General features: G+C 36.5%; 1 protein-coding gene across 4 annotated transcripts; it reads right to left on the minus strand.

Annotated features, from left to right (window-relative positions):
* Positions 1–34,823: 34,823 nt before the first annotated feature.
* LOC131146510 (uncharacterized) lies at positions 34,824–59,365 on the minus strand. Of its 4 annotated transcripts, none has more exons than XM_058096146.1 (4): positions 58,931–59,354; positions 58,534–58,656; positions 57,442–57,523; positions 34,824–35,197 (listed from the first exon to the last, which is right to left on the minus strand). In XM_058096146.1, the coding sequence occupies exons 1-4, from the start codon at positions 59,169–59,171 to the stop codon at positions 35,194–35,196; spliced, it is 450 nt and encodes a 149-aa protein (XP_057952129.1). In that variant the 5' UTR covers positions 59,172–59,354; the 3' UTR covers positions 34,824–35,193. The 4 variants fall into 4 exon arrangements, 2 of the variants coding, with proteins under 2 accessions (XP_057952129.1, XP_057952127.1); XR_009134385.1 differs by having other exon boundaries at positions 35,135–35,197; positions 57,442–57,841; positions 58,931–59,302; XR_009134386.1 differs by lacking the exon at positions 34,824–35,197 and adding an exon at positions 57,703–57,841 and having other exon boundaries at positions 57,356–57,523; positions 58,931–59,302.
* Positions 59,366–72,089: the final 12,724 nt, after the last annotated feature.

The raw sequence follows: 72,089 nt of genomic DNA on the forward strand, positions 1-72,089 counted from the left end.
CTAGGCTAATGGCTGATGAAATTATACCAACCTTGATATTTAAATATTTCTAAGACATTATCAAAGTGAGTTTTCATAAATTCACTGTCAAGGATCTTACCCAAAATTGGCTCCTTGAGCCTGAAGTTCCTTTCATACTTGATTCTTCTCTCCGCAGAAATAAACCATTCGTCGAGAGCAGTGCCAGCTTCAAGGCGTCTTAGGGCTCCAGACATGGTTGTATAATGGTATTTGAGAGAAACAAAAGTGGGAGAAAAGGTAAGGAGCACGGAGGAGAGAGGAGCACACAGGTTGCTTTGAAAATGGACAGAAAATGGGTTCGGTCGCCCAATGAAGTTTTTGGTTGATCGATCCACATTAAAAATGGTGGCGGCTGAGTTTGTTTGGTTAACCAAGTCTAGGGTCGATTGGCTGAACCCTATTGGCCTTTCATATTCTTATCTTTAGTCACCCAAAGATAGTAGTTCTATTTGAGGCTGGCTGACCGAACTGATGTGTCATTTCACACCCCATGCTTTGGTCGCCCGAGGTTTAGCTCCGGTCTGCCGAAACACAAGTTCGGTAGCCCGAACATCTTTTTAAGTAGAATAGTCGGGTGCCTGAAGCAGTCAACATAGGTCAACAAACCTATTTGGTCGACTAATGACTTTAGACTAAAATATGTTTAGCCAACCAAACCGAGTCAAACCTTACTTTTTAACATTATTTTGACCTTTAATCAAGAAAGATCAGCCAAGGTGATTTAGATGCTTGACTTATGAAGTACATCAATTTTGACATTATGTTCTTCCAAGGCTTGATGATTTCTATGAAAAGAATAAAGGAATCAACCAGGTTAAGGAAAGGAAGATGGGATAAGCTTTTGGCATTCAGTTCTTTTAGAGTCAGGGTGAGATGAATCTAGGTTTATCTTTGACTTTCCATACTTGTTTCATTTTCACACCTTTTCTTTTGAATGGGCATTCAAACTTTATGTGGCCCCTCTTTTTACACAAGACGCATGTGATGTGAGTATATAGACTGGAGGAGGTACTAGCATAATGCTTAGATTCTCTTACAAAGTATCCCATGTATAGGTTCTTTCTCTTTCTATTTTCAATTCCATTAAATCATATACCTTCTTTGTCTTAGGTCATCTTTTGTGAACCTACGAGCTTGTCAAAGTTTTCTATACCCCTAGTGAATATATGAATGATCTTAGCTTAATCTTCAATTTTTCTTTCCAGACCTTGAATTTTTAGATCTTTTAAACCCTTGCAAACATCTTGTAGTTTTTTGAATTCTTTAGACATTGTGTTTGCCGTACATTCAAGTTTTGAAATAAAACAATCCTTTTTATTATCACTAGAGATTTGGGATCTTAAGGCATTCAACTTTTTTCCAAATTTTCATTCTTGTTTACTAAATTTTTTATTTTCAAATCATTTTCCTTTTCAACAAGAATTTTTTATTCAAGTTCTTTCAATGATGCCTCGTTCTTGTTTTTCATAACAGTGTAGCATTTAAGAGCTTTAATAAGATACTTATGAGTTTTAATATATTCCTTTTTAAGTTCCTCATAAGTTGGCATACTATCATCATCAGATTCACTACAATATTTACTACTAGAAGTATCATCAAATTTAATACAATCGTTGCATGAATCATTCAATGAGGCGGAAGGAGACGAATTTACCTCTTCATCGATTAAATATATAAAGCACTGATTTTCTCCACCATGATCCTTTGAGCTTGAATCACTGGGAGTGATAGCCTTTTATGGCTTAATTTCTGCATATCTCTTTTTGAGTTCCTCCCATATTTCTTTTGCGCTTTGGCATGCCATAACTTCATGAAGAATGTTAGAATCAAAAGCATGCAATAAAGTGTTCATGGCATCAAAATTTATTTTCATTAAATTCATGTCATTCTCATTCAACTCATTTTCTAGTTTGGGAATTTCAACATAATCAACAGATTTCATAGGCATAACATTATTTTACAAATCCTCCAATTTAATGCTTTAATAAATATAGTCATTCCAAATTTCCATTCGGTGAAATTTTCACCATAAAACATTGGAGGGTTTATAGATAACCTTCCCTCACAAGATGGGGATACACCAACTCGAGCCATCATGATCTTTGAAAAATAACATTTAGGTCTATGTGACAAGGCTCTAATACCAATTGTTAACTTTGGTGTAATCCCAAGAGGGGGGTGAATTGGATATTTAAAAAATTAATCTTCCTAGGTTTAGCTAAGCCAATAGCAGTAATACACAACCTAGGGTCTATCTAAACTTTTCCCAATATCACAGAAAACCTACTGAGCAAATATTTAAATTAATAGACCAAATTCAGGGTTTCTCAAACATTCAAACCATGTATGTAAAATAAGACAATGAATAATAGCATACATATAAGGAAATTGAAGTGCAGGAATTAAAGGAACACACGATATGATATCGGGGTTTGTCCAATACTACCTACATACTTGTCTTGAGCTCACAAACAAGAGGATTCCACTAATGCTCACTTAACGGCTGGAGTGGCACCGTATACAACACCAGGTCAAATTACTAGGGCTGACCTCAACATTTACAATCAATCCTTCACGGGTTAGATTAATGCCCCCTCAGGTCACGCTTGGAATACAACAGATAATCAAGATAATTTTGTGTACAAATCAAATGCTTCTCTACTAAGCAAATATGTACCAGTAATAAGCACAGTATAATCAAAACACTCAAGTATGATAAGGAATTAATGCTCAATTGAGATTTGGTCAATCAATTAATATAAGAGATGATATTAAGATACATCTTTGAATCAAATAGGTGTACGACAGTAATTGTATTTCAAAGATTTATACTTCTAATAAATTTATCTCCACAAAATATTTTCAATAATAAAATCAGGAGATAGTCAAGATTAGCTTCTCAAAAATATTTTGCAATAAGCACAAAATCTACTCTTTGAATCTTACAACGAAGATGCAAAGATCCTCAAGCTGAAGAGAATTATCCCAAGATAATATTTATCAATGAAATAATTTGGGATCAACTCAAGCTAACTCTCTAAAAAATAATTTTGCCAATAATGAATGAGAGAGTATAGTAGCTCTAAGATAATGCATGAATCACACAAATATATTCACTCTTCAAATTGCAACAATAATGCAAATGAAGAAAATGCAATAAACACTCTCTTATCAAAGATTATTTTTGCAAATAAGAGTTTGAGGGAGTATGAACAATATTTTCTTGAAAAATTATGGAGTATGAGCAAATAGGAGTGTAAAAATTTGAGAGAACTTTTTGCTAATCTTGTTGCTAATCAAAGCAAATATAGTTGTTGAGGACTTATTTGGTATTTCAAAAATGTTTAATCAAGTTTTAACCTCAATTACCCCAGTAAAAATGTGGCAACTCGAGAGTTTCGGTCGCCTGGTCTTTAGGGTCGGTCGCCCAAATAGACACCAATAGAAAAGTTACTTTTTCAAGTTCAGGTGCCTGAGGGAAAGTTTGGTTGGCTGAAACCAAGGTTATTTTCCAAACGATTGAGGTTTGGTCACCCGGTGAGGAGTTTGGTTTATCAAACCTCACAATTCGGTCGACCGAGCCTATTTTGAACTAAGTGTTTGGTCACCTAGGAACAGTGAAAAAGTACCTTTTAAGCATTCGGTTGACTTGGGACAGTTAGTTCAATTTAAGTTTGGTCGCCTGGGCTTTAGTCAGCTATGTTGACTATTACCTATTCGATCGACCGAGGCATTTTTAACGCCCTAAGTTCGGTCAGCCAAAGCCCTTTCAAAATTAAGGATAGGTCTTGATTTTGATTAAAATTCACCCCTGTTTGCATAGGTATGACTTGTGAGTTTAAAGGGATTTTGCAAGTGATGTTTTAGGGACCTAATAGTCGATCTATGGCCTCTTGAGCATTTAGTCCTATCATGCATGCAGATGCATTATTATAATCTTATTATATTATAGACCCAATAGAATTGAATGCAAATATAATTATAAAGAGGTCTTCATCCTTTTGCTCCTTCAGAGCCATATATGAAACATGATCTTTGTGGTCCGTATGGCTTCCTTGAGTTCCTACCATCAGAATATGCTAAGGATGAACCTATTCAAGATGCTCAATGCACAGGTGGGAAACATTAGTTTTGTTATAATCAAAACGGGATCAGACTCCTAGAGTCAACACTAAGGACACTGGTTTTGAAATGATTAGTTATTCGGATGCGGATTTTGCGGGTTGTAAGATTGATAGAAAAAGTACAGGTAGGACTTGCTGTTGACTTTGGTGTATTCCTAAGAGGGGGGTGAATTGGAAATTTAAAAATTTATCTCCTAGGTTAAACTAGATAAAAGTATAACACAACCTAGGATCTTTTTAATCATACATCAATTGCGCAGATAATGATATGCAGAAATTAAATCATGCGCAGCATTCACCATATATTAAATATAACGTTCATGTGCAGTAAATAAATTACAGAAATATAAACAGTGCACACACAATATGATATCAGGGTTCGGCTAATGCTGCCGACGTCCCCGCCTCATCTCGCAAGTCAGAGGATTACCACTATTGCTCACTTAATGGGTGGAGCGGCACCGTTTACAATCAAGTCAAATTCCTAGGGTTGAACTCAACCTTTACACACTCTCCTTGAGAAGCAGAGACGGCCCTAATAAAACACCTTAACAAGATGGTGCACCTAACTTTCCTAACTAGGTTTAAGCCAATCCGGGACTATTCACCAGGGCTAGTCTTCCTCTTCAGGATCACGCCTAGAATACAAACGATATAAAAATTTACATACAAACAAATGCTTCTTACACAAGTAGATATGTACCACTACATACAACCACTAATCAATGCGCCTCAAGTAGATAGAAATTATAAGCTCTGTGCAATATGTGTGCTGAACACTCAATCTTATGTTAATATTCAATCAAGCACAAGAGTGTATTTTCAAACAATATTTGAAACAATAAACCAAAGTATATCAATCACAAGTATGATTTCAAAGATCTCCAACAAGTGTTATAAAAAATATCTCATAAAATAATTTTCTCAACAATCTAACACAAGAGATATTTGTAGTCAAAGCTTGTAAAAATATTTTGCTTCACAAATCAAAATAAAAGTTTAGGAGTCTTGCAATACAAATGCTAAGACTCACAAGCTACTAAGTTTTCCCCACACAAAGATTATTAATTAAACCAAGGGAAAAAATTTTGCTAAACTCTCAATCAAAAAATCAATCACACAACTAAACACAATGAGAGTTAAAGCTTTGTAGGATCTCTCAAGATATACTCACTCAAAAGATTTTGCAAGGGAATAGCAAAAGGATGAGTATTAGGGTTCAAATTTGAAGAAATAACTCTCAAAAATTCAAAGGAAATTTTTCTAATTAAAATCCCTAATCTCTCTCTAATTTTTGCAAATGAAGGTATATATATAGAGAGGGTCAAAATTATAACCGTTAGGAAACAAAGGGTATTATTAAATTTGTTTAATGAATTTTAAAATCAATTTTCCCTTAATTAACCCAAGTTACCGCAGTTAAAAATTAAGCAACCCGAGAGTTTCGGGCACCTGACCCTTGGTTCGGTCACCCGAACAAACACAATGAAAAAAGTTGATTTTTTGAAGTTTAGATGCCTGAATCATGGCTTGATTTGCTGACCAAAGGCGATTTCCATTCTATCCATGGTTCAGTCACCTGGTCCTAAGCTCGGTTTACCGAACTCACATGTTTGGTTGCCCAAGGGTATTTTGAACATAAAGTTCGGGCACCCGAGTTGTTGGAAAGGTACATGGTACAATTTCGATCGACCATGGATGGTGAAGTCCTTTTAGTTCGGCCGCCCAAAGTTAGGTCAACTATTTGACCTTTCAACCATTCGGCCGACCAAGGTGTTTTGAACACCAAGGTTCGGTTTCCCAAAACCTCACTATATTAGCCCTTTAAGTCCTATTTCAATTCAATAAATTCCCCTGATAGCATATGTGATTTTGGGGACTATCCTAAATGTAAGTGCAAGGACCTAGGGTCTTTTCTAAGGTTTTAGGTATTTTAACTTAGCCTAAAAAACCTTGTGTTGGTCGACCAAAGTCTTGTCTAAGGTCTCTCGATTTCCAAGTGATGTGTAGGGACCTAGGGTCATTCTAAGGCCTTTGAGCTTATTAGTTCCAACATGCATAATATACATTCATTATTATAGATCTTTCCTATATTACTATTACAAACCCGAAATGAACATAATATAAATTACAATGAATGAATCTTCAGGGTCTTTATTCTTCAAGTCTTTATATGCCATCAAATGATCTTGCTAATATGAACCTACACACATACTTGATAGACATTAAATACTTTGATTATTTATTATAATCAAAACAGGGTATGACCTATAAGGTCAACACTTGTCACTTTCTAGGACAGTCTCTTGTCTCTTGGTTTTCTAAGAAACAAAATTCCGTAACTTTATCAACCGCTGAAGTTGAGTATGTGGCAGCCGATAGTTGTTGTGCACAAACACTGTATATGAAACAAATTTTAAAGGACTATAATCTAGAATATTCAACCATACCAATTAAGTGTGATAACACAAGTGCAATAAACATCTCTAAAAAACCAATATCACACTCAAGAACTAAACACATTGACATAAGACACCATTTTCTAAGAGATCATGTACAAAAAGAAGACATATTACTTGAATTTATAAATACAAATGACCAATGGGTAGACATTTTCACAAAACCCCTTCCTGAAGAGAGATTTATATCCATAAGAAGAGAACTAGGTTTGTTACATAATAGGGAAGTTGTTTAAGAAGAGTTAATGTTAAGTAAAAAAAGAAATTTTAAAAAATTAAGGGAGTCAGGCGACTGAACTTGGAAGCTTAGGTGACTAAGTAGTGTAAATTGGAGGATCAGGTGCCTGAGCCATCAGACCTTAGGTGACTGATATGCTACTGCTTGCTGAAAAATTAATTTCATAAATTTTTAGGCGACTGAGCCCAAAACTTCAGGCGCCTAACCTGATGGGTCCTATATATTTTTAAACGTGAAAACCCTAACTCTTCAAACTCCAGGCTACTGACCTCTGTTCCATCATTCACCCGAAGCTCCAACTCTTGGTCTCCTTTGATTCCAAGCTCCAAATCCCTCAAATCAAAGCCTCCGAATCACTCTCCTACACCTTTTTCCAACGGTTTCTAAAGTTTCACATTGGTTGCTTGGTTGATTCCTCCACAATCAAAGATACCTCGCCCCAAAACTATGGCAAATCGAGGTCCTTCTTTCAGGAGAGATGATAATAACCTCGAACAATGGTTCGTCACTCCTCAATTGAAGCATCGATATCGAACTCATCTCCGTTCTATAGAACCAATTTTTGGTAAGGTCATAGATACCACCTTCTTTATTTCAGAATTTTCAAAAATCCTGCCAATGTTTCGAAATATTGGTTGGAAGAATTTTGTAGCTTATCAATCCAAAGGCATGTATCCAAACCTAGTGAAGATCTTTTATACTAATATGATACATGGAGAAAATGTGCTAACCACTGAGGTTAGGGGAAATAAGATAGTTTTATCTCCACAAACTTTAGCTCCTATTTTGTATATTAGCCCAGGAGAATTTGAGCGTCTAGCATTTGCTCAACCATGGATTCTAGAGCAAGGATTCACTCCCAAGGAATTCTTACCACTAATTATGGCAGAGGAACCTACTTACTTTGGCCATCCTCCAAGGTACAAACAGCTGAATCTTCAAGCTCAAATGCTTCAGAAAATTATCACAATTAATATCCTACCCCAAGTTGATTCGTATGATCACATATCCTATGTAGATTGTTTTTTGTTATGGTGCCTGCTAAAAGGGAAGAAACTTGATCTCTCTTGCCTAATTTTGAACTAGATGTGGGCTAAATTAGAAGCTAATCGAATCACTCTTCCTTGTAGTGGTGCTCTAAACCTTCTCTTTGCTCATCTTAGTGTCACTGCTCCTACCGAATTGTTCATCAAGCGTACTAGGGTATGATCTTTTCACTTCCATAAACCTGAAAAAAATGGGATATGAAAAGCATGATCAAGGTTGGTTTTTTAAAGGAGGATGACCACAAAGGCCGACAATTGTACCTTCTCCACCTCAAGATCAGCAACAAGGACTTTCAGCTAACACTCCTTCTTGGTTTATCCCCTTCCATCATGAATTCACTACATTCAGCAGAGATATGCGTTCAGGCCTCCAAGCACTTCAGGAGAACATATCCTCACTCCATGCTACCTGCTCTTCACTTGACCAACGTTGTACTCGCATGGAGTATTATAGGGCTAGCTGCTCATCTCGTAGTGTTGATCCCATGGATTCCAGTTCTGCCCCTCGGAGTGATGCTTCATCTGATGAAGAATCTGAGGAAGGAAGTGAGAAAGGTGATGAAGAGGAAGCTGAAGTTGATGATGATAATGATGATGATGCTATTGATGCTTGATCTATTTTGTGTTTCATTAAAGTCTTATCTATGTATTGGCTTAGTCTTTGTGTTGCTTTGTTTTCTTGTTCTTTTCTTTAAGTTTGGCTTGTAACTCCCTTGCTTATGACATTTTGTAATTTTTAATGACTATATGACTATGCTCTTTATGTGCTATCCTAAGACTCTTTGTGATTATGCTCCTCATTTCTTTTTGATTGATGTCAAAGGGGGAGAGATATTTTAGAGAGCAAACATGAGAAGAGAGTATCTTAGAAAGCAACCATGAGAACATAAGAGCGTGGCAAATATGCAAAACACATAATCTTGACATGAGATATAGCATAGGGGAATAACAAAAAAAATGAGCATAATGAGAAAAATGAGAAAATATGAAGAATGAGACCATAAGCATATATGTTGACATGAGCTATAATGCATTAAAACATAATATACTTGATTGTGACTTATTGAGTTTTGAACTTATATTTGAAATCATCATTTTTCATAAATGTTAAAAGGCATGCTTATTATAAGGGGAAGCCTTATCAAGGTTCTCTCATTTTTGCTCCTTATTGGTCATCATCAAAAAGGGAGAAATTGTTGGCCTAACATGGCTTTTGAATCTTATTTTGATGATAAAAAATAAAGGTTAATTTAACAAGTTGTTGTTTTAGTGATGGTATTTCAAGAAACCTTGTATGACAAAGTTCAAAAGGATCAAAGAAATGAAAGTTCAAGATCACAAGTACCATAAAGCCATACTTCATCAACAAAGTGATCAAAAGAAAGGTCAAAAAGACCAAAATATTCAAAACACATGGAAGCTTAAAGAATATTGAAGCTTAAGTTTAAGAGGATTCAAAGCAAAAGATATATGTGAAGACTTCAAGTTTAGAGAGTTTTTAAATCTTTAGGATAACTTATGTAAGTACTTCATTATAAATATCATTTTGAAATGCTTTGAAGCTCATTATGGGTTGATATGGACTTAGAGACCTTATTTTGAAAATCCTAGAAAATATTTTTTAAAAGTAACAGAGCAAGATGGCTAAGAGTTTTGAAACTATCCTAAAAAAATAGATTTTATAAAAGTTCAGGTGACTAACCTAAGATTGGTCAGGCGACTGAAGATTTTTCTGAACTGTTTCGGAATAGGCAATGAAGGATCAAGTGATTGACACCTGAATCCTCAGACACTTGACCCTGTTTCAAGTTGAAAAATTACACTGTGTTTGAAAGGATCAAGCGACTAACCCCGAAGGGCTCAGGCGACTGACCCTCGAACAGCTAGTTTTTAAAACAGCTCTTTAAATCAAAAATTTGAATTGCTTGTGCCCCAAACTTCATATAAACTTGGGAAACACTCCAAGTAACTTGGGCAACACAAATTTAATCCTTTTTGAGCCTACAAATACATGGTTTCTAAAATCAAACATACACCAAGAAATTGAAAATCATTTTTCAAAGCTCCATTGCTCATTCTCTCTCAAACTCTCTTGCACTCATACTTTTTGTAGAGGATTTTCTGAGATAAAATGAGTCTCCAATCACCGATCTAAGAGCTAATCTTCTGAGGTTTGATACAAATCAAAAGAAGAAACCCGGTGAAATACTTCTTTGAGCTTTAATTTAGTTTCTCTTTGATATTTAATTTGAAGTATTAGCTAAGCGATATTTGTACTAACCAGCTCTATCTGAAAGCATCTCTTGTACACAAAAATTTTCTCTTGTTTCCTTATTTTCTTTGACTATTCAAGGTCATTGGATCGTTGTACCAAGTGTGGGGTAATGCTTGGAGAGGGGGCTCCACCCTAAAGGAGGGACTGTAATGGTTTGTTCTGCCCACGAAGGAACGTTATAGTGGATTACTTAGGTGGTCTTGCCTAAGGTGAAGACGTAGGCTGGGTATAAGCCAAATCTCGTAAAAAAATTGGTCTCATTCTCAACCTTTACTCTATAATTTTTCTGCATATATAATTTGTGTGATTGTGTATCTAAGTGCAGGTAGCTGAGACAATTGAGATTGAGAAAAACTTTTAATTTAAAGAAGTACGTTGATTAATCGTTTGCGAAAACCTTAAAAGGAGTACGTTGATCAATCATTTGCGAAAACCTTGGTTAAAAGAAAGTGTATAAGATCCATAAATACAGGGCTATAATCAAACTCTATGGTGAGTTTTGCAAACACTGATTCAAGGAAGCACTGCTGCAACTTTTGTGTTCATTAAGTATTTTGTATTTGATTGATTGGTTGATTGCATTGTCATTGTTGAAAGTAGTTGGCTTGTGTGGATTGTGGTTGATTTAATTAGAGCATTAAAAATCAAAATCATTCTTGTTTGTTTGCTAAGTTTACAAAAGGTTATTAATGTAAGGACCCGAACCCGAGTGGGTTCCTACATATAAATTTTTCAGCGGACTCAAATAAATCTAAATTATTTTTATTACCAGAGTACTAATTAACTTTATTACAAATATATGTCTCAACTATTAAAATGCAAATTTATAAAATTTTAAAATACGCAAACATATTCTAAATTGTATTATGCTAATTTTTTTATTTTACTCTACTCTTTCTATTCCCGCCCATGCACTTGCTACCCTATATTTTTGGTACACTCTTCAAAATGATCTGACATGTAAAATAATGATTGAGGTGAGACGACGTTTAGTAAGTAAATAAGATTATTATTAGTGTGTGGCCAAATGAGCTTTCATAATATTTTAATTTCATAAAATAATATTTAATACTATAACTTCAAAACTGCTTTAAAAATAAAAATAAATTTAAAAATTTTTGTATAAAACTTTTACTATCATCTATAGCAGTAAAATTTTATAATCATATATTATAACTTTTAAACTAAACTTTTTAACTTTTAAAACTATAACTATAATACTCAATCATGTATATATACTTTTCCTTATTAAATTATTATCTAGGCACAAAAATGCCCCCGTTCACATAAACATATATTTTTCCTTTAATTCATCAATAGTTCTATATACGTAATTAAATATGTATATACACGTACTATAAAAAAACCACCCTTAGGCCTGTTAATCGTAAGTCATGTTTACCTCCATGATTGGGTTGTGCGGTCCAAAAACTAGGCTTAGCTAGCTGGCTGGTCAAATTAAATCAACGTATATCATCATTAAGTGAGATTTTTCCTATTCAACCCTGGTCTAACCTAGGTGTGCATTGAGAAGAAATCCACTACCATATAAAATCACTCTACAAAACAGCGTGGGTGTACTCTAATCCGTTTAAACTTTAAGTTGTGGTACCGAGCATTCATAAATTTCTGTATTGTTTGTGTCGTAAGGAGTTTTGAAAACATCTTATTATAGAATTTATAAAATTACAATAATATCATGAAAATCTCATTTTTACTCATATTTTCGTGAAATACGCAACGTAAAAATCAACTCATGTTATTTTTACTTATATTTTCGTGAAATATGTAATGTAAAATTAAACACATGCCACACAATTTTCGTGTAAAAAATATTTTCTTGAATAAAAACTAATGTTGTAAAATACCTGAGGGGTTTAAAATATTTCTTGATTGAAAAATAAATGCAAGTATATTAAAAATAAAACTGGTATAATTAAACATGCGTAAAAATAAATTTGAGAGAATTTTATGAAAACGACTAATATAATCAAAATTTACTTACAAATAAACTCAGGTAAAAATTTTAAATAAAAATCTAACATAATCGACTTTACTTACAAATAAATTCGAGTATGAATTTTAATAAAAGTCTAACATAATCAAATTTACTTACCTCTTACTTAACTTTGTGCTACGATCACAACAAATATCTTTAAAAAATGAGATCGGAAAGAGTGGGTGAGTGAGAATTTAATTATAACAAAAGTTCTCCCTTCACCACTAATTCTTTCACTCACTAATCCTTTTCTTCCTTTGGAAATTTTTTTTTGTGAAAAATGAATGTTGAGAACTTCCTATTTATAGGAAAATTTTGGGGAAGAAAATAGAATTTGTAAAAGTGTGGGGAGAGGGGTGAAATTATAATTTTTTAAAATTAAGGAATGGGCATGGATGGATTAGGTATGGATTATGTATGGGATGGGGATGGAGGTCATGTGGGAGAAATGGGAGTGTTTGCCAACACTCCCATTTAATTAAGTTTATTACTTAATTAATCAATTAAATTTTTATTTTTTTATTTTTTTATTTTTTTATTTTTTTAAAATCATTATTATTATTATCATTGTTATTATTTTAGGTTATGTTTTAATTTTTTTTTTTTTTGGAAAAAGAATTAAGTTCGAATTTTAAAAACTCATGTGGGTCCCACACAACTTCGAGACCCAAGTGGATCCTACGTAACTCCAGTAGTCCTTACACGATTTTGTGAGCCCTACATAACTTCGAGACTTATGCGGACCCCACACGACTTCGGGACTCATGTGGGCCATACACAATCTTGTGGGTTCCACATAGGATACATATATTGTTATTATTATTTTACCATGTATTTCTACAAATTGTGTCTGTCAAAACACTATTTTATATATATGTACTTATTTACGTGTACAAACAGTGTCAATCATGTTTATCTTATGAAACTCCATTTTGACCAGGCTGACCTCCAGGAAGCGACTGAACCGCAATGGTCTCTAAGCACTCGCTAAGACAAGGTCTTCTTAGGCATCAAACATAGAATCAAGGATCCTACAGAAAAGCACTTCTGTATTGATATTAACTTAATGACTATTATTATTATTATTATTATTATTATTATTATTATTATTATTATTATTATTATTATTATGCTTTAATTGTATATATATTTTTGGGTCATCACATCCTCCCATCCTTATAAAAATTTCATCCTCGAAATGTGCTAATTTAAAATGAGTACTGTATAATTTGTTGCACTATTTGAAAGAGTAAATTGATGAACGATTTGGTTAAGTCTTATATTATATTGTGGGTCAATTTGGCGAAATATTTTATGGAAAAGAAATTCAGAAGATGTGTGATTACGCGTCAAAACTGCGTAATTGGGCATCTTAACCCGGGTTTTACGGTTTATATTTTTAATTAAATGTCCAAAATTGTCATATTTTAATAAAGTGCCAAAATCATCATTCTTGAACTTTATTGTACTATTTATGAAGTTTTGGTTATTTTTTGTTGCAGGAAAAATCTCGAAAATCAAAACCGACACCTATTCGTATTTTATGCATAACTTTTCTGTCCGAGCTCTGATCGATACGATTCAAATTTCTGGAGAAAGAGGAAAGGATTATCTACAACTTTTATATTTTGTATTTTATGAGAAATCAGCTCTAGAAGAGTAAGATTTGCAATGAACAGAGAATGAAAAAAATAAAAAAAATATAATAATTCGGGTCCTCTAAATGGGTCAAATCTCTCATCCGGGTCAGCTCTTTCCAAACGAGTCAGATCCATTCTGGGTCAAGTTAGCTCCAGCGGGTCATAGGGTTTCTTCCCCCCTATCCTATTTATTCTTTCTTCTTTCCCCTGTTCTGGGTGTGCCCTGCGCACCAACACCTTTCCCTGCATCCTCTCTTCTTTTCTTGTTTTCTCTTCTCTTATTTTCTCCTTCTCTTCTTCTTCTCTTTTCCTTGGTTCATTCCTGTCCTCTCTTTCTCTGTTTCAGTTTGTATTTCTTCTTCCCTGTTCTCCCTCTCTGTATTCTCTTCCCCCTCTTTTCTTTCATTCTCTCCCTCTCTTAATCTTCCATCCTCTTTAGCCTCAACCGAACCTGCTTCCCCAGCCTCCCAAGTTACAACTACTCCAGCAGACTCTCGGCCACAAGCTCTACCATCTCAGCAGAGCTCCAACACAGCAGAGAAACTCCCACACCAGCAGCGTACTAGCAGACCCGTGGGCTTCTTCCTGCTCCAAAACAGCCACGCTCCAGCCTCCACTCGATGTTCATCAAGCCTCCATCCCCACACCAGACTGCCAAGCTGCTGTCTGCAGCAACCCGAGCCAAGAAGACCTCTGCAACTCCATCAGCAAGACACTAGCGCGAAGCCTCCCTATGCTGCAACCTCTGTCCTTCTCCTCTTCCAGCTACAACACACACAGCAGCCTACAACTCTCTCTCTCTCTCTATCTCTCTCTCTCTCTCTCTCTCTCTCTCTCTCTCTCTCTCTCTCTTCTTATCTCTTTCTTTTATGTATGTTAATTGTTATTTTTTTTTACCTACAGAATTTTATTGAAAAACTTAGTTAATTAATTTTGTTCTCTCCATCTTTCTTTCTCTTACTCTATTTTTTTATTTGTTATCTAATTAGATGCTCATATTGATATAAGTTTAGTTTTTAGTATTTAATTTTTTTATTGAAGTTATTTCTTTACTCAATTGAAGTTTGGGTTGATTCCAAAATTTAAAAAAAAAAAAAAAGAATAAAAAAATGTTATTGTTTCGAAGTTTTCCCAAAAATCACGTCTCTTTGTTGAAGCTTAATTAGTTTAGGTTTTTATTAAAGTTTGTGTTTTGTTTTGTTTTGTTTTTCTCGTGTTTTGTCTTCGTTTAAATCGTTAATAGTTTAATTTTACTTCAAGGTCTTGGTTCGCGTTAAAGTCCCGATTTTTAGTGCATGTTTGTGTTTGATTAAGTTTCCGTTCCCGCGTGCTTTAATTCCATGATCAATGTTACCATTTTTAATTAGCGCGTGTTTTGATGTCTCCTTAGGTAGATTAGAGTTTCCATTCGTACTCTTTAAATTGAAGCATGCTAGTTTTAGGACTTTAATTTAAGTTTTTGTTTAAGTCTCCAAAATTCTGAAAAACCCCAAATCTGAACTGAGTTCAGTACATTTTTATTTGCTATTGGGAGAACGTTAAATCTGATATTAAAACACATTCCCTGAGGAGACGATCTAACCCTTGAGCCTAATATTACACGACAGAACTCCTATACTTGGGATAGCTTCCGAGCTGCTCATTTTTCGAGTGAGTCAATGTGGAAAAGGATAATTTTATATATATATATATATATATATATTATACATGTCCTATAAATTATATATATATATATATATATATATAACAAAATGAAATGAAATCTAGCTTTTAGAACCTTAGCTCAACGTCAACATCTATCGAAGTGTTAGCAGTGTCACTGCTAACTGCCTAGGTTCTTTCTTAGCGGAGTTAACCTCTTGTAATGTTGCCAGCTTGGGTCAGAAAAAGGGAGAGAATGCTCATTTGTTTGGCAAGGGAGGAAGAGCTGCCCTCTTCCCCTTGTGGCCTTTGGTGGGGATGTTCATAACGAGCCATCGGTGGCCCGTACATGAGTCTCAACGCGTTTTGGATATCTTGGCAATGGTGGAGTAGGACAGTATTATCATAAACCCTTAGTGTGATGACTGCGATGCTGCCATTGTAAGGGTTATGGTTCATTGGTGTGTTGTTAGTTGTAAATTTCATAGACGAAATATTATTGATAAGGATGAGGGTACAAGTGGTTGGAAAAATAGCACGGGCACTACTCGGAGCAGTAGTGACGGAGGAGGTAAGATGGATTATTGGTGGGACAGTAGTTGAAATAGTGGCTTCTTCAACTGATCGCTGCTTACGCCTACGGTTCTCAAACTAAAAGCGTACATTTCTCAACTCAATTGGACCATACCGTCAGACTCGTACTGCAAGCAAGATAGCCCGCTCCACATAAGGGAGTTCCCCTTTACTGCTGTAGAAGGCCTCCTCTAAAATCTCCAGCTGTGCCTTACTAGGTTTCCAACTTTGGATTGGCGATCTAATGCTGCTCTCAGCAACTTGAGGAGTTGGGTGATTTGGCAACATTTTCGAGTAATGAGACAACCAAGAGAAAAGTTGGGAAAATCTAATCTCTACAAACCGAAATGTGGTTGTTCAAGATAATAGAAAGCTGTGATGCTTAAAGTTCGAGGAGGGCAGACCCTTTTTATAGGGGAATGACCGCGTGTTATGGAAATAGAGAGAGAGAGAGAGAGAGAGAGAGAGAGAGAGAGAGAGAGCGATGTGTGCCGTGAGAATCGAGAGAGAGCCACGCATGTCACGAATATCGAGTAACGCATTTTGCATAAATCAAGGGAGAGCGACGTGTGCCACAAGAATCAAGAAAGAGCGACATGTGTCACCGATATCGAGCGACGCATTTTACAAAAATTGAGCGAAAAAGATGTGCATCGCGAAAATTGAGAGAGAGCGACGCGTGCCTCGAGTGAAGCATTTTTCAAAAATCAAGGGAGAGCGATATGTATCGCAAAAATCGAGAGAGAGTGACACGAGCTGCGAAAATCAAGCAAGCAACGCATATTGCAAAATTTTTAGACTCAAGGTTCTGTTCATGTTTATACATCTTTATTAATGATTTAACTATAATTAATTTCATACTCAAGTCACCACTTGGGTGGGTGGCCTAGTGGTAAGGAACCGACCGTGCATCCATGTGATCGCAGGTTCAAATCCCTACTATGCCCAAGTGGTCTCATGCCCTGACCTTACTTCGGGGGTAAGTGAGCTATAGCCGATGATTTCCACCCATGAGGCTATTTTTTTTTTACTACGAGAGTACCCGTTATATATATATATATATATATATATGTGTGTGTGTGTGTGTGTGTGTGTGTGTGTGTGTATTTATATTCCAATATTATTAGTAATTTTATTTTTATTATTATTATTATTATTATTATTATTATTATTATTATTATTATTATTATTATTATTATTATTATTATTATATCAAATATATGTTGGGTATGTTTGACCAATCGATGATTTGACATTGGTTAGTTATTTGAAGAAGATTAGTTAATTTTTATATTGCTTTCATTAATAGAATTTTTTTTACTATATAAAGTTTTTTTTATTTTTTATAATATAGTAAAATATAAGTTGTATTAACTTTTATAAATTTATACAAAATAAAAATTAAAGATTCCGTCAAAATTTGTATTCATAAATCAAACTTGGATATTTGATGGGAATTGAATATGCAATGGATATATATATATTCACATTTAACTTGCACATGTTAAGGGATTTTTTTTTTAATTTAAATATAATATAGTAGCATTTAAATTATATTTAATTCCTTATAAACTAATACAAAATTAAAATTAAAAATTTTGTCAAAATATATATTCCTAAATTAAGTTTGAATGTTTTGATGAGAACTGAATATGCAATGTAAAAATATAAATATTCATATCCAACTTGCACATGCAAAAGAATTTTGAGTAAATCCAGATTTTAGAATAAACTATTTATGTATATCTATTTGTATGTGTAGCACTTCCAAACCCAATAGGGTCTAATGTGCTACTTCTTATATTTTTAGTAAAAATAATAACAGCGAAAATAAATATATCTCGGATATTACTATATTATTATATTATATATATATATATATATATATATGAAAATTTTAAATTATTAATGCATCTAATCTAGCAAATAATTATGAGTTGTTAATATGGGTACGTATTTTTACAAGCACAAATAACATATTTAAATTAATTAACGTGTCTTCAATAATACTACCATTTTTTTTAGAGAATATAGGATTGTTACCAATCCTTGGGAGCCTTCACGTTAAGATCATTTTCTCCGATGTTACTATCTTTAGGATCCATTATTAAACAATGATCAAATGTTATTTTAAAATCATAAATCTATTATTAACGAATAATAATATAATAAACTAAAATAAATATTCTAAACTACCCAATCCTACCCAAATCATGTTTTATGCCTAAACTCTAGTAAAATCTATATGTTAGAGTATGCAAAACCTATATCTTATTCTCTAATACCAATTGTAAGGACCCGAAACCGAGTAGGTTCCTACATATAAATTTTTCAGCGGACGCAAATAAATTTAAATAATTTTTATTACCAGAACACTAATTAGTTTTATTACAAATATATGTCTTAACTATTAAAATGTAAATTTCTAAAATTTTAAAATACACAAACATATTCTAAATTGTATAATGCTAATTTTTTTATTCTACTCTACTCTTTATATTCCCACCCATGTACTTGCTACACCAGATTTCTGGTACACTCTTCAAAATAATCTGAAATGTAAAATAATGATTGAGGTGAGACGACACTCAGTAAGTAAATAAGATTATTATTAGTATGTGGTCAAATGAGCTTTCATAATATTTTAATTTCATAAAATAATATTTAATATTATAATTTCAAAACTGCTTTAAAAATAAATATAAATTTAAAAATTTCTATATAAAACTTTTACTATCATCTATAACAGTAAAATTTTATAATCATATATTATAGCTGTTAAACTGAACTTTTTAACTTTTAAAACTATAATTATAATACTCAATCATGTATATATAATTTTCCTTATTAAATCATTATTTAGACACAAAATGCCCCTGTTCACATAAACATATATTTTTTCTTCAATTCATCAATAGTTCTGTATACGTAATTAAATATGTATATACATGTAGTGTAAAAAAAATCACCCTTAGGCCTCTTAATCATAAGTCATGTTTACCCCCATGACTAGGTAGTGCAGTCCAAAAATTGGACTTAACTGGCTGGTCGGTCAAACTAAATCAATGTACATCATCATTAAGTGAGATTTTCCCTATTAATCCCTAGTTCGATCTAGGTGGGCACTAAGGAGAAATTTACTACCATATAAAATCACTCTGCAAACAGCGTGGGTGCATTCTGATCCATTTAAACTTTAAGTTGCAGTATTGAACATTCATAATTTTCTGTATCATCTGTGTCGTTAAAAGTTTTGAAAACATCTTATTATAGAATTTATAAAATTATAATAATATCATGAAAATATCATTTTTACTCATATTTTCGTAAAATACGTAAGGTAAAAATCAACTCATGTCATTTTTACTCATATTTTCATGAAATATGCAACGTAAAAATAAACACATGCCACACAATTTTCGTGTAAAAAATATTTTCTTGAATAAAAATTAATGTTGTAAAATACCCGAGGGGTTTAGAACATTTCTTAACTAAAAAATAAATGCAAGTATATTAAAGATAAAATTGGTATAATTAAACATGCGTAAAAATAAATTTGTGAGAATTTTATGAAAATAACTAGTATAATCAAAGTTTACTTACAAATAAACTTGGGTAAAAATTTTAAATAAAAATCTAACATAATCAAATTTACTTACAAATAAACTCAAGTATGAATTTCAAATAAAAGTCTAATATAATCAAATGCACTTACCTCTTACTTAACATTGTGTTACGATCACAACAAATATCTTTAAAAAATGAGATCGGAAAGAGTGGGTGAGTGAGAATTTTAATTATAACAAAAATTCTCTCCACCACTAATTCTTTTACTCACTAATCCTTCTTTTCCTTCGAAATTTTTTTTTTTTTTTTTGTGAAAAATGAATGTTGAGAACTTCCTATTTATAGGAAAATTTTGGAGAAGAAAATGGAATTTGTAAAAGTGTGGGGAGGGGGGTGAAATTATAATTTTTTAAAATTACGGAATGCGCATGAATGGGTTAAGTATGGATTAGGTATGAAATGGGGATGGAAGTCATGTGGGAGAAATAGGAGTGCTTGTCGACACTCCCATTTAATTAATTTTATTACTTAATTAATTTTTTATTTTTTAAATTTTTTTAAAATCATTATTATTATTACTATCATTGTTATTATTTTAAGTTATGTTTTATTTTTATTTTTTTTTTTGAAAAAGAATTAAGTTCGAATTTCGAAAACTCATGTGGGGCCCCACACAACTTCGAGACCCAAGTGCGTCCTACATAACTGTAATAGTTCTTAACGATTTTCTGAGCCCTACATAATTTCGGGACTCATGTGGACCCCACACGACTTCGGAACTCATGTGGGTCTCACATAGGATACTTATATTATTATTATTATTATTTTACCATGTATTTCTACAAATTATGTCTGTCAAAACATTATTTTATGTATATATACTTATTTATGTGCACAAACAATGTCAATCATGTTTATCCTATAAAATTCTATTTTGACTAGGCCGACCTCTAAAGAGCAATTGAGCCACAATGGTCTCTAAGCACTCACTAAGATAAGGTATTTCTTAGGCATCAAACATGGAATCAAGGATCCTACAGAAAAGTACTTCTATATTGATATTAACTTAATGACCTTTATTATTTTATTATTATTATTATACTTTAATCGTATATATATTTTGCGTCATCACAGGGAATTTGAAGAGATTAAAAAGAAACTTTTAAAAACCCAATTCACCCCCCCACTTAGGAATATACTTTCCTTTTCAGTTAAATTAGTTATGCTATATATATCATAATGCTTAGTAAAATAAAAATTTCCGAAATAAGAATATTAAGGTGGATAAGTTGAATAATATTAAAAGATAAATTAATAAACATATTTGTAATAAGTTAAGTCTAACATTAGTAATAAATAAGATAAGTGGGAAAAGGTCAAATACTTTATGCACTTGTAACCTAGACAAAATAGCTACCCAAAAGAGAAATGAACTACCTACTATTACTAATAGTAGAAGAAATAGTGATAAATCTACAATAACTTAGTATAAGATAATGTTTAAGAGTTTAAATAGCTATTAAGTTGTTAAAAAACAACAGTTTGAATTGATATAAAACGATTCATATAATCGTAATCATTTGGAATTTAAATTTTAATATATTGTTATTGTTGTTGGCCCAAAGGCAATTATGATCCAATTATATCGAATATTTTTGGTAGAAGATTCAAAGTGCATCCTTATATAAGAGAATCTCATTCTGAGTTTGTTTGGTTTGCAAGATTTAGTGAATTTTAACTAATTAAATTAACTATAGTTATTCTATTTTATGTTTGTATTGTTTAATCACACAAATAAATCAATTATTTAAAAAATAAAATATCTTTAAAAAGAGCAAGATGAAAAAAAAACAAATGATCAATATAAAAATAAATAAAAAATATGATTTACCACCCTTATACTATGTCAATGACTTAACACTTTTTTACATCATACCTTCGTAACACTAATTATATGTTAAGCGTGTTTAGGTGCAGCCTAAACCTAATTAAGCCACAAAAAAAAATGCACATGAAAAGAAAAGTACCCTTAATTACATAGTAGTCCTTTTTTAAAATTTGATATTGATATGCCCAAAATAAACTAGACAATAAAAGCGAGTCAACACCTAGCCCGCACCCCCTAAGTCAGACCTTCTGGCGAGAACAATCAACTCTAAGTCAATAAAGAGGAGGAGAGATCCACGCCAGCGGCTTAAATAGTCGAGTAATGCGTGTAGACACTTTATGACCTAGGATTGATTTACGCTCCCGCGCAATAAAAACGAATCAACCCAAGGGTCAACTCCAGCCACTATAAGAAGGGATGCGGGGAAGAGGCCAAGTTAAGTCATACAACCCAATCTACTATTGCATTCAGCCTCTCTAGAGCATTCCTCTTACTTAGGTATCGGAGTGATCCCCCAAAGTACACCCCGGGTCCTCCAAGCCTTTCTATTTCTATCCTTTTTAGGTCATCGAAGATCTAGGAGCAGTCTTATTGATCATCACTGATTTTATCTCGCAACAGTTGGCGCCGTTTGTGGGAACTGCTCCAGAGAGGCACTCACCTTGCTCTTGATCTCCAACGTTCACAAAATTCCAACCACACATGATTCTAGCTCTGGCCCCGCTAAAAAGAGTCTCCCCAATCCATCCACGCCACACCCACAGAACCTTCAGGAGTCACCAGAGAAGAGTTCCTTGCCTTCGAGAAGAAAATGAAGGATATGTTCAACCTACTCTTACAGCAAAAGAGTCAGGAAGGGCATATCCCCCATCAATAATAGGTGAGTCCTGATCCACCCAAGAAAGCAGACAAACCCAAGGAGAGCGAGGATAAAACCTTCCCTACTAAGAAGGTAGAATACGCGAATAGCATAGATATCAACCAACAAAGGTCCTTGGACCTAGAGGAAAGGATCAAGAAAATTGATCAGATGGAAAAAATGATGAAAAAGGGCAAGACCAACCTCTTATATGGGGAAGTGTCTCTAAGTTCCTCGAAGCCGCCGTTCATCAGAGAAGTGATGGAGGTCCCACTGCCGAGCAGATTCAAGATGCCTACTTTTGAAAGGTATGAAGGTCTCTCCGATCCAATCGAACACTTGGATACCTTCAAGGTGTTGATGCAGTTGCAAGGCGCCCCTGATGCCATTATGTGCCGAGCTTTTGCCACAACGCTTAAAGGTAGTGCTAGAGATTGGTACTAGACCCTGCGACCTGGATCGATTGGCTCCTTCTCGGAGAGGGAGCAGCTGTTCACCGGCCACTTCCTCAACAATCGGAGGATAGTCAAAACAACAGCCCACCTGATAAGCATGGTCTAGGGAGAGAAGGATATATTAAAGAAATTCATGCATCGCTTCAACATTGCGACCCTAGAGATCCGCAACTTAGACATGGGGGTGGCTTTGGCAGCTCTAACCACGGCCCTTCAGCCTGGAAGCTTCCTGTACTTTTTAAGGAAGAAGCCACTGGTCGATATGGGAGAACTGATGGCCTGAGTGCAAAAATATATCAACCTAGAAGAAATCATGGACACCAGAGGAAATCACATCGAGCTAAAAAGGAAAGGTAATAGTCGGGAGATGGGAGAATCCTCTAGATCCATGAAGAGACGGGAGACTAGTGCGCTGCTCACCAGCCCTAGGATGAGAGGGCAGCCCAGTAAGTTCTCCACCTATACACCCCTAAATGTGCCGCGTTCTGAAGTATTGATGCAGATAAGGAAGAAGGACTATGTCTCATGGCCCGAACCTATGCGAACCCCTTTACATAAACGAAACATGTCCAAGTTTTGTCAATTCCATAGGGATCATGGGCATGACACGGAGGAATGTATTCAGCTGAAAAATGAGATCAAAACTTTGATAAAAAGGGGATACCTGTCAAGATTTATAAAGAAATAAGATCCACAAAAGGAACCCCACGAGCAGAGGAGACCCAAAGGGGACCAAAAGGAAGAACAGGTCATAGGGGAAATTGCGATGATCTTCGGAGGATCCGCTAATGGAGGAGATAACAGAGGCGCTCACAAAAGGTATGCTAAACAGGTACTCTCAACGAAGAAGGGGGAACCAAGTAGAAAAAGGAACAAGCAAGATGATGATATCATCTTTCACAGCGGAGACGAAGAAGGAGTACAGCAGCCACACGACGACGCCCTGGTACTCTCCCTACTGGTGGCGAATTACAAAGTTAGACGTGTATTGATAGATAACAGGAGCTTAAAAAACGTTATGTTCTGCTCAGTACTTGAGGGAATGAAGATTGGTAAAAAGCGACTCAAACCAATCTCAACCCCCCTGGTTGGGTTCAGTGGAGACATAGTCCATCCTATGGGAACAATCACCCTACCGGTAACAATGGGGATGACCCCGCAGCTAGTTACTTCCCTGACAAAGTTCCTAGTGGTCGACCGTCCTTCAGTATACAATATCATATTGGGCCACCCTTTGCTTAATGCAGTTCGAGTTGTAACATCGATGTACTACCTTAAGATGAAATTTCCTACTCTGCACGGGACAGGAGTGGTCAAGGGAGATCAAGAAGCAGCTCAGAACTGCTACGTAATGGCCATTAAAGGAAAGATGGAGGCAAGAGAAACCTTAATTGTGGAAGACCTAGAAGTATGGGGGGAATACCCCCAAATCAGCACAGTGGATGAAGACATCACATGCATACCTCTAAATGGCTACCAAGAGAAGTGTGTACAGATCGGGAGTCACCTACCTGACGCCTTGAGAGCCGAGCTAAGCGAATTTCTAAACGAATTCGCTAATGTGTTCACCTGGTTAGCCGAAGACATGCCGGGCATTGATCCTGTCATCATAGAACACAGGTTGCAGGTTGACCCCAACCACTGACCTATGAAATATAAGAAAAGGAGTTTCACTATGGAGCGAATCTAGGTAATTGATGAGGAGGTGATGAAGCTAGTGCAAGCCAACTTCATCAGGGAGGTGAACTACTTAGAAGCAACGTGGTTTTAGTGAAGAAGTTGAACGAAAAATGGCGCACCTGCATAGACTTCATAGACCTAAATAAGGCATGTCTGAAGGATAGCTTCCCTCTCCCCCGAATCGATCAACTGGTGGATTCAACCTCCGGACACGAACTCCTTAGCTTTATGGATGCCTACTCAGGAAACAATCAGATCCCAATGCATCGAGCTGATGAGGATAAATCATCTTTTATCACCTAGAGGGGGCTATATTGCTATCAAGTAATGCCCTTCGGACTAAAAAATGCAGGGGTCACTTATCAAAGATTGGTGAACAGGATATTTAAAATCAGCTTGGAAAGACTATGGAAGCCTACGTAGACGACATGCTGATAAAAAGCTTAAAAGCAATAAGTCATGGGAGAGATCTGAGGGAGACGTTTGAGCTTTTGTGCAAATACCAAATGAAACTAAACCCATTGAAGTGGGTGTTTGGTGTATCCAAAGGAAATTTTTTTAATTTTATGGTGACACATAGAGGTATAGAAGCCAATCCGGACAAAATAAGGGCGCTGCTAGAAATGGAGACTCCACGGACGAAGAAAAAGATCCAAATCTTAACAGGAAGGATAGCCTCCCTCAGTAGATTTGTCTCCTGCTTAGGGGACAAAGGCTTACCCTTCTTCAAAGCGCTAAGGAAGAAAGGAGGATTTGAATGGAGGGAGGAGCAGAGCAAAGCCTTTGAACAGCTCAAGCAGTACCTCAGGTCCCTTCCTCTGTTAACGAAGGCAAAGACAGAAGAAGACCTTTACTTATATATAGCTTTGACGGAAAATGCGGTCAACTCGGTTCTAGTCAAGGAAGAAGGCAGGAGGCATCAACCCATATACTACATGAGCCAGGTGCTAAGTGGAGCCGAAAAAGAATTACTATACGGCGGAAAAGGCAGCCTTCTCCATCATCTGTTCCGCACGAAAATTAAGGCCCTACTTTCAGGGCCACAAGGTAATTGTGCTGACCAATCTACCAGTGAAGCAGATTCTACAGCGAACAGAAAGTTCGGGAAGGATGACGAAGTGGTCCATTGAGTTAAGTGAGTTCGACATACAGTACCTACCGAGGCCCGCTGTCAAGGCCCAGGTGCTCGCCAACTTCGCAATCGAAAGATCCCTTGGATTAGCAACAAAGTTGGACATATAGGCACTACATGTTGATGCGTCATCTAACGCAGCCGGAGGAGGAGCAGGATTTATCCTCACGGCCCCAGATGGTACTGAAACTCTTTACGCACTAAAGTTGGAATTCTCAGCAATGAACAACGACGCTGAATATGAAGCTTTGTTAGCAGGTCTACGCTTGGCTGAAGCACTAGGGGTAGCACAGATCAAGGTATCAAGTGACTCCCAGTTGGTGGTAGAATAGTTGAAAGGAGAATTTTAGGCTAGGGATCAAAAAATGAAGAAATATCTCGCCAAGGCCCAAGAGTATGCAAAGGCGTTCATTCACTTTGACATAAAATGCGTACCAAGGGCTAAGAACACCAAGGCTGATGCGCTTGCAAAATTGGCTTCAGCCATCAGCTCAGAATGGAGGGATTCTATTTACGCAGAGCGGTTCAGAAAACCCTCATATGTGGAAGGCAGTGTTAACGTGTTGGATTCTGAAATCAGTGAGGGGGACTGGAGGGCGCCTCTATTGCAGTACCTCCGAGACAGATCCTTACTAGAAGACAACAAGGAGTCTCTAAAGGTGCGAAGGCAGCAAGATACACACTAATAAGTGAGGATCTATACAGACGATATTTAAAGTTGCCATACCTTCATTTTCTGAGCAATAAGGAGGGAGAGTATGTACTAAGGGAAATTCACGAAGGAGTATGCGGAAATCACCTAGCCAGCAGGGCCTTAGCCCACAAAGCCTTGCGATAAGAATTTTACTGGCCCACAATGAGAAAGGACGCGATTGAGCTTATCCAACGATGTGACAGGTGCCAGCGGTGCGCAGCAGTACCACACGTACCATCTAGCCTACTCTCCCCTTTAACCAGACCCTGCCCCTTCGCCCAGTAGGGAATAGATATCCTAAGACCTTTACCTCCAGTGACCGGTCGAAAGAAATTCCTGGTGGTGACAATCGACTGCTTCACTAAGTGGGTAGAGGCTGAAGCCCTAGCCCACATAATCGAGCGGAACATTATGCGATTCGTATGGACATCGGTGGTTTGCTGATTCAAAATTTCGTGGGCCATAATCACCGACCATGGGAGACAGTTCAATAATGAATGCTTCAAAATATTCTGTTCAGACCTATCCATTAAACTCCTCTTCGCGTCAGTAGCACACCCCCAGAGCAATGGACAATTGGAAAACATGAACTGAACGATACTGTACATCTTGAGGACGTGGCTTGAGTCTATGCAAGGCAAGTGGACAAAGGAACTCCCCTCCATCATCTGGGCGTACCACACTACTCAGCGAGTGGCAACAAGGGAAACCCCATCTATGCTCGCTTTTGGTGTAGAAGCGGTCATCCCCGCAGAAGTAAGGATCCCCTCTTGGCAAAGGCAATACTTTAATGAGTAAGACAACATTGAAGTGCTCAAGGCAGAAAAAGACTTGTTGGAAGAGAGACAGGATCAGGCCGGCATAAAAATCGCTGCATACCAACAAAGGGTGGTGAAGTACTACAACAATCGCGTACGAGTGTGCAACTTCCAACCCAAAGACTTGGTCCCTAGGAAGATGCAAAATGGCCCACAAGAGTTAGGCTCACACAAGCTAAAGCCAAACTGGGAGGGTCCATACCGAGTTGCAGCAGAGATAAAATCGAGAACATACAAATTGGAGGACCTAGGAGGAAAGAAGATTAATAATACATGGAACTCTAATATGTTAAAAAATATTATTCATAAACGTTTCATACAACATAGTAATAAAGTTCCAATTACAGCAGTTGTACTATTTCAATAAAGTTGAACAAAACTACAAGTGAAGTTTCAGCAGACTAGCTCGCTTTGCTCCCCTCTTTAGCTTCTTCTTCTTCCCCCTCTTCCTCCTCGTCCATCTTCTCCGCAAAGTTTGGACTCTCACATCCATAACCATGCGAACACACGCCGTCCAAAGGAAGATCAGGGTGCTTAGTCTTCACTTGTTCTCGACACCTCCTAAACCCCACCCGATAAGTCTTGGCAGTGTCCATGACGAACCGCAAAGAGTCCTTGTACTCCCTTACAGTGGCTCGTGTTGCATTAGCAACAGCAGTGGCTGTAGCAGTGGGAATTTCCTCTCTACGAATCCACTCTATTTCCACTTGGAGAGCCCGTTCATGGGTCTCGGCATCATGGTGTTCGTTTTGAGCGACTACATATTTTTCCCGTGCATCCAAGGTCTAGCGGTACATTTCGACAACCTTCTCCTCTTGTGCCAAGGCCATCGTCACCAACTGAGAAGAGAAACAAGGGAGAAAAGATTAACCAAACTCCACCTAAGAAGAAGGATAACCCAGTTGAAAAAGCATAAACTAAACCAATACCTGATAAAAGGTGTGCCGGATCTTCGCCGAAAGAATGTCGGGAAGAGAACACTAAGCCTACACGAAGTCTTCCACATGGACCGCCCGGCGTAGAGCGGAAGTAGAATGGGTCGGCTCATGAAAAAATTGCCTCATTATAAGTCATAGGGACCGGGGGAGGCGCCGCCGCAATGTTCTCCCCAGCAGGGGCCTCACTGTCACCAACAGCAGGTGCATCCCTCTGAGATGATTCTCCTTCAAGCTACCTTTTTTTCTTCCTGCTCCTACTCGCTCTTTGCTTCTTGGCTTCCCCCATGAGAGATTCGTATTTGTTAAAATCTATAACTGTAAAAGTACAAAGAGAGGATAAAAACACTAACAATGGCAGAAGTATTTGAGTACATATATAGGAATCAAAGGCAAGACAAGACTTGGGAAAACGGGGCTGATCCCCCACTGCACAAGGATTCGCTCCTTGAGCAACTCCTCGTGAGGGACAATCCCCTGCTGACCAAGGGCTCGTAGTTCTTTCAAGATGGCCTCCTTGTCGGGAGAGAGCCTCAGAAGAATATGACACACCTGAGCTACAAAAAAAAAAAAAAAAGGAGAGGAAAACAAGTAAGCAATTGGGTATCCTACACACAGCCCTGCATATGAAATAAGAAAAGGTAGGGAAGAAGAACGTTACCATCTAGAGGAGCAGACCAAACACGAGAGCCCATATAATTCAAATCTCCAGAGGCAAAGAAGTATCTGTATTTCCAATTAAGTATGGAAGAGCTACCCGGGGTAAAAAGTTTATAACCTGATAAAGAGTTGAAATAATACAGCTCCTTCTCTACAGAGTGCGTCTACATCTGGAAGCAACTCCGGAAGAGAGGGACTATAGGCTAATGACCCAGTCGGAGCAAAAGGACGGCAAAACAAGCAAGTGAAAGGTAGGAGTTCAGAACCAATTGTCAAGAGGCTATTCGGTAAAAACGCAATACGTTAGAAATAAAGGGGGGAAAGGAAGTCTAAGACCTAGGTCCAAGTAGTCAGTATACAGGCGAAGCTTCTCGGAGCTCGAATCAAGGGCTGATTCCGAGCTGGCGGGCAACCAAATAGTAATATTTGAGGGGATGGCAAAAAAGTATCAAACATTTTATATATCAGAGCAGGTCAGGTCACATCGAGTGCTCCTCACTGTAGTTGGAGCCCTCACCAGGTGTGAGGAAGACTCCATCACAAAACCAAAATGTGGAATGAACGAAACGAAGAACTTGCAAACAGATCAAACAGGCGAGCCTCCCACAAAAACAAGGAAGACAAGATGCCAAAAAAGGTCAAATAGATAAATTTTTTGTGAAAACAACAAAGCTACTATACAAAAGAAGATTAAACAAGCAAAGTTCTAGCAAGAACAGTGAAGAACATGAAAAACAACAAAACAAACATGCAATTCAACACAAAGTCGGAGAAAAACAATAAGGAGAGGGGTCGAGGGAGAGCGTACCTGGCGAAAAGTAGGAACCCCTTTGAATGAGATGAGAAGCGAATGAAGAGGCCCTTGCCTTTATAGAGAAAAGCTTGCACGGATCCCTGAGAGAGTTGGAATCTCGAGAGAGCTCATCTACAAAAAAGGGATTGCGTCTCGAGGGAAAGGATACAAAAAATCCCCGTACGTACAAAAATCCCTATACGCGCACTGATGTGACGCCAATACCAAGAATTCGCGACTTCCCAAGGTACGGATGATTTAAACATGCATTACACTCTTGCAAGAAGGACGACGCCTCAAAAGGACAACAACATCACTTCGGAAAATAACATCAGATTAACACCCCCCATAAATGAGAACATCTCATCAGACGGGGAAAGCCCAATCGAGCCTGTCAGATTGACATTCCCACAAATGAGCACAACTCATTTGGCAGAACAGACCCAGTTGACGAGCACAACTCATGAGGCCAACAACAGCCCATCAAATGAGCACAACTCATTAGGCAAAACAAGCCTAACTGAAGAGCACGACTTGTGAGGCCAACAACAGCCCAACAAATGAGCACGACTCATTAGGAAAAATAGACCCAATTGACGAGCATGGCTCGTGAGGCAAATAATGGCCTAACTAACAAGCACGGCTCATGTGGCCAACAACAGCCCAGCAAATGAGCACGACTCATTAGGAAGAACAGGCCCAACTGACGAGCACGGCTCGTGAGGCCAATAACAGCCCAACTAGCGAGCACAACTCGTGAGACCAACAATAGCCCAACAAATGAGCACGACTCATTAGGCAGAATAGACCCAACTGACGAGCACGACTCATGAGGCCAACAATAGCCTACCCAAGAAGCAGCTTTGAAAAATCTGCTCGACAGAAGTACTCAAGAAAGCTGCTCGGCAGAAATGCTCAAGAAAGCTGCTCGGCAAAAGTGCTCCATGCAGCAGCTCGACGAAATTGCCTGTGAAGCCTGCTTGGCAAAATTGCCCATGAAGCAGCTCGGCAAGAGCTACTGGGCAAAATTTCCCATGAAGCAGCTCGCCAAGATCAGCTCGGCAAGAGCCTGCTCGGCAAAATTGCCCATGAAGCAGCTCGGCAAGGTCAGCTCAGCAAGAGCCTGCTCGGCAAATTTGGTCCATGAAGCAGCTCAGAAAAGTTTGCTCGGCAAAAGTACTCAAAAAAGCTTCTCGGCAGAAATGCTCAAGAAAGGCTCGGCAAAATTGATCCATAAAGCAGCTCGAAAAATTCTGCTCAGCAAAAGTACTCAAGAAAGCTGCTCGGCAAAAGTGCTCCATGCAGTAACTCAACAAAATTGCCCGTGAAGCCTGATCGGCAAAATTGCCCATAAGCAGCTCGGCAAGAGTTGCTTAGCAAAATTGCCCATGAAGCAGCTCGGCAAGAGCCTACTCGAAAAAATTGTCCATGAAGCAGCTCGGCAAGGTCATCTCGGCAAAAGCCTACTCGGCAAATTTGGTCCAAGAAACAGTTTGGAAAAGTCTGCTCGACAGAAGTACTCAAAAAAGTTGCTCGGCAGAAATGCTCTAGAAAGTTACTCGGCAAAATTGCTCCATGAAGCAGCTCGGCAAGACCTGCTCAGCAAAAGTGCTCCATGAAGCAGTTCAACAAGACCTATTTAGCAAAAGTGCTCCATGAAGCAACTTGGCAAAATTGCCCATGAAGCAGCTCGGCAAGAACCTGCTCATCAAATTTGCTCCATTAAGCAACTCGGCAAGACCTGTCCAGCAAAATTACTCCATGTAGCAGCTCAGTAGAATCTGCTGGCAAAAGTGCCCTATAGAACAGCTCGGCAAGAGCCTGCTCGGCAAAATTGCTCTGTGAAGTAGCTCGGTGAATTTGCCCCATGTAGCAGCTCGGCTTAGAGCAACAACTCAGCTAAAAAAAAAATGGAGAAGAAGAAGAAGAAGAGAGAGGAGCATAATATATATATATATATATATATATATATATATATATATATATATATTTATATATGCATTCTGAAGATAAGGAAAAAATGCGGGAACACAGCAACTTTTCAAAATTTCATCCAAAAATTTGAAACTGATGGGGGGGACAACTGATATGTCCAAAATAAATCAGCCAATAAGAGCGAGTCAACACCTAGCCCGCACCTTCCAAGTCAAACATTCTGGCGAGAGCAATCAACTCCAAGCCAATAAGGAGGAAAAGAGATCCACATTAGCGGTTTAAATAGTCGAGTGATGCACGCAGACACTTTATGACCCAGAAGTGATTCACATCCCCACGCAATAAAGACGGATCAACCCAAGGGTCAACTCCAACCCCTATAAGAAGGGATGCGGGAAAGAGGTCAAGGTAAGTCATACAATCCATTCTACTGTTGCATTCAACCTCTTTAGAGTATTCCTCTTACTTAAGCATCTGAGTGATCCCTCGGAGTACACCCCGGGTTCTTCAAGCCTTTCTGTTTCTATCCTTTTCAGGTCATCGAAGATCTGGGAGCAATCTTATTGATCATCACCGATTTTATCCCGCAACAGATATCTTATACTAAAATTCTTAATTCATGTTTAAGAATTTAAAGCCATGACATTTAATTTATATTTAAGTAAATTTAAATAATATATAATATATAGTATATTTAATTTTATATTAATTTTTACAGTCAAATTATAAAATTCATTCCATCAAACACAATCCAAATTGAAATAAATCTGGGACAATTTTCTTTTCTCCAACCGAAAAACTAGCACCACCCAAGGTCAGCTGTATGGCAAAAGGAGAAAGTACTTTCTATTATCTGCGTACAGTCGTGGGCACTAGTCAATGAAATAATTTGTTAAATGGAGCAGAGAACCAAGTCAACTCAAGAGTCAAGACTTCAGCTTAGTGTGCATATTAATTATGTAATACTGCTGTTTACACCTACAATACAATTTTAAAGTTATATATATATAACAAAAGAGACATCCTTGTTACTTTTTTTCTCTCTCACTTCTGTCTCTTCTTTTTACTTTTTATTTATATTTGTCTCTCTATTTATTGCACAACATATATATATATACATAAGAGTAATTTTTTAAGTAAACTGTCAACATCTTTTCTGTTTAATGAAAATTTTCTTAAATTTTCATACCTATTCATTGGTCAAACAAGATCTTTTTAAGCATGGAAAATAGATATATTAAAATTTCAAATTATTTAAAAAATTTATATATATTAGAGAGGCTTCTATGCACAAAATCTCCTTATCTACTTAAATTAAGCCGGGCATAGGCGCGATGGGATGCTTGGAGGAGAAATAGTACAGTCCATATGAATCAGGGTACAATGTAATTGTATTATTATTATTATTATTATTATTTTTAATATTGTCGAGTGTTCTGGGCTTACGCACCAGACTAATCTTACGCTTACGTCAGTCGTGCCCACAACCAACACGTAAGAAGTAAATCCGGATGTGCAGTGCAAGCGGCAAGTTTCAAACCTAAGATCCACCATTGTAAGTGAACTTCTGGGACAAGTCCTTACCACTAATATATATATATATATATAACAATTTTTTATTTATTAATAGTAAAAATTGCACAAAATTTCTAAGAACAGAAATACATTATTAAACTACATAAATTTATTATTATTCTTCTTCTCTTTCTTTCTTTTTTTTCCATTTTTTCGTATTTCCTTTATATGTGTGTGCATGACCTTACATCATGGTTTTGTATGTATATATGTGGAAACAAGATTGTGTCCAAAACTTAATCTTGACCTTTTTAAAAAGAAATTGCACTAAATTGAGGGGCTTCATTGAGTGACGGTGGGATTGAAACAGAGCCAAGTTGACTGACGTTTGGAGTTTGAGCAAACGGAGTCTTTTTAATTAATATCTTTTGACTTTTCTCTATTCTTCTGGACCTCACAGTTGCTTCTACATCATGCCATTCATTTTTCTTGCAATGAAACTCTGAACTTTCTAACCAAGTTCGGCGGAGGTCAGCACTCAGCAGGAAATTTAAATCCAAAATAAGAGAGTCGAATCATCAATGGCTTCTATCCTTTGAGGGTGAATGGTGGCTACCAGCTATTATCCACTTTTATTCAGCTGTGTGCTGAATCGCAACAACTCTTGTTTTTACAATCAACGTAAGGTTCAAAGACTATATGATATTGCCGCGGTAGAAACGTATCAGCATGTAAGAAGGAGTATCGAAAGTTTAATTTCAGGTAAATACACTCATGAAGTCAGCGGTACCTGTGGATAGTGAGAATTTACTTTGTAAGCGAGCAGGGATCGTAGATGGTAATAAAAATGTGTCCAAGAATCGCGTTAACCGAACGTCCAACTGATGCACGGAAGCTGTGTCACGTCAAGTCCGAAAGGTTTATTGATAGCTGGAATTCCTATGTAATCAAAAAAAAAAACTACATGATATTAATATTCTCCCCTATATTCTCATCCCACTTATTATATTAAATTATTATCTTTCAATTCAACCATTGACCATTCATGACTCTTCTAACTTATTTGATTCACGGTCAATAGAGTTTAAATGATTTCACTATTCTCTACTTAGAGGTCTTAAAAGGGTCGTTGAATCAGAGACACTTAAAAAATTTAAAAATATAAAAAGTTGTGAAATGTTTAATAAAATCACCCAAATGATTTGAAATAATTTCAATATAATTCTTAATTGCTATCCCACTTGCCTTTCAACTCTTCTACAAGATATTAACTAAGCATTTGACTTGGAAAATAATAAATCATGACAACTTTAGGTTGAGATGTCATTTTTTTATGGAGATTTAGATTAATTTAAATTGAAATATGAAGAATTATAGACATAATAATTTCATAAAATCTTTGAAGCCTATGACACCTTGAACTTAAGTAAATGTGGAAATCAGAAATTTCATTTAGCACCATTAAACAAAATTATAAAAAAAAAATTAAAAACCAAAAAACAAACTAAAAAGTAAAATTATTCCCAAAATTAAAATATTTATACATGTTCATTTCAATCATTGGATAAAAAAAAAATAATAATTAGATGACTCATTACTATAATTTTTTAAAGAATTTTGTGGATACTTTTATTTCATTTTTGTTTTAAATTTAGATGGTAATTTTAGAATTTTTCATTAAAAAAATACACAAAATAATTGAAGCCACGAGTAAATTTTGATGCTACAGTGATTAAAAACCAGCAACAATAACTAAAAACTAGCAAAGAAAACACACATTACTACCCACGTGTTGCTTCAATGCAGTGAAAATAGAAAACAATAATAAAAAATAATATCAAACCACTTGGAAAGCATTTCCGCAAGAGACATTTCGTAAAGAAACATAAAATAACATGGCATTAAACAAAACAACCATCCAATAAAGATCAAATTACAACATTTTGCCAATAGATGGGGAATTAATAAGATCCCAAATGAATCCAGTGTGTATGAGTCAGTAGCCTGTGTAGGATGCCTGAAAATTTGACCCATAAACCAAGTTTGGACTCTTTTAAAAGTAGTCCAACAACATAGTTTGAATACCCACTTGCTATAAAGAACCCTCTTCACTTGGCAACTTGCAAGCCGCCGTTTGATCTTTAGACTTGTACCGGCGAAGCACTTCTGCTACTGTCCTGCAACGGCATTGATTTCCAGGCCGTATTACATCCCCATAAACAGCCATTTCAATTATATCAAGTACCTTATCTGCAAGATGAAGAAACATGTAGTTTACAAAACGTTTTACAAGAAGAATTACAAGAGCACGAATATCAAAATACATTCATATACACACACACACTGCATTTGCTTGAGCAAAAGATGTGCATTGGGCATACAGCAGGCAGCGATTAGACCGGGCCAAGTCTGTCCACATCCAACACAAACCTAAACACTGGCAGACATGAATGTGGAGCTGAATCTTACGAGTCGCAGCTGGAAAAGGTTAGAAGATTCTAAAACCACTTGAGGCCTGATAGGCTTTGGACCCAACCACAACCTGCATTAATCAAGGATTTTTGGGACCTCCTCCGACTGCCTAGTCATTCCCCTCATTGAGTGCAAGCACCTTCATTTAATTATTAACATCCTCTAGTCCTCAGTTAAGGTTCCCTAATATGTCATTGATTATTGCCATATCCCATAAACAAGGAGGTAATTCCATAATGTTTTTAGAGCACAACAAAAGAGTAGTAAATGATCCAAGCTGCATTTGGAAGCATGGATTTGGGACCTTGAATTTGGAATTGGGTGGATTTGGACAAATTTTAATATAATTTTATATTATATTTTATCCAAATCTAAGGCCTTTCCAAACATAGGGCAAGAGAAGTTCGATCTGATTTTATCTTTCTGATACAAAACACAGCATGCTACTCCCAGAGTCGTCAAGATGCCTGTGTTGACACACAGGTAAGGAGAGACATTCCTTTCTGTCCTCCACATCCACAACAAAACATATTCTGAAATCATATAATAATATCCATAACTATAGTTTAAAGCACCTCATTTAATAATGAATTGAATCCACAAGTCAGCCGGCACATATTTCTTCAGGTCTAATTTTGTTCCATTTACATTGGTCCTGAATTTTATTTGAAGCTAAAATCTGTATGGCTATCCCAACAGGCACGTTCAGTGAAAGTTCTTTAGCCACATATGCAGAAGGATCCTAAAGTTTCACGTCACTTCATACTTTTGTTTTCACAGCCATAGGCTTCAAACAGGAATTGTATGTGAATCTTTTCAAAGTAAAATATGAGACTCAAGCTAAGTAAAGAGTTAGTATCACTATGTTAAAAGTCATCACCAGGCCTTATGCATAGGGCATGGGTATCACTAGAAAGCATGTAGCACAAGGGGATGATCAGAAAGCCCAGTACCCCTAGAAATAAAGGCACAGTATCAGCCAACACTACAATCCATCATGAACAAAAGACAATTTCACACTTAAAATTCAAAATGTCTGCAAATTAAAGCCTTGGGATGAGCATCTTCCCATGGCTGTGAAGAAGCTGCTTGGGGATAGGTGGACATGCCTTCCTATTCTCTGGGAATTCATCAAAAAAAAAAACTGTTCTAATAACGTTTAAGGCAAAGGCGTAAGGTGAGACCATTTAACCCTTGAGAGGTGAGGCATAAACCTTAAGATGGAGTGTAAGCCTTTGAGAATTTTTTTTTTTTAAACTAAAAATAAGAAATAAACTACATATATTCTTAAAATAATGAAAACAAATTAAGAAACTTACAAATATAAAGTTGAAAAAAAATAATTTACAAACTACTTGTTGGCCATTCAAAAATTGCTTTAAATCTTGACAAGAGATAAGCTTATCATTACAAAGTTCTAATTATTTTCACAATCTAACATACAACTCTTTTATTATTTTGAAAAGGATAAGGTTGACGAGTATTAGAAATCAACTCATATTATATAAGCATGGAGTCAAATATTTCTAGCTAAATCTAACTTGAGAATCACACACCCAAAATGCATAAGCCTCAACTAGAAAGGCACAAAAGGCGAGCATATTTACAAATGCGTGAACCTCAGTGTGTAATGTGTTAGCTTGTTAGGGGTTTGGTATTTTAGATGGAGTCTCAAGGTGTTTTAGGCATGGCTTGCCACAAGGCAAGCCTCAATTGAGCCTTTTAAAACATTGCATCCAACAAAGTGTATATCAAATGACATTTTGGAAATAGTAATACAAATTTTCTGCTACAGTACATGGTCTAAGAAAGAGGTAAGAATCAGTACAAATGTGCATGGATCACATCAAGGACAACATGATTAGCGTCTAGAGAGGTCCATTCACATGAATCACATATATCACCTTACCCTAACTACAGGAGCTAAAATAATGAATTTCAGCTGGCAGTCTTAAAATATTTTCAATACAGTGGAACTTTAGAAGCAGAAAGTAGGTAATGAAGCAAAAAATCGCTTTACCTCCAAATTGTTCACCACCAATATAACTTAAGGGGCAGTTACGACTAATGTGGGTAAACAAATGTAAAGATGGTCATCTGTCGTGTTAACGTGAAGTATTTCTCACAGAACCACACGTGAAGCATTCTCAATGGTAAACAATTACATTAGTGCACTAAGCCAGTGGCCTCCAGAAAAGCCATTCAACTGAAAAGATTCTAAACCTTGCAGTGTGTTGTATCACTAAATCCTATTTAGAAACGTGAAGAAGGATAAAAATACAGGAATTGGCATAATCAAGGTAAGCACACCACAACTCTATACTCGTCACCACCACCATAGCATATCATGAGTAACTACACTGTAACCAATACATACAAATAAATAAAGACCACAGTAGGGAAAAATAACAAAACAGAAAAGATTCTAAACCATGCAGTGTGTTGTCTCACTAAATCTTATTAGAAACGGGAAGAAGGATAAAAATGAGGGAATTGGCATAATCAAGGTAAGCACACCACAACTCTATACTTGTCACCACCACCATAACATATCATGAGTTATATTGTGACCAATACATACAAATAAATAAAGACCATAGCAGTGGAAAATAACAGAACGAGTAACATAAATATATATACCGTATACTACTAGATCATTGGAAAAGTGGGAAATGTTTTTAACTTATTTCAGTTTTAATAAGCAAAGAAAATAATGGAGAATAATAAAAAGAGTGATAGAAATAACATAAAATAAAATAAAATTTAAATATTAAAAAAATATTTCTTTGAACTATAATGGCCAAAATATGAAATAATAGCAATGCAATATTTTCTTTGGAGCTCTGGTATCACCATTAGAAACAGTACTAGAACCTTGCTGTTAATAGGTTAGGAGAGTATAAGCAGAGGAATTTAAAATGGGATGAGAGAGGAATCCGTAGGAAGAAGTAACAACTTCTCTTCTACTAATAGCTTTATGGAAGACACTAGGCACCCAAAAAAAAAAAACACTTTATGGAAGACAATGAGACTTGAAAAGATAGCAGTGAGAATCCCATCAGTCAATTCATGTACAAAAGAGAATAGGGGTCTAGTTACAACTCTCAATGGAGAAAAACAACACAGGACCATGGGTTTTTAAATTGCGGTAGTGGGTAGTGTAACGTAATGGTAACGGATGTAACGGGAAGCAAAGTAGCGGATGTTACATAACGGGAAGCAGGTGTAGCAGGTGTGAATTTTTGTCAAGCACGTACAACCTTGTGCATATTGGCATATTTCCATGTTTTAAACTTTTAACCCTTCTTAGAAAGAGTTTGTGTATTTTGGATCTGAAAGAAGAAACGATTGGAAAAAATATTTCTTCATTATTTTGTTCTTACGTACAATCCAATATATAATACAATTACCTATTCTAAACAAGGAAACAATTTCCTATTCATAATTACCCACTTTCCTAATTTGTATTTTATTTACAAAGATATTCGGGGTTGACATTTTAACACTCCCCCTCAAGTTGGATCATAAATATTAATCATCACCAACTTGCTAATAAGATCATCAAAACTCTGTCGTCCCAAGCCTTTAGTGAGGATATCTGCAGTTTGTTCCTTGGTTGGTACATAAGTCATACATATAATTCCTTCTTCAATTTTCTCTTTGATGAAGTGTCTGTCTACCTCCACATGTTTAGTCCTGTCATGTTGGACTGGATTAAGAGAGATGCTAATAGCTACCTTATTGTCACTGTAGAGTTTGATAGGAAGGTTCACCGGTACCCGTAATTCCTCCAATAGTTTTCGTAACCACAATCCCTCACAAATCCCTTGAGCGACTGCCCTGAATTCAGCTTTAGCACTACTACAAGCCACCACATTCTGTTTCTTGCTTCTCCAAGTCACAAGATTTCCCCAGACGAATGTACAATATCCTGTGGTGGACCTTCTATCTTCCACTGATCCTATCCAATCTGCATCTGTAAAGATCTCTACTTCCTTGTTTTCACATTTCTTAAAAAAGAGTCCTCTTCCTTGGGATCCCTTGAGATATCTAAGGATCTTGTATACAGCATCAAAGTGAACTTCCTTTGGTGAATGCATGTGTTGACTTACTACACTAACTGCAAATGTAATATCTGGTCTAGTATGTGATAGGTAGATCAGTTTGCCAACCAATCTCAGATACCTCTCTTTTTCTACTGGTCTTCCACAATCTTCAATCCTCTTTACTGTTTCTATCGGGGTTTCGCTGGGTTTGCATCCTAGCATGCCAGTTTCAACCAGGAGGTCAGTAACATACTTTCGCTGAGAAACACTAATCCCCTTTTTCGTTCTTGCCACTTCCATGCCCAGAAAATACCGCATCTGTTCCAAGTCTTTAACTTCAAATTCAGTAGCCAGAACCTTCTTCAATCTCTCCATTTCTACAGTATCATCACCAGTAAGGATTATATCATCAACATACACTATTAGAATTGTTTTCTTACCTCCTTCAGACTGTTGGAAGAATAGTGTATGGTCTGATTGCCCTTGTCGATACCCTTGATTCTTTAGTACCTTTGCGAATCTGTCGAAACACGCTCTCGGAGATTGTTTGAGGTCATATAACGATTTCTTTAGTTTACACACTCTGTTTTCTTCACCTATTCTACTAAATCCTGGTGGTATAGTCATGTAAACTTCCTCTTCTAATTCTCCATTTAAGAAAGCATTTTTAATATCAAGTTGTTGTAGTGGTCAATCTAAATTGGCTGCCAGGGACAAGAGAACCCGAACTGTATTTAAGTTTGTCACTGGTGCAAATGTCTTAGTATAGTCAATGTCGTAGATCTGTGTAAAGCCTTTTGCAACAAGTCTGGCTTTATATCTTTCAACTGTTCCATCAGATTTACATTTCACTATGAAAACTCATTTACAACCTACTGGCTTCTTCCCTTTCGGTAGATCTGTCAACTTCCAAGTTCCATTTTTTTCTAGGGCTCGCATTTCTTCCAAGACTGCCTCTCTCCATTATGGTATTTCTAGAGCTTCCTGAATTTTTTTGGTACTTTCATCCTATCAAGATTAGAGACAAACGCACGATATCCTGTAAACAAGCTTTTATAAGACATGTATTTCGACCAAGGATATTGAGTACATAACCTGGTTCGTTTTCTGATTGCAATAGGTAGATTGATATCATCAGGTGCAGAATTATCAGAGGAAGACTCAATTACCAGATCAGGATAAGTCAAGGGCTCATGATTATTCGGAGCCATCACCGGTTCCAACGCTCTTGGTGCCTCAGGTATGAGATTCTCCCTCTCCTTTGTTTTCGACTTTCTTGAGTAAACCAGTATGTCTGCGTTGTTTTGTTATCTTACATCTCCCCCTGAGGGTAAGTGTTCAGTTGTGTTTGGCAAGTCGGAAAGTAATGTAATGGAAGACTCAATAGATGGGTCAGGGAATGAAGTAACTGGAGTAACCGCAGATTCAGTAGTAAAAGGATCAAAGAACCGATCTTCACTCCTCCATTTCTCCCCCTGAAGAGAAGGCTTTGAGAAATAAGGAGTGGTTTCAAAAAAGGTGACATCAAGACTAACGAATAGTCATTTGGAGACTGGATCATAGCATTTGTAGCCCTTTTAGGTAGGTGAATAACCAATGAAGACACATTTAATGGCACGAGGATCCAATTTATCGCGATGGTGTGCATGGACATAAATAAAAGCTGTATAGCCAAAAATTTTCAGTGGGAGATTGGAAGGGAGTCGAGAGGTAGGAAAGTTTTCTTGAAATTTCTGAAGAGAAGTGACAAATGAGAGTGCTCGACTTGGCATTCGATTAATGAGGTGTGTGGCTGTTAAGATGACATCGCCCCAAAAATAATGTTTCATGTGGGTAGTAAACATTAGAACCTGGGCTACTTCAAGTATATGTCTATTTTTGCGTTCAGCAGCCCTATTTTGTTGAGGGGTATCCACACAAGAACTTTGATGAACAATCCCATGATCTTGAAGATAAGTTCCCAGGATGGTATTGAAATATTCCGTACCATTATCAGTACGTAGGATCTGAATATGAGTCTGGAACTGTGTATGAATCGTGGTATGAAAATTGGTAAAAATGGAGCGGACTTCAGTTTTGTCTTTCAGTAAGTAGACCCAACAAAGACGAGTATGGTCATCGATAAAGGTCACAAACCATTTTGTATTTGTGCGATTTAGGTAACGTGAGAGACCCCATAGATCACTGTGAAACATAGCAAATGGGCGAGATGGTTTGTATATGGATGATGGAAAAGAAGTACGACGATGTTTAACAAGCTCACACACTTCACATTGAAACTCAGAAGCCATTTTATTTGAACAAAGAGAAGGAAACAAACGTTTTAAATATTGAAAATTGGGATGACCCATCTGTGAATGCCATAACAAAAGTTCACTATTTCTAGAAGTAGATGCAGAATCACAAATTGCAGTATTACATAGTTCACTCAAACTTGCCTCCTCAAAGTAGTAGAGTCCCTCATACGCTTTAGCAGTGCCAATCGTCTTCCTCGATGATAGGTCCTGAAAAACACAATGGGAGGAAACAAATTTAGCGGAACAGTTCGAGTCTTTTGTTAACTGACTGATAGATAACAGATTGCACGATAACTTGGGGACATGTAAGACTGATTGTAAAGTTAAGGAATCAGATATGCGGATACTTCCTTTTCCAGCAACTAGTGAGAGAGATCCATCTGCAATTTTTACCTTGAAATTCCCGGCATATGGGGAGTAGGATGAAATATATTGATACGACCCAGTCATATGATCAGATGCACCCGAATCAATTATCCAAGGGCATTTGTAACAAGATGTGGTTTTTAAAGCTGACATATGATTACCTCGATGAGCCAGGGAACCAAAGGAAGACTGACCTGATGTTTGCATTGATGAAAACATCTTATATAACTGATCCAACTGTTCAGGACTGAAGACACTGCCGGACGGGGTATCATTGTTCTCTCCTTGTGATCTTTCAGTTGATCCGCCAATGCTGGCCTAGTGCCCACGATTTTTGTGGTATTGTCTCGGTTTCTAGCCTGCCGGTTTTCCATGAATCTCCCAACAAGTATTTTTTGAATGACCTGTTTTTCGACAATGTTCGCACCATATTTTTCCTCTTTGTGGTCGTTGACTAGGTCCTCCCAGGCCTTTTAATGCAAGAGCTGAGGCATCCGGCCCAGCATGTAGCCCATCTAATTTTCGGGCCGATCCATGTACAGCCGGGTCCAGCCCAGCGAATTTATTTTGGGGCCGCAACATCACCCGCCTCCTGTTCTCCTCCCTCCTGACCTCTGCGAAGACTTCTCGGGTTGAAGGGAGAGGTCGCCGGCCAAGGATCCCTCCCCTCACGTCGTCGAGCTCTCGATTCAGACTGGCAAGAAACTCGAAAACCCTCTCGTTTTCGAGCCTCCTTCTGTATCGCGTGCTATTGCTGAAGCACTCCCACTCTTCGTCGATGCTCAAATCGAGCTCCTGCCAGAGATTACTCATCTCCATGAAATATTTGGTAACCCCTCTCTCGCCTTGCCTCATCTGCCACAATTGGGTCTTGATGTCGAAGATTTGGGAGTAACTTTCGACATCAGAGTACATCTCACATACGGCTTCCCAGACCTCCTTCGCAGTCGGCAAAAACAAATAAATTTTTCCGATTGATGGTTGCATCGAATTGACGAGCCAAGCCGTGACCATGGAATTTTCGGACCTCCATCTTTGTAGGGCTACAGCGTCAGAAGGATCTGGTTTCCTTCGCTCACCGGTAAGGTAACCAAGCTTTTCTTTTCCCTCAATCACCAATTTCATGGACTGAGCCCATTCACGGAAATTTTTTCCATTTAGTTTTTTCAATGAGTGGAAAGACTGTGTTATCATTCGTACTCCCACCGGACGTAACCTCTGAATCGCCGGTGATGTATGCAGAGGAGGTAGAGTCTCTGCTGTCAGCCATTGTTTAGCTGGGTTTAAGAAAACCTGGCTCTGATACCATGAAAGAAAGAAGAAACGATTGGAAAAAGTATTTCTTCATTATTTTGTTCTTACGTACAATCCAATATATAATACAATTTCCTATTGAATAAAATCAAATCCCACATAATTACCCACTTTCCTAATTTGTATTTTATTTACAAAGATATTCGGGGTTGACATTTTAACAGGATCCTTTAGTTCAACTAAGTTATTTGGTAAGGGCAAGAAGTTTACATTTATTTTAAACCACCATTGACAAAAAAATTGTGTGCGCGCGTATTTATACTTCTCATTGTTCTTATGTGCGATAAATTCTTACGTGTGCTAAATTAATTAATAAAACGATACATTGTACACTCCATTGATCTTTTAGAAATATAAGACATACGAATAATACAAATATAAAATGACTATAGAAGGAATGGCTATGGCTTTGCTTGATACTCAACCGGAAGGAATGGATGAGACAACATACATTATTGTGACAAATAGAGATACCTTGGCTATCAAAATTAACTTTTCATATTGTGACAAAGATTTAATGAATGTTTGTTTTAGTGATCAAGATTTATGATAGTTAATTTAATTATTCAAAAGACTAAAATATGTAACTTAATGAAAAGAATAACGTAATACAAAAATTTAAATAAATGGCAATACAACCCTTACATTACTTAGAAATTACTAAAATTGGTGAAGCATGGGAGCAAATATATATGCCATTCAATTGATGGAACTCTTAATTTGTAAGCAAAATGCATGTACCGTGCACATCAAATTTATATCATTCTACACATACATCAATTTTCCACAACATTTTTCTAGAACCATTATATATATGTATATATAAACTAAAATGTCATCTTGTTACTGCATCATAGCCAAACTAATTTATTAAGTTTGGATTAGATAAGGTTCACACTATGGTTAGCTCAGTACATTTTCATTTTTCATTGTTGCATTATACATTTTAAATTATCTTATTATGCCAATGAAGAATTTTTTAATATGTATAGCTCGTAGTTTAAAATGCACTGGTCGCATTTTAAGACGATGGAACATGATAGCAAACAAATAACAAGAAGCAACCAAATCTTAGTATAACGTACATAAAAAGATTAGAGTTATGTTGCGGGGATTTTGTAAATTGTTAAAACAAAAATAGTAAATTGCCAATTAGTTGCATTGTACAAGTGACATCCAAACTTAGTCCTACTCCATATATATAGTCATGAATTTAAAATTTATTTTGTGTAATTAGATGGCATTGGAATCCTCCAATCACAAAGCAAAATTGCATGATGATTGATATTGTGCAACTATAAACACATGCATGTATTCGGTAATTCGGAGAGGCAGAGTTTTGATATGAAAGAAAATAGAAATATTAATTACAGTAGAATACTATGGTTGGAGCTTTGAAGACGCTTGAATTATTTAGGCTAATAAAGACGTCGCAACTTTAGGGTTAATTGCATCTCCTACTGAGAGGAAGTTCTATTAAGTCTATGATTCCATAATCTAAACATTTATAGCATCATAAGGAACTTAAATTGAGAGGAATTGATCACCAAGGGCATCACTAGCGGGTAAAGTGGCGGAAGAGGTTTGGATGGGAAATGCAGTAGACTATTCCGAATTAAAAGTATTCGGGTGTCCAGCCTATGTCCACACGTCTAGTGAGGAAAGGTCTAAGTTTGACCCAAAGTTTCGTCGTTGCATTTTTTTGGGATATCCAATAGGTGTAAAGAGGTACAAGCTATGGGACCCAGTGGCAAACAAGGTGGTGATCAGTAGGGATGTAGTCTTTGATGAGAAGGCTATGATGAAGTGTACTCAAGAATGTGATGAACAGAAACAGGAGCCAGAAAGTTGGGGCAATGATGAACATATTGTGCAGGTGGAGTTGGAAGCTAAGGGCAATGGAAATGATCATGGTCCTGTGGTTGCAGGGAGCTCTAGCTTGGAAAGTCGGCAAGTCGACAATATTCCGTTAAGAAGATCCAGATGCACTATTCGGCCTCCGCCAAGGTATGGATTTAAAGAGTTAGTGTTTTATACTTTTCTTACTAGTTGCAACAATCCAACTACATTTCAAGAGGCAATGCACGGTCAGGAGAAAGATAGATGGATGGGAGCAATGATTGAGGAAATCGAGTCACTACATAAAAATCAAACTTGGGAGTTGGTGGAGCTTCCAGATGGGAAGAGAACGATTAGGTGTAAATGGGTGTACAGGAAAAAGGAGGCAATATCAGAAAAGGAAGGTGAGAAGTTCAAGGCACGGTTGGTGGTAAAAGGATACTCACAGAAGAAGGGGATAGATTATGATGAGATCTTTTCTCTAGTGGTCCGACATACTTCTATCAGAGTTGTGTTGGGACTAGTAGCTCATTATAATCTTCATTTGGAACAAATGAATGTGAAGACGGCGTTTCTTCACGGTGACTTGGAAGAACAAATCTACATGGTTCAGCCTGAAAGATTCATTGAACAAGGAAAAGAAAATTTTGTTTGCAAGTTGAAGAAATCTCTTTATGGGCTGAAACAGTCTCCAATGCAATGGTATAAACGGTTTGATTCCTATATGATAAAAATTGGCTACAAACAATGTGAGTATAACTGCTGCGTATATGTGAATAAACTTGATGATGGCTCACTTATTTTCTTGTTATTGTATGTCGATGATATGTTGATAGCTGCAAGAGATTTAACTGAGGTGAATCAGTTAAAGGACCTGTTGAATTTAACATGAAGGATCTTGGTTCAACCAAGAAAATACTTGGGATGGAAAGACAGGACTGCAGGGAGATTATGGCTATCTCAAGACGGTTATGTGCATAAGGTGTTGGAGAGGTTTAGCATGGCTGATGCAAGACCGGTGTGTACAACTCTAACGAATCATTTCAAGTTGTCTACTGCAAATTGCCCAAGTTCGGATAAGGAAATCCGGGACATGTCAAAAGTCCCCTATGCTAGTGCTGTGGGGAGTTTAATGTATGTCATGGTATGTACGAGACCAAATTTAGCCCATGCAGTGAGCGTGGTGAGCAAGTTCCTCTCTAATCTAGGAAGGCAGCATTGGGAAGCTGTAAAATGGATACTTAGATACTTGCAGGGTACATCTGGATATGGCATCATGTTCGGCAAGTAACAGGGTTGTCCTTTAGTTATGAGATTTGTTGATGCAGATTATGCTGGAGATATGGATGACAGAAGCTCAACAACAGGATATGTGTTTACCCTTGTAGGAGGACCGGTACGTTGGAGATCCATGGTACAGTCTCTGGTAGCATTGTCCACGACTAAGGCGGAATATATGACAGTTGCCGAAACCGCAAAGGAGGCCTTATGACTTACTAGTTTAGTCAAAGAGCTGGGGTTGCAGCAAGATGGTGTGATGCTGCATTGTGATAGTCAGAGTGTCATTTACTTGGCGAAGAATCAAATATACCATGCTAGGACCAAGCACATTGATGTGAGATTCCACAGGGCTTGGGAATTGATTGCTTTGGGTGAACTTGTGTTGGAGAAAGTTCACACGTCTGAAAATGCAGCAGATATTCTAACGAAATCAGTTACTTCTGAAAAATTCAAGCATTGCTTGGACTTACTCCATGTCTCCAAGTGATAAAAGAGAGACAAGCCCAAACCTAGCGTTTTCAAGTTCAAGGTGGAGCAAATCATGTTTTTCAGGGCTCTCCTAAGGGGCGTATAATCGCCAAGGTGGAGATTGTTATTTGTGGCTCTTATACTTCTATTTTGATAAGCAAAGAAGGAAGAAGGAAAAACATGAAGGGGGCAGCACAACAGGCCCCGTCGACGAAGCCCTGTGTTCGTTGACGAGGGCACAGCACAGGTTCGTCGACGAAGGCTCTAAAGTTCGTCGACGAATAATTATCGAGAGCATGAAATTTCAGACTTCTAGCATCATCGACGAAAGTCTTGTATTCGTCGACGAAGGTTCACTTGGTATCGTCGACAAAGCCCTATGTTCGTCAACAAGAGGCACCTGGACTACAGCAGTTTCTTCAAAAATTTGAATTTTTAAACGTTGAGTAGTTGGGCAAACGAGAGGAAACCTCTGAGGAATTTCTATATATGTCATCTGAGCATATTTTGAGATGTTAAGTGATCATTTGAGAAGTATATTGTGTACATTTTGATTTCCATAGTGAAATTTGTGTGTCATTGCTTCCGTGGATGTAGGCTTTCCCGAACCACGTAAATCTTCGTGTTGATCTTGTTCTGGTTGTGTGTTATTTACATTTACTTGTTGTTTATTCCGCTGTGCAACTTCATTATTCGATCCGTATTACAACAGAAAGGAAAGAAGGTTGAAGTTGAAAAATATATAACATAAATATCAAATTACTATTATTATCAAAATCAAATATTTTCCTAACAAGTTAGCCTTTTCAAATTGTTTATTAATGCATCTCTTGTGCATAGTTAAAAAAATAGTAAATTTTGTATCATTGTCATCCTCATTATAATCTTTTCCCCCTCACCACATAGTATTGAGAATGATTTATGAAATTTGCAGTTTTATTTGGAAACTGAGCCGTTTCTTTTCCTGGAATAATTTCTTTTCCTCAATATTTCTGCTTTTACAATCTAGAATTTTTGGCATCTCAGTCAGAGCAGCACTGCTGCTTATTTCTGCTTCTATTTTGGGGAACTTATGGCATGAACATCACAAACTATTGAAAAATTGTGTTATTGCATTCATTTTTATGCCCTAGTATTTAGTATTTTGATATTTTAAAATTCAAATATTAGAACTGTTGTAGACAATGCCACCAGGGATTGTACCATAGATCTCCAATGAATGGGTCCTCCCAAAAGAGTAAAAACATAACTCGTTGTAAACCTTTTGTCACCCATATTCCCTGCATAATCAGCATCAACAAACCCCACAACTGATGGATTATCCTGTTGCTTGCCGAACATGATGCCATAATTAGATGTACCCTATAAGTATCTAAAAATCCATTTAACAGCCTCCTAATGCCATCTACCCGGATTAGAGAGAAACTTACTCACCACACTCACTACATGTGCCAAGTCTGGTCTCATACATACCATGGCATACATTAAACTCCCCACAGCACTAGCATAGGAGACCTTTGACATGTCTCGGATTTCATCATCCGTCCTTGGGCATTCCGCGGTAGACAATCTAAAGTGATTCTCTAGAGGTGTACATACCGGTTTAGCATCGGTCATGCTGAACTTTTCCAACACCTTCTCCACATAACCACCCTGAGATAACCACAACCTCCCTGCAGTTTCGCCCGGCAAATCTCCATCCCAAGTATCTTCTTGACTGGACCAAGATCCTTCATGTCAAACTCTTTATGCAACAAATCCTTTAACTGATTTACCTCAGTTAAATCTTTAGCAGCTATTAACATGTCATCGACATACAACAATAAGAAAATAAGAGAATCGTCATCAAGGTCTTTCACACACACGTAGCAGCCATACTCACACCTCCTATAGCCTATCCTAATCATATAGGAATAAAATTTTTTGTACCATTGTCTTGGAAACTGTTTCAGCCTGTAAAGAGACTTCTTCAACTTGCAAACTAAGTGCTCTAGCACGGTTTCACTGAATCCCTTCGGTTGTATCATAAAAATTTGTTCCTCCAAGTTGCCACGGAGAAATGTCGTCTTCATATCCATTTGTTTCAAATGTAGATCATAATGAGCTAATAGTCCCAACACAACCTTGATGGAAGTGTATCAGACCACAATTGAGAAGATTTCATCATAATCTACTCCCTTCTTCTGTGAGTACCCCTTTGCCACTAACCGTGCCATGAATTTCTCTCCTTCCTTTTCTTAAATTGCTTCCTTCCTCCTATATATCTATTTGCAGTCTATCGCCCTCTTCCAATTTGGAAGTTCCACCAAAACCCAAGTATGATTCTTATGCAACGATTCCATTTCCTCCATCATAGTAGCCATCCACCTACTTTTCTCCTGGTCGTGCACTGCCTCTTGAAATATAATTGGATTATTGCTACTGATAATGAAAGCATAAGATACCAAATCATCAAAGTCATACCTTGGCGGTGGTCTAATAGTGCGTCTAGATCTCCGTATAAGAACATTGTTGACTTGCTGGTTTCCCAAGCTAGAACTCCCTGCAATTGGGGGACCAGGATCATTGTCATTGCCCTGAGTTTCTAACTCCACCTGCACAACATCTTTATCTCTACTCCAGTTTTCTGCCTCCTGTTTCTCTTTATCATCAACTTGAGTACGCTTCACAATAACTTTCTCATCGAAAACTACATCCCTACTGATCACCACCTTGTTTGTCATTGGATCCCACAGCTTGAACCCCTTCACACCCTTTTGATATCTCAAAAAAAATGCAACGTCTAGACTTTGCGTCAAGTTTCGATCTCTCCTCACTAGACACATGGATGTAGGCTGAACAACCGAATACCTTTAACCCAGAATAGTCTACCCCATTTCCCGTCCACACCTGCTCCGCCACTTTCCCCTCTAGTGATGCCCTTGGCGATCGGTTTACTACGAAACAAGTCATACTAACTGCTTCTGCCAAGAAGTTCTTCGCTAACCCTGCATCAAGCCTGAGACAGCGTCACACCGAGCTCTTTCAGCTAGAGTTCGGTTAATCCTTTCAACCACACCATTTTGCTAAGGTGTCCGACGAACAATGAAATGTCTCTTAATACCTTACTGCTAAAAAAACTCCATGAATCAAGAATCAGCGTAGTCAGTCTCATTGTCTGACCTAAGGCATTTGATTCTCCTCCCCGTCTAGTTTTCCACTTTAGATTTGTGTTGCATGAAGTATACCCAGACTTTCCGTAAGTAGTCGTCAACAAAACTCACAAAATAAACATGTCCTTCCTGTTATGCTACTCTAATAGGCCCCCAAACATCAAAATGTATGTAATCAAGAATACCTTTCGTCCTGTTAATAGTTGATTTGAATTGCACCCTGTTTTGCTTCCCAAGAACACAAAAGTTACAAAAATTCAGCTTACATGTTTTCATACCTTTCAAGAGTTTCCTCTACCATGTTCATCCATATGCCCTAGCCACATATGTCACAATACGGATTCATCAAATTCAGGATCTACGGCTGCAGCTCCACCTAAACTGTAGTGCCCAGCAGTGAATAAATATTTCCATCTAGCTTTTGCCCTTTCATCACTGTTAGATTGCCTTTACACACCTTCATAACTCCACTTTTGGACTTGTAAGTGAGTCCATTATAGTCCAAAGTGCCTAATGAAATTAGACTCTTCCATAGGTACAGAATGTGTCTTACATCACATAGAGTTTTTACAGCACCAAACATTATGATTCGTACATTTCCTATTCCAATGATCTTACAAGAAACATCATTGCCCATAAGAACTAAACCTGAATTTACGAACCTGTAGTTGCTAAACCACTCCTTATTTGGAGTCATGTGGTAAGAACATGCTGAATCAAGGATCCAAAAGTCCGTGAGGCGATCCGATCCCGACGAAACTGAAAGTATGTCACCATCATTGCAATATGAATTTTCTTCTTGAACTATATTTGCTGATTTTGAAGTCCCTTCTTACTTTTCAGCATTCCCTGTCCTCCAATCCGGACACTTCGGTTTAATGTGGCCCTTTTTAACACACTTATAACACCAGATATCCTTTTTCTTCTTGGATTGAGTTCAGGATTTTTGACTCTATCCAATTCTGAATTTTCCTCTCCCACAATCATGGTTACCCTTCACCACAAGCCCTTCCCCGTGTGATATTTCATCGCAGACTTTCATTCTTTGATGGAACCCCAACAACGCACCTGTCACCTCTTCTAAATTCAAGGTCTCTTTTCCCCATGTAAGAGTAGTAACCAGATTCTCATACGTGTGAGATGCTGGCAAGGAATTCAGTAGCATCAACGCCTTATCATCTTCTTCGAATTTCATATCAACCCGCATTAAATCACTCATGATTTGATTAATTGTGTTGGTGTGTTGGTTCAAATTAGAACCCTCCACCATCTTAAGCCAATAAAGTCTTTGCTTAAGAAAAAATTTGTTCGTAAGAGATTTAGACATGTACCGGCATTCAAACTTTTGCCAAACAGCCGCAGGAGAATCCTCCTCCATGACATGATAAAGCACTTCATCGACCAAACACAATCTTATCATAACAATAGCCTTTGCCTCTAATTCCTTCCAATTAGCCACATCCATACCTTCTGATTAAACACCATACAAGGGCTTCACCATCCCTTACTGCACAAACAAATCTTTCGCTCTTCTCTACCACAAACCGAAGTTTCCGGTCCTATGAAATTTGACAACATCAAATTTTCCAGATGAAGTGCCCGATGCCATAACAACAATGCTTTGTAACAATTGTTGTGAATAAACTCGAATTTGCACAGCGGAAATCAAACGCAGCAATCAATGAAGAACAAACATGGAACACGCAATATATTTGAAAGCAAGAACAATAACGCAAGGATTTATGTGGTTCGGCAATGCCTACATCCGCGGGAGCAATCGGCAAAGTTTCACTATCTTGATGTCAAAGAACACAATACAATGATCTTCTTACAAATAAGAATACACCCAGAATGATGTATTTATAAACACTACGGAGGTTTCCCTCCAAACACCCAACCAAACTAACATTTGTATTCAAAATTTGAAATCAGTGCTAGTCTCCCGAGCGAATTTGTCGGCGGTTTGTTGCTGTCGACGGTTTCAGCAAGCCGTCGACAGTTAGAGCCCAAACCGTCGACGATTTATGGTCAAACAGTGGACGGAAAGATATCGAGACCAAACCGTCTCTACATGTTCAGACATCCGTCGACAGTACCTTCAATGGATAAAAGCTAAGAGCAGGTCTTCTAGAATTCAACCAAACCGTTGTCGGTTTTCCCCAGTACTGATTCTACTATGCTTTTCTTCGTTGTGTAAATCATTCACTCAAAGATGTGAGCCACAAACTACAACAAAAACATCATCATGTTCACGTTGCTTCCCAAGTCAATAAACGGGTTGTTAGTCCATTCAAATGCCTAGAGTCCAACTCATGTCACATAAAAGTTGGGATTTAGTATTTTGTTACATTTGCTGATGACTATTCTAGGATGAGTTGGTTATATTTAATGGAAAAATGTTCAGAGTTGTATAACATTTTTATGCCTTTTGTTCTTAAATCAAGACTCAGTTTGATATGCCAATTAGGATGCTTTGTAGTGTTAATGCTAAGAAGCACTTTAGAACCCAATTCACTACTAGTATTACTAGTTCTGGTATGATCCATTAGTCAAGTTGTGCTCACATTCCACAACAAAATGGAGTTGCAGAGCAAAAAAATAGACATATTCTTGAAGTCACTTGTACCCTTTTGTATCAAATGAATGTCCCTAAAAATTTTTGGAGTGATGTCGAGATCATTGCTTGCTCTCTCATCAATAAAATGCCATCCACTATACTTGATGGTAAAATTGCCATATTCAATCATCTTCCCCAATGCTCCTTTGTTCCACTTCCTCCTCGTATATTTGGCAACATGTCCTTTGTCCATTAGTTAAGTTCAGGAATGGACAAGTTGGATCCTCGGGCTATCAAATGTATTTTTCTGGGCTATTCATAAACTCAAAAGGGGTATTGATGTTGTAGTCCTACCTTATATCGATTTTTGTTTAGGTCACCTTTTTTGAGTCTAAACCTTATTTTTTGAGCCCTTGAGTTCTGTTGACCTCGATGAATCTCTTCCTCTACCTAGTCTTCCAAATCCTAACCTAACTCTACCTAGTCTTCCAAATCCTAACCTATTAACTATGCATAGTATTCCTACATCTTCATCCAGTTTGGGTCCTCCTCATGGCTTAAATCATCCCAATTTGCAAGTATAAACACGGTGACTCAAGGGTGGAGAGCCCCCTCTAGCTTCTAATTATGCGTCTCAAGTCCCCTTGTCAGTTGTTCAGGAAGGTAAACGCACTTGTACCTAACACCCAATCTCCAATTTTGTTTGCTATGATTCCTTGTCACCTGTGTATTATTGTTTTGTTAGTACGATGCCTTTTGTTGCTCTCCCAAAATTTATTTTTGAAGCTCTATGACATTCTGGGAGGAGGATCGCAATGGTTGAAGAGATGCTAGTGCTACATAACAATGATACTTGGGATTTGGTACCTCTTCCTCCTGATAAGTCTGCAATTAGTTGTTGTTCGGTGTACAATGCCAAAGTCAATCAAGATGGTTTTGTGGCTAGTTGAAGACTTGCCCTATTGCTAAGAGATATACTCAACTGTACAGTTTCGATTATTCAGAAACATTCTATCTGTTCGCCAAACTTGCCTCAATATGTTTGTTCATCTGTTTAGCCCCCACTTGTCACTAGCCTCTACATCAGTTAGATGTGAAGATCGCTTTCCTACATGGTGATCTTCAACAAAAGGTCTATATAGAGCAACCATTTGGGTTTGTTGCTCAAGGGGAGTCAAGCTTAGTGTGCCAGATCAAGAAATCGTTATATGGTTTAGAAAAGCCTTCTAGAGCACGGTTTGGTGGCTTTATTGTTGTAGTACTTGAGTTTGGTCTTCGATAGTGTGCAATAGATCACTATGTATTTTATCGTCACACTTCATCTGATAGGATTCTCCTTATCGTGTACATAGATGATACTGTTATTACCAACGATGATGATCAAGATATCTAGGGCTTAAAGTATTTCATGCAAACTAAGTTTCAGACCAAAGATTTGAGACCATTAAATTACTTTAGGTATGGAAGTATCAATACCCTATTTGGGACCTGTCTTGTCACAAAGAGATATGTTCTTGTCTTGGAGATGAGATTGTATTGCTAGGATCCAAGCTTGGTGATGCACCTATGGATCCTAATATTAAGTTAGTGCCAAACATGGGTGATTTTCTGTCTAACCTAAGACGATATAGGAAACTTGTTAGAAAGTTGACTTATTTGACAGACACTTGACAAGATATATCTTTTGCAATAAATGTTGTGAGTCAAAGCCTTGATTCTCCAAGACAACATCATTGGAATACAGTAATTGGCATCTTGAGAAATCTCAAAAGTGCACTCGAAAGAGGTCTCTTATATTAGGATCAGGTTCACAGTAATATTAAAGTATATATGGATGCAGATTAGGTTAGGTCATCTTCCGATAGAAGATCCGCAATCGGATATTGTATCTTTGTTGAGGGTAATTTGGTTTCTTTGAAGAGTGAGAAACAAATTGTGGTGGCTAGGTCAAGTTTTGAATTAGAGTATAGGGTCATGGCTCACGCTACATGTGAACTTATTTGGTTGAAGAACATGTAGGAAGAATTGGGTTTCCCACATTCTCAGCCTATCGAGTTGATGTGTGATAACCAAGGTTCTATTCATATTGCCTAAAAACTAGTCTTCTATGAGCAGAGAGAACACATCGAAATTGATTGTCACTTTCTTGCCTTGATTCTCCAAGACAACATCACTGGAATACAGTAATTTGCATCTTGAGAAATCTCAAAGGTGCACTCAAAAGAGGTCTCTTATATTAGGATCAGGTTCACAGTAATATTAAAGGATATATGGATGCGGATTAGGTTAGGTCATCTTCCGATAGAAGATCCACAATCGGATATTGTATTTTTGTTGAGGGTAATTTGGTTTCTTTGAAGAGTGAGAAACAAACTGTGGTGGATAGGTCAAGTGTTGAATTAGAGTACAAGGTCATGGCTCACACTACATGTGAACTTATTTGGTTGAAGAACATGTTGGAAGAATTGGGTTTCCCACATTCTCAGCCTATCAGGTTGATGTGTGATAACAAAGCTTCTATTCATATTGCCTAAAAACTATTCTATGAGCAGAGAGAACACATCGAAGTTGATTGTCACTTTCTTTGGGAGAAGCTTGTGCATAAGCTCATTACAACCACTTACGTGAAGTTTGATTTGTAGTTGGCTGATTTATTCACTAAAACTTTGGGGAGTGCTCATGTTAAATTCATTTGTAACAAGCTAGGTGCACATGATATCTATGCTCCAACTTGAGGGGGAGTGTTAATGGTCATTTAGCATTATTAATATGTGCGTGCTAGTGTTACATTAGTAAGGGTGAGTTAGTAAGGGTATATTCGTCATTGGAATGTACTTGACATATATTTATAAATAGAGGGAGAAACCTAATTGTGATGAGGTCTTCCATTTTACTCAATACTTCAACACTTTAAATAAATATTTAAGTGTGCCAATATGCCAATATTAATTGTAACAACATTTGCAGGACATGACCAATCAAAAACAATGGAGGATAACAACTATAACATCATAACTCATTATTAGATGTCTCATGTCTTGCCTGAGTCATCTCATGCTGCAGCTAGAATGAGATACATTCTCCTATCAGGACAAAAGTAACAAGCAACAAAGTTTAGGAGTAACATGTAAACATTCATCACAAATAAGTCTTGGGTTTCAAAATATCATCAATGTCATTTAGAATAAATATTCTCAACATTCTCAACATTTTTAATAGGGACACATTCTATTTTAACCAAGCAGATCAGTTTGTAGTGCCACCTCCAAGGAAAAATGGTTAAACTTCAATGCTAAAGATTTTTTTTCCCTTTCTCCAGGTAGTACTAACCCAAGAAGCAATGACACAAGACATGTGACATGACATGATACCAACACAGTGATGCAATCAGTTTCAAAAAACTAGTATACATTGAAAGGGAAACATCAATTAATTAATTTTTAAGAAGTATAAATTCAGGTATAATTTATTAGTCTTTCTTTTTTATATGGAAAATAATAAAGTAAATTTATGATGAATCATAGGCATTAGTAATGCAGCAGATTCTATAAAATAAAATAAAAAATTCATATACATTCATTGCTAGTGCACAGGATGTCACATGCCTACATATAATAAAAGTATCATCAACAATGAACCATCCAACAACAAAAAACAACCAGGCAACTAGCAATGAACATAAAAACACAATGGTCCAAGAACAATTAGTAAGATAGCAACAAGACACAATACACACACACACACACACACACACAAAATATGTGTTGGACCATGTCGGGAACTGTGAGAGCCATATTGAAAATAAATTAATTAATTTAATTTCCAACACATGTTGGGCCGTGTTTGGAAAGTGTCAAGTCTGACATGTGTCACTGCCCAACATGCTGGGCGCTGACAGTGAAAGGTTCTTTGAGTGTGGGTGTTCCACTGACTGGCCCTTGAGGAGCAACTCCAGTGATTGTAACTACCAACAAACCATGCAATTCCCCTTGAGGACATAGCAGCATCTCTTGGGCAAAATATGCACACTCTTCTATTGAAAAGACAATTTATTTGCAATGAAGTATGGAGACACTGCATGTAGTCACCATTCTACAAGGCCAACTCTCCAATGGAATCACAAAAGATGATAATATTAGGGCGAGGAGAACCTTTTTAACTTCAGCTCAACCCAATCAACCGTGTAAATTTGTTAAAAAGAAATAAGCATTTTCCATAGAGATTGAACAGCAATTTACAATTAAGGACAATAGTTGAGTGTGCTTGTGCTATTACAGTTCACTACCATCTCACCTTCCCTTGAACATATCACCTCAAGGGCACATAAGAGATTAGTAATTGATGTGACTTCAATTAAGAAGAGTTTGATCTTGTTGAATGAGTATAATAAACCTTAAATAGAATGTTGGCACAGACCAAGTGCGAATAGGGTGGCCTATAACAGAAAGCTAGACCATATGCGCAAAATAACGATGAACTGAAATTTGCCTGCCTACAGGCCTAAAGACAATGGGACTTGCAAGGAAACATCATGTGCATCAAGCATTCAATTTCCCATCATGAACATTATTTGAGCTAGAAGCTGCATTTTTCCTGAAACTGAAGTGCACTTGGTATTTGGTAGTGAGGAAAAGTCACTCAGCAACATTATTCTAAAACCATCACAATTTGAAAAATTTACAGGAAAATTAGTAAAGTTTACAGGTTCTTAGTATCCCCATATCCATCATGGTGATCTTTGGGATGATGATGGGCATGCACAAAGCCTTTTGTCCTCATTACTCCTGTGAAAGGGGTCAAAACAAATAGAATCCAAGTGAAAGGAACATCCATTAGAAAATAACTCAATGGAATTTAATGAAAACTTTGAAGCATATGAATAACTTATCTTGCCCTTCAACTCCCAGATCCTTGCGAACAATCAATGTCTTTGTCAATGCAAAGGAAAAGTGTATGAATTTACCCTATGTTTGGAGAGGTCTTGGATTTGGATAACATGTAATACAAAATTGTATTGAAATTTGTCCAAATTCATCCAAATCCAAACCCAAGATCCGAAATCCATGCTCCCAAATGCAGGGTTAACTTCCAAATCTGAACAGCTGTGCTTAGATTTTCACAGCATCATTGAAAGGATTAAATATAAAAGAACTAATCATAGCGTCCTATTTGGAACTTGGAAAACATTAGGAAAACGGAAAGGAAAAATGAAAAACCCACGTTTCATGTTTGGTTATGAGAGTGAGAAAGAAATTAAAAAAAAAAAAAACAAATTAATGAATGACAGTGTGATTTTGGATGTTATTAACCTTTGATTTTTGTTACCTTTTAATTATATTTGAACAAATTTTCATTCTTAGAGGTATTTGACATATAAGGGGAAAATTTTTCTTTTCCTTTCTTTTTCTTCAACATAATCCTTGATCCAAATGGAGCCCAAATGCAATTAAAAAACAGAATAACATATCATACATTAGTTATGAGGTCCCATAAAAATGCTATTTCTTCACGAGTCCCTAATGATCCATACAATTATTGAACTTCAAAAGATGATAGTTTGGAAAAATCACAAAATGTAAACAATTGAGCATGGATTCAACAACTTGGCTTTCCCAGTTTACACCCAAACCCTTTGGGCAATTCCAAAACAACAGTTAATAATATTAAATTGTATCAACTACACTGATTCCCTGGAAAATTATCGGTTAGTAATAGCCGAGCTAACCGGGAAAACAGAAACGAGGAACGGAATCTGGACGTTCATTAGAAAGAAGAACCAGAGAATCAAACATACCACTAAACTTGATATCACAAGAGTAACCTTCCAAAAGACTTTTGTCCACATAGTCTTTGGCAGATTTTAACCTGTTCACCCTAGTTTGTAGAATCTGACAGTTCTCCTCTATGGATTCACCACCTGCATCACAATCTCAAAAATTCTCAAGAAGCAAGATAATGAAAACACCAAACTTAAACACAACAAACATCGCGCGCAAACACGCGCAAGAAGAAGAAGAAGAAGAAGACCATAAAAGCAATCAAGCAAGTGTACAGTAATCACAAGGAAAAACCCAACAAAATCCAATTTGAGAACGAAAGCAAGAAGCTAAAATTTTCAAGGAAGCCTGAAAATCGAGAAAGAAGAAAGGAACCTCAAAAGGAAAATTACAGAGAGAGAGAGAGAGAGAGACCTTTTGAGTAAGGAATGATGTGATCGTACTCGAAGCAGAGGCAACCCTGGCAGTTGCAGAAGCGCTTGCAAACTATATTGCCGGCTGCATCTCTGCGCCACCGCTCAGGGTGTCGACCGGGCACTATAGCCGCTTTGGCCCAGCACTTGCTCTTGGCCTTGGCGTCGAAGAACCTTGGTCTCTCCTCCTCACCACTGCGACTACTTCCGCGAAAACGCCCTGCCGAAGATGAATTGCTCATCTACGCCTTCTCTTGCTTCTCCTCCTCCTTGCAGTTGCAGACGAGAAGCCAGTCCAAGCTCTCTTCGAAGTAGCTCCGGCCCGACACTAGTTAAACAATTAACTGGATTTTGTTTTTATTTTTCTCAAAGAAACTTAAGAGGTAATACATTTAACCTGGTTTTGAAAATGGGACATCATATAATGTCGTAATATTCATATATTTTCATTGAAGGACAGTATTTAATGGGTGGAACTAATTTTTTTTTTTCTTTTTTAGTTGTAATAGTCTAATTTACGGCTATTTTTGTTTCCGTTAAATAAAAAAAGAATAGATTATAAACATATATTTATTTAATACTATTGTCAAAATTTATAAAAATTAAAAAGAAATTTCAAAAATTTAAAAATTTGAAATAAAAAATTAGTAATCTATTTTGTTTTTTGAATCAAATATATTACAAAAATATGATTAAAACAATAAAAAATTACAAATTAATGCACATTAAAAAATATTATAATAAAAATAAAAATTATTATAATTATTTTACTTGATTGTTATATTTGTAAAATTTACTTCACAAAAAAATTATTGGACATAATTATTTCAATTATTTAAATTTATATGATTATTTTATTTTAATTTTAATTTAAAAGAATTGTTTATGTACGTTAAAATTTTTGACAGGTTGTCAAACTAACTAAAAATCAAGAAATATAAATTTTAAAAATTTTTTCGTAGACACCAAAAGACCGACAATAAAAACAAAAAATTGACAATATACACAAATGTGTTTTTATAATTTGTTTCTTCGCTATACAAAAATAGAAATAAAAAAGTGAAAACAGCAATGATATAAAACAAACCCTTATTTTACTAGTTTTCCATTTCCTTTATTGAATTTCAATTGTTTGCAAAAAAATTAAAAATCAAATTTTATGATTTTCAATTTGTTGAAATTGGTGTGATCCCAAGAGAGGGGTAAATTGAGTTTTAAAAATATTTCAACTAATTTAACATTCACATCGATTCACCACAGTTCACATCTCATTCATAATATAAACATGTATGTAAATTAATAAAGCGATAAGTGCAGGCATACACATAGAACATATCTCCTTTAAAATAGAAGTGTGCATGCAAATAATTATAATTGTAAATGGACAAACATACACATGAAAATTACAGTGTGAAAAGTAAATGAGATAGGGAGAGAGGAACACACGCCAAACCAACCCACGTCCCTGCCTTGGTCATACCCCCCAAGGTTACACTAACTCTGCTCACTTAAACGGGCAGAGCAGAAGCCGTTTACATCCTCTCCTTATGGGACGAGGAAAACATCAGTTCAATTTTCGGGTTGAACCAAATCAGTCTCACTTACAAAGCTAAGACTCCCTAGTTCATATTCCGAGCTAAACTAAACCAGTCTCACTTACGGATCAGAGACTCCCCAATTCAATTATGGGCTAAACCCAATTGATACATTTAAAAATGTTTTTGTACATAAAATATGCTTCTCAAAATATAAGTAGAGATGTGCACATTAAGCTCAATAAGACATGCACACTCTAATATGATATGAAAATAATGCTCAATAGAGTAAAAGTGTGTTTCTCAAAATGATATTTTCAATCTTTCAAAAGATGTATATGATAAACACTTCAAGATTTAAACTCTATAAAATATTTTCTCCAAAAATATTTATCAACCAAATAAATGGGAGAAATTCAAAGATTTACTCTCAAAATGATTTTCTAAAAATGTGAGTTTAAGTGAGAGCAAATGCATTTTGATAAAATAAAAGCTCAATCAAAATGAATACACTCTGTCAAAAATAAAAAAGAGTGTTGGGAGAGTATAAGATTTACCCCATAAAATATTTTTGAATAAAAACATGTTTTGGAGGAACTTTGATTAGGATAAAATTACAGATAAAATTTGGCTAATCAAAATTGCTAATTTTGAAAAATGAAGGGGTATATATAGTTTTTATGAAAAATATAACTATTGGGACACACTAATATTATTAAAAATGTTTACTTAATTTTTAACCCCAATTGCCTTTAATTACCTGCGGTAAAATTTGGCCAACCCGAGAGTTTCAATCAACTGAGCGATAGGTTCGGTCGCCCGAATAGACACATGAGAAAAAGTAACTTTTTCATGCTCGAGTGCTCGAGGACAAGTTCGGGTGGCTGAACAAGGGGATTTTCCAAAATGTCAGAGGTTCGGTCGACTGGTTTTAAGTTCGGTCTACCAAACTACTCGATTCGGTCACCCGAGGTGAAAATGAACATGAAATTCGGGTGCCCGGGGAAGGTGGAAAAAGTTACAGCCAGTGTTTGATTGACCGAGGAAGTTCAACTCATTTTGATTCGATCGCCCGAACCAAGTCAAACTTTTGACCAGTTAATAGTTCGGTCCATCGAGGCATTTTTAACTTGCCTGGTTCAGTCGCCCCAATCCCTTTCAAACTTAACATTTTAGGTCCTTTCTAAGTTTAAAGTTATATGCAGGGACCTAGGGTCTTTCTACAACCTAGGCTTTTTAAAATAGCCCAAAACTCCAGCATCGGTCGACCGAAGTTAGGTTTAGTTCCCTATGGTCAATCAATGATCATGTTTGAGCATTAAGTCATATCATGCAAGATGTATGCAGTCATTATAGACAAAAATATAAAAATTAAATGCATATAAAAAGTAAAGCAAATATGTTTTCTTCTTCGTTCTTTTGACAACTTGGAATGCGCCTGAGTGTATATCCTTTACGTCCTTCAAGGTTTCCATTACCAGTCTCCTTTTGTGTATGTTAAATTATAACTTGTTCAATCACCTAGTACACACATAAGAAATATGTGCTTTGTCAGCATCAAAACAAGGATCGGACTTAAAAAAAAGTCAATATAATTGTTTAGCAACTTGTTGTCAAAAATTTTAATATGCAGAAATAATTATTTTGAATTAAATTATTCATTTTATATACTTTTAAATTAAAATTAAAATAAAGTAATCATATGAATTTAAATATAATTAAAATAAAAATGAACATAAATTTCAATTACGATATATTTTAACTATTTTTCAACAATCATGTCCAATAAAATTTTTATTATAAAGTAAGTTTTGAAAGTATAATATTAAGTAAAATAATTATAATAATATGTATTTATATTATAATATTTTATATGTATATAATTTTAATTATATTTTTATAATATTATTCGATTTAAAGATGAAAATGAGCATTTTCAATTAATTTTTAAAATTTATTTTAGTTTTATAAATATTAATAAAATAGGTTACTAGTTTTTGAGTTTTAATTTCTATTTCTAATTTTTGGTTTTTGTTTCTAGTTTCTATTTTTGTAAATTTTGACAATAATACCAAAGAACCTCTTAATTACCCAGCAAAAGACAAAATAGTTGCCTTTTTTCCCATAATGGTCATTGTCGATGCTAGGTTTTGAGGATCCATTTGGGTTCCTAACACTTGGTGTTGGTTTTGAAATTAGACAAGTATAAAGTACCAATACATTGGTCATTTAATTTATCTTCTTTACTTTTTGAAAACAGAATTGTCACTTTATTTTATTTTTGAAAATGTAAAATAAAGGAAAGTCTTTTAAAGAAATTGAGTTCGGGAGTACATTTGTATATAGGGAAGGTAACATTCTAAGTTTTCATTCTTGAAAATTCAAAAGGTTAGCACCCTAGAACACCCATTCCATCGAATTGTTGTCTTGCTTACCTTGTATGTGTGCGTGTAGAAACCCAAACCAAGAAAAAGAAAAGAAAATAAATAAAAGGTAAAAAAAGCAAGAAAGAATGGAGATGGTTTGGTTCAGCACCAAACCGCAAGAAAGAATGGATATGGTTTGGTTCAGCACCAAATTGTCGACGGTCTGAGGCCATCTCAGAAAACCGTTGATGGTTACGACAACCGAGAGCATTTTAAATGCCAAACCATTGGCGGTTTTGTCAAACTCAGGAAAACCGTTGACGGTTTCCCACGGGGCAGCTTGCTTATAAATAAAACTTAGGTCATTTTTCATTCAAAATTTCAAAACCTCTCTCTCTCTCTCTCTCTCTCTCTCTCTCTCTCTCTCTGCTAGGGTTTCGGTTCCCTCTCTCTCTCTCGCGTCTCTCTTGCTCCTAAAATCTCTCAAGGCTCTGGCTAGCCCTCCGATAATCTCCCTTGTCTTTCTCGGCTTGCCGGTAACGGGTGGATTGTTCTAGGGAGCGAGATAAGCAGCTTTTAAGAAACAAGTAAGGGAAATGGATTATGTTAGCTTTTTCTTAAATTTGAACCGATTAAACTCAAGTATATGAACTCGTGTATGTTATATATGATTTTCTGAATGGTTCAGGCATATGAAACTGATAGTTTTACAGATTATACATATCTGGGGAAAAATCAAAGTGAGTAAGGTTGATCATCTTCCTTTTCCTTATTAAACGGGTATTTTGATTTGAGTAAAAATTATGAAGATGATCAGACCTAGTTTTCAGTAAAAATATATATTTTCTCAAGCAGTTCAATATATCATGATTTATCAATTAAAAGTCATGTTGTCACGCCCCGAACCGGCAGATGGGTCCTAGGTGTGAATATAGTAACCTAACCTGTCCCTGTATCAATTCAAACATACATGATACAATACAATAAGAGGGTCTGACCCCGTGGGGTACACAGATGCCCTATACACATTACATACATATACATCCATACTCGTTAGTAACGCAGCGGAAAATACTTCATCTATCTATATAACATACCATACCAGAGTTCGTACAAAGCTAAGATATACGAACCCATATAATACTAATGTATACAATCCCATAAATACCATACATACTCCGGGTGTCTACAAAACCATCACGACAACCCGGTTATAAAATCTCATACCTAATCAGGTACTGACAGTAGCTAATGACACCCTGCTTCCAATTGCTAGGATGCTAAATACGGCTACCTGATGTACCTGAAAATATTGTACATACATTCATGGTGAGACACCTCTCAGTAAGGAAGAAAACATGTTATATCAGTGTGTGGCATACTAGTGTTATTTTATGCAAAACATAACACTATATAATACGATATAGTTCGAAAACATTTCCATATAGTTCTAGTATTTTCACAAATGCATTCCAGTACATACGATACCCAAAACATACGGTCAGTGTCATCACACTAATATACAACTACGCTATGAAATTCGAAGCTTCACAGCGATTACATTGCTAATATGATGTAGCTCACACTAGTACGCAACTACTCCATGAATCTGAAGCCTTACAACGATTACATTGCCAATACGCAACTACTTCGTGAAACCCAAACTTCACAGTGATTACATTGCCAATATAGTGTAGCTCACACCCCTCGGTGACCAGCGGGTATACGTAGTGATATTTCACACCCTCGGATATAGAGTCAAACAATCTCGCCCACGATTTTCACACTAGTACATGGCGCAGCGTACGTTAATTAGCCACCACATAACTATTTCGGTGTCCGGTAATTAGCCACCACTAGCCGATTTCACAAAACCTAGAATCATTTTAGAGCTCACACTCCTATACATATCAGCGTACGGTAATTAGCCGCCACATAGCTGTTTTACAAAATACTTGGAACAATTACATACAACCATACATACCACACTTATTTGGTTTACGGCAAATTATATCATTTTCCAATTCAAGTAAACAATTTATACAAATATGGATAACAGTCATCTCAATAATACAGTTTAAACAAAACAAATGGTTTTCCTAACAAAGCAGAGATGATATCCGAAATCCCCAAATTTTTTCAAAAACTGTAACTTGAAAATCCCATATTTTACCCGATAGATTTCCCCAAATGAGTTACCCATACATACATACGATCGTAGCCTACAAGCTTACCGATCCTGATTTCGAAAATAAACTAATATAAACTGAATCCCCTTACATTAACCCGAATTCCAACTACGAACTCTACGATCCCCAAAACTACGAACCAAGACTCCAAAACCTACAGTACAATACATGCTTACAATTCGTACTACTACACATATTTTGAATCAAAAACAAAAATCGATTTTTACCTTGATTTTAGCCCGAAACCCAAAATCGCTTAAAACGAAATTTTGATCCGCTAAAAACGTAGAGAATCCTTCCCTGATCCTTGTAGTAACGTCTGATTTACGAATCAGGAGACAAACGGCGAAGAGAGAGAGAGAGAGAGAGAGAGAGAGAGAGAGAGAGAGAGAGCTTCGAGTTCTAGAGAGAGAGGGAGAGAAAATCAAGCTAACTTAGCTTGGACGCAACCCTTTTGGATATTTATAGCCCTTCGACTCGGGGTGAATTCAACGACGAATTGGCGTCCTCGTCGACGAGTCTGCCATTGCCTTCGTCGACGAGACGGTGGCCTCGTTAACGAGCCGAGGTTCTAGATTTTTCCCAAAATCCCTCGGGATCTCCTCGTCGACGAAACATTGAATTTCTTCGCTGAGAACAGAAGGCACTTTATTGATGAACTCTGGCTTCATTGACGAAGCTTGCCCAAATTACCACTTTACCCTTCTTTCAAATATTAAATCCATTTATCACGGTTCGGGTTCTTATACATGTGGCATAAGAATTATTTATATGTTACTGCACAATTGAATATGAGTTTTTACTGTATTATACAATGGAAATGTGATTTTTATTTATTGATGGAAATACTAGAAATGTAGTGGAAATGGTGAAAATTTGAAATGATGGTTGAATGCTGAGATTGATATGACGGCTAAGTGTCGGGTTCTGATATGATGACTAAGTGTCGGGTTTTAATATGACAGCTAAGTTCCATGTTGACCTGATTGGTCATATCTCGTTTTGATAATGACAAATACCTTGGTATTGATGTTTGCCCTGAGTTTGTACATAGGTTCACTCTACACATGGAATTGAAAAGAACATTATATCATGATGGCATATGGTGACCCCAAGCAAGAATGAAGATTATTGTGTTTCATTTGTAATTGTATTTTTATATTCTTCATTCTGGATTGTAATTCAATATGGTGTATAATAACTATATCATGCATGATAGGATTGTATGCTCATGTTGCCATAGATTGACCTTTAGGTTCCTACACGCTTAGTGCACAAAACCCCTCTAAGCTCACATATCATCCGGGGTAAATTTAAATTAAAGTATGGACCTTAGACTTAAAATCATAAGGGCTTTGGGCAACCAAACTAAGTAAGTCAAATTGCCTTAGTCAACCGTGGAACCTAAGGTGTAGCTCCAAGAGGGGGTGTGAATTCGGTTATTTAAAATTTTTCTTTTAAGTCCCTTGTTGAAATCTTAACCTTTTATAATTCTTTTTAAAGACTTCTTATTTTCTTGTTGATTAGGCAATCCACACGAAAAACTTACGTATTCTATTCAATCCACATCCACAACATAAACAACTAAATAATTAACTATTCAAACCAATCAAACACAATACAAGTAATCAATTAATGTATGCTTTATAGTATTCAACTTAATTATTAGTAGCCCTGTATATGAATATGCAAGTCCTGTAGTTGGCCTTTGAATTGAAAATTAAAATAACTTCCAATCACTCTTTTCAATAACTCAAATTTTAAATAAACCCTTAGTTAAAAGAACTTAGGAGTTGATCAACCAACGTAATCCCTTTCGGTTTCCGCAATCAATAATGATCAACCCAATCAATTTTAATCTTAGGTTTATTTAATATCCAAGGTTGTTTGTAAGATTAATACATCCACGCAATTTATATTGTTGTTGGAATTTGAAGAGAATAAGAGAAGAGAGTGACACGGTGTTTTTACGAGGTTCGGCTTACCTCGATCAACGTCCTTGCCTTAGGTTAACCACCTAAGGATTCCACTATACCTTGTTCCTTCCAGGTGGAACAAAAACCTTTACAATAACCAACCTCTTTTTGAGGAAGAGAAACCTCTCCAAGCAACAAACTATACTTGGTGCAACGATCCAACTATACCTTGAATCATCAAAGATTTAATAGAAAGGAATGGATATCTGCGTACAAAAACACTCTCAAACACAGAGTAAGTTGTACAAGTTAAATCACCTAACGTACTTCAAAACCAAAACTAAATAGACAATATGAAGCTTAAGGTTTAGAAGTCACCAAAGGTTCTTTATTATGAATAAAGAACTTAGTTGCAAATCAAAACCAAAACTTTTAATCAACAAGCAATTTTGTAGAGTTCTCCCAACAAGAATATGAGCAAGTATGAACTTTAGGAGAGTTTTAACGTATAATACTTGTATTGCTTATACATCTTGTTTCAATGAGCAGGAGAGGTATTTATAGACTCCTTTAAGAAAAGTTTCCTCATTTAACAAGTTAACTTAGAGTATTTAGGTAATTTTTCAGAAGATAATAAATCACAGAATTAATTTTGAAAAACTTCCCGTTAAATTCGTATTTTAAAAATCTCCGTTGAGTCAGTCGGTTGACTCACTCGACTGGGTCAACATTTGTATTAGTTAGTTGGCTGGATAAGCGACTGAGAACATTCTGTCTGCCAAAACTTTATTTTAAGAAAATGTTAGTCGGCTGACTGAACCACGTTCAAAATGATCAGTCGATTAACTGATTCTAGTTTAGAAAGGTCAGTCGGTTGGTTAGGTTTTTAAAAGATAACTTGGGTCAGTCGGCTGAGTCATTCTAATGTATTTTGGTCAATCGGCTGACCAGTCCTCTCTTTTCAAATATTTTTATTTCTGATTTTTAAAATCTAGTTTACTTGAAAAACTCAAATACAACTTTTCAAAAATATTTTCAAGGGGTTTTCAAGTGCTGGTCTCTAAGTCTTTGTATCTTAAGGAACTTCACATATCTAAATAGTAATGAATTGAAGTACTTATAAATATCCTTCTATGCATGATCTCATTAACCACTAAATCTTCTAGTCTCTTGAGATTCAATCTTTTACTTCAAGTCCTACTTAGCCTTTAAGCTCTTCATTTGTCGTTCATTACTTCAATATACTGATAAACTTTCACTTGATTGACTTTGATTTCCAGTTTACTTCCATGATTAACCATGAGTGTCCTTTTACTTTGACCTGAAATAAAGCCACCTAATAACACATGTTAAAACATCCTTCATTTGTTATCATCAAAACAAGATTGAAAAACTCAGTTAGGCCAAAAATCTCCTCCTTTTTTATGATGACAAACAAGGAGCAAAGATGAGGGTTCCTATGAAAAGGCTTCCCCTTACTGTAAGCATTCTTTCAATGTTTTAAACATGTGACATCAATTTTAATTTTTCAACATTTTAAGCATGTGACATCAGAGTTATATATTATGTGAAAAATTCCAATGTGCTTTAGTCAAAATCAAGGATATTCAATATACAAGTAACATACTCAACATAAGATTAAATATATATAAATATACATAAAGAGTATTCATACTGAGCATGTGACTATTCAATATGGCATACATACTTAAGGATATACAAATATACATAAAGAGTATTCATACTAAGCATGAGACTATTCAATATGACATACATACTTAAGATGACTATTACGACATACAAAATTAACATAACTATTATGGCATACAAACTTAACATTTCATTACATCTTTGCTCTTCTCAGATTTCTCCCCCTTTGTACATCACTCAAAAACAAGGGGAAAGAGATAAATCATATAGGCAAAGCTACCAAAAAAAGTGTTTTTTCATACAAAATATCAAAGTACAAGCAAAAAAGTTACAAACTTGCAAGTGGAAGTGTAAAAACATCATATAGCATGAGCAAAAAGATCCTTTGCTACTTTTTCAATCCTTGCCATCTGCTGCTTCATCTTCCCCTTCTTCTTCTTCTACTTCTTCAGTACATTCTTGCCCTTAAGCAAGCTCCAGAGGACAAAGCAGTCTGCATAGGAGATTTATGCATGTGATCCAGCTTGAGGAAGTATATTATAAGTGATGATATTTTGTAAAATTTGAGCTTGAAGGTTCAAGTGTTTGTATAACAGAGGATTGTCAAAAGAAACAGACTCATTTTCTAGAATCAGAGGAAGAAATTCTTCTGGAGTAATAAAGCCTTGTTCTAGAATCCAAGAAGTACCAAAAAGAGGACATTCAAAATCTGCTTTGGTAATTTTAAAAATCTTTCCAAGGGACTCAGAGGTAAGGGAGATGGATTTTCCCATTACTTTAGTCGATAGGCCAATCTCTTCCTTAACAAGGTTTGCATAGAAAATCTTTATGAGATTGGGAAAATGTCCTTTGGCTTGATAGAAAATGAAAATTTTCCATCCTAGAGTCTCGAATAAAGAAATTATATGAGGGAAATCAGATGTGAAAAATGAAACATCAAGGACTTTATCGAGAATAGGATCCACCGCGCTAAGATAATTTCGATAAAAGGTCTTGGCGTGCGGGGGTACAAGCCATTGTTCGATTAAAGGGTCTTCAGTGGCTTGAGTAGAGGTCCGGTTTCTTGCAGCCAACTAATTTGGTTCTTGGCATTTTGGATGTTTTCTATGGATAACCGTAGATGGAAAGGCTGAGATTTTGTGAGATTTGGAAGGTAAAGATGAGATTCTTGGTGTTTTTGGATGAAATGAAGCTAAGGAAAGGGAGAGAGTGAGAGCACACGAAGAAACAAAACCTAGGTCAATTGACTGACCAGTTGAATCACTCGAGTTTTTATAAACGAGCCTAGGATTTTTTCGTCAATTAGTCAGCTAACTGTTCTCTAGTCCAAGAACAATAATTCAGTCAGTCGGCTGACTTTAGAGTCAGTTGGCTGATTGGCCTTTGTTCTAGGAAAACTAATTTAGTCAGTCGGCTGACTTCAGAGTCAGTTGGCTGACTGTAGATTTTTCTTTAAGTTTTTTCCTTTCACTTAGTTTCTTTACTATGTAGTAGACCAAGCTCTCTTCTAATGGTTATGAATCTATCTTTTAAGAAAGGTCAGTAAAGATATCAGCCCATTGATCATTTGTATTGATAAATTCAAGAATGATGCCTTCTTTTTGAACATGATCTCTTAGAAAGTGATGTCTTATGTCAATATGTTTGGTTCTTGAGTGTAAAATGGGATTTTTAGATATATTTATCGCACTTGTGTTGTCACACTTAATTGGTATAGTTGTGTATTTCAAATTGAAATCTCTTAATTGATGTTTCATGTACAGTGTTTGTGCACAACAACTCCCGGCTGCAATATATTCAGCCTTAGCAGATGACAAAGTCACAGAGTTTTGTTTCTTAGAGAACCAAGAAACTAAAGATCTTCCTAAGACGTGGCATGTGCCACTTATACTTTTTCTATCTATTTTACACCCTACATAGTCCGCATCTGAATAACTAATCATTTCAAATCTGGCGTCCCTTGGTACCATAGTCGTAAGTCTATTAAGTATCTTAGGATTCTTTTAACAACTATTAGGTGTAATTCCTTAGATGCTGATTGAAAACGTGCACACATACACACACTAAACATTATGTCGAGTCTACTAGCTGTTAGATATACTAGACTTCCAATCATACATCTATAATACTTTGTGTCTGCAGGTTTTTCCTTTTCATCTTTGTCTAGGCTGATGGATGTACTCATAGGTGTTCTTATGGGTTTACTATTTTCCATACCGAATTTTTGTATCATTTCTCTTATGTATTTTGATTGACTTAAGAAAGTCCCATGCTTGGCTTGTTTAATTTGTAATCCAAGAAAATAGTTTAACTCCTCTATCATGCTCATTTCAAATTCTTCTTGCATACAATTTGCAAATTCTTTGCATAAATATTCATTAGTAGCACCAAATATTATATCATCTACATAGATTTGAATTAGGAGTATATCATCTTTCTTGGGTTTAATGAACAAGGTACTATCAATTTTTCCTCTTGAAAACCCCTTCTCAATTAGAAATTCATTAAGTCTTTCATACCAAGCCCTAGGGGCCTATTTTAATCCATACAAAGTCTTAGTTAGTCTAAATACATGATTAAGATTTTCTATAATTTCAAAACCAGGGGGTTGTTCAACATATACCTCTTCATTAATATACCCATTTAAGAAGGCACTTTTGACATCCATTTGGTATAACTTAAATTCTTTATGGGAAGCATATGCTAGTAGCATTCTTATAGCTTCCATTCTAAGTACAGGGGCAAAGGTTTCATCTTAGTCTATCCCTTCTTCTTGGTTATATCCTTTAGCTACAAGTCTGGCTTTGTTTCTAATGACTATACCATTCTCATCCTTTTGTTTCTAAATACCCATTTAGTTCCTATGATAGAATGGTTTTCAGGTTTGGATACTAATTGTCATACTTTACTTCTTTCAAATTGATTTAATTCTTCTTGCATAACAATTATCCAAGAATCATCTTTGAGGGCCTCTTCAACATCTTTAGGTTCATCTTGAGATAAGAATACATAGTGATTGCATAGATTCTTTAAAGAAGATCTAGCAGTTACACCTCTAGATGGTTCACCTATAATTTGATCTTAAGGGTGATCTTTTACATACTTTCATCCTCTTGGAGATTCATGATTTTCTATAGGTTTATCTTTTTAGGTTTCTTCATTTTATTCTTTTTCTTCCTTGATTTCTAGATCATCTTCCTTTTTGAAAATATCATCATTTTCTTCATTTTTGACTTCTTCTGAAAAAGGGTTCGATTCATCAAAGTTTATGTGAATTGATTTAATGATGGCGAGTGTTCTTTTGTTATAGATCCTATAGGCCTTACTATTTGTAGAGTATCTTAGGAAAATTCCTTCATCCGATTTAGAATCAAATTTTCCTTAGTTATCTTTGTTATTGAGAACAAAACACTTACACCCAAAAACATGAAAGTAAGTTATGTTAAGCTTTCTTCTTTTCCATAATTCATAAGGTGTCTTGTTTAAACTTGATCTAATAGAAAC

The sequence above is a fragment of the Malania oleifera genome, chromosome 13, assembly GCF_029873635.1.
Source record: "Malania oleifera isolate guangnan ecotype guangnan chromosome 13, ASM2987363v1, whole genome shotgun sequence".
Taxonomy (NCBI): Eukaryota; Viridiplantae; Streptophyta; class Magnoliopsida; order Santalales; family Ximeniaceae; genus Malania; species Malania oleifera.

Excerpts from the sequence above, each read along its gene's own strand:
- LOC131146510 (XM_058096144.1), bottom strand. The coding sequence starts at position 59,171 with ATGAGCAATTCATCTTCGGCAGGGCGTTTTCGCGGAAGTAGTCGCAGT. Across the intron at positions 58,657-58,930 it reads CATCATTCCTTACTCAAAAG|GTGGTGAATCCATAGAGGAG; the intron begins GTCTCTCTCTCT and ends ATTGTGATGCAG. Across the intron at positions 35,198-58,533 it reads TTGTGATATCAAGTTTAGTG|ATAAGGTACTTGATATAATT; the intron begins GTATGTTTGATT and ends TTCATCTTGCAG.